Source organism: Sorex fumeus, unplaced genomic scaffold (assembly GCF_029834395.1).
Source record: "Sorex fumeus unplaced genomic scaffold, SorFum_2.1 ptg000099l, whole genome shotgun sequence".
Lineage (NCBI taxonomy): Eukaryota > Metazoa > Chordata > Mammalia > Eulipotyphla > Soricidae > Sorex > Sorex fumeus.
In genome coordinates this window covers 1,278,553-1,350,641 of record NW_026606156.1, presented here as the reverse complement: position 1 = coordinate 1,350,641, position 72,089 = coordinate 1,278,553, and positions in this window count along the sequence as shown.

Here is a 72,089-nt window from a genome sequence, read left to right as displayed (position 1 = left end):
TCCTGCATCATATTTTGTATTTGTCTAGAGACTCAGTTCTTCCATTTCAGAAAGTACCTTATTTCTTTTGTTTTGTTATATGTATACCCTTCCTTTAAAATCCAATCACAGGCATGCTTTGATTGCCTTTGTTTTTCCATGTTCCTCTGATTAATCACATTTATTGATTTGTTCTCAACTATTTCCTTTTGCATTTCCTTCTCGTGTTAATCTGTATTCACCGTTTCAGTTGGATTCCTTTCTGCTTCAAGTGTAATTTTATTATTTTCTCTACTGGTTCATATTTATCTACTAGTGTGTCTATCCTTTTTTTTTTCACCATTTTAAATACTCTTAAGCTTATTTGTAAGTTAGGAATTTTTCTGGGTTTGGGGCTATGCCCAATGGTTCTCAGGCTGATTTCTGGCTCTGTGCTTAGGGATGACTCCTGGTGGGGCTCAGGGGACCATGATCTATGCAAAGGATAAAACCGGGCTTGATTTGTTTAAGGAAAGTACTTTCACTCCTAGAATATCACTTCACCCCTTTACTCTACGAGTATAAAGATTTATTTTTATATGAACTGCTCCTGTAACCTGGGAAGGGCAGTTTCTAAGAAATATGCTATGTATATAGATATTTTATTATTAGATTCTTTATTATTAGAGTCTCCTGCCCCCGCTCCTGGCTGTCCTCACTAGGGCCCCTTGGAGGGGGGGAGGGTTGAGTTTCTCTCCCCCCGACCCCAAGCAGAGCCCCAGCAGCTGAGGTCCTCTGAAGCCAACCACGGCCATGCTGGGACCACTCTCCACACATCCGGATGGGCCTCATGCATGAAAGAACTGGCAGAGAAACCCAGGCCTGCGGGTCCCGGGGCTGAGGTCTCCAAGCCTACTAGGATTGGGACTGGGCCTTCTCCACCCAGACCCCCCATCTTCCAGTAGGTAGGCATCACACCCACCAGCTGCTGCCAGCACCAGGTTGGTCCCATCAACGGCCAAGACACAGAGACTATAAAACCCAGCTCCCAAAAGTGCACATGGCAGCATTTGCGGCCGCACGACATCTTATTCTCTTATTTTTCCTTTGGAGAACCTGGCAGGCTACCAAAAGTATCCTGCCCACACGGCAGAGTCTGGCAAACTTCCCATGTCGTACTCAATATGCCAAACACCAGTAACAACGATGGGTGTCATTCTCCTAATCCTGAAAGAGCATTGAAATGGCTCTTTGAAAATCTCAGGGCTAGGAAGAAGGAGACGTTACTGATGCCTGCTCGAGGAAATCAACGAACAACAGAATGATTGTGATCATGATTATTAGATTCTAAATTCCTTCCTTTTCCTGATTTTTGGTTTTTTGGCTGATTTTTTTTGGAGGGGGTGGAGTGGGGGGGTATTAATGTTTTGGGCCCCACACAACAGTGTCCAGGACTTATTCTTGACTCTGTGCTCCGAAATCACTCCTGGAGGGGCTTGGGGGGCCATATAGGATGCCAGGGATCAAACTGAGGCCTGCAAAGCAAGTGCCCTACCCTCTGTACTATTGCTCTGATCCCCATAGCTGCTCCTTTGCCCAGGACTGTATCTGCGCAGATGCTAAGCGTTGGAATCTTTTCGCTCTCACTCGTCTTTAAAGGAGGTAATTGTCTGTGGTGCAGCTGTTTGTTCAGCAGTGGTTAAGCCAAGCAGATGGGCACTGATCTGGGATCACTCCTTCAGGAGGGAAATGCTGAGGAATCAGCTTTCGGCATTTCCCCTCAGGACAAGCAGTCACTCAGCAGACGCTGCTTCTCAGTGAAGCTTGGAGCACTGAAGTATTTTGTTTGCTGTTTAGTATTGATCTCCCCTTAATCAATTCAGTCCCCTGGTGTAAAATGGCTTGTCACTCTATTCCGTCCTCCATTATGATTCACCACCATGATGCCCTCTCGGGCGAGACTGCGGCAAACAGACCCGGGGCCTCAGTAATAACCTTTCTTCCCCCACCCGGGTTTCAGGATGCAGTGTAGCAAACAATAGGTGACTGTGCTCGTCACTGTGTTTCTGGAGACCTCCTGCAGCAACAGCTCCCTGTGAGCTGAGTCGAGCTCACTAAACTATGACTGGACGCCAGGGGTCCTCTCTTATGTCCATGAAAACAGCAATGGCTTTCTGGCTCTTACTTGTACTCCCTCTCCATGGAGCACCAGCTCCCTGCCCACTGGGGAGAAGTGAGAGGTAACTTACCCCAGAGAATCTGGATTTTTCACACTTGTTCTAAACGCAGTGGTTGCATACATGTCCAAGGCCACACTGCGCAGTGCCCTTAAAATAGAACTGTGAGGGGAAGGGAGGAAGGTGCCTTGCAATCCACAGCACTGCATCCCTGGACCCTCACACTGGACCTGGCTTGAACAATAGACTGAGGATCACTTGAAGTAGCCCCTGAGCACCCAAAAATAGAATTCTAAACTCTATAGAAAAAAAAAACATAATTTCGAGATGTATTAAGGGCGATAGCACACTAATTAACTATTGCTATGCAATTAAATGAACCCATCGTTCATAGGGAAAGGAATGTATTCTAAAGTTGAAACAGACACAATTTCCAAATAGGATCAAATTTACTTTCTTAATTTACTTCCTTCCTTCCTGAGAGAATTTCATGTAATTTTAATTTGAGAGAGTCAATAGTTTAAAATAATTCTCTATCTTATTTCCATTAGTAAATGTTTAACTTTTCAAGCTCTGCTCCCTTGGCAGAGAAGACTATTTTTCTCATAATCACATTGGCCTTTCCATTGTGACTTCCTAGAAAGATCTGATTCTACTTTGTGATGTGTGATAACACTGACTTTTTTGTCGTTCCTCTCTTAAATTCCTTGTTGGCAATACAAACTGTTAAAATTTTCCTATAGATCTTAGCTTCTTATGCATATTCCATTTGAATGCTTTCAGTTAGGTGTGCAATTTAAACTGTGAAAATATAAGTGAAAATGATAATGGCGGCAAGGAGCAACGAGAGAGGTTATTTTTAAATGAGCACAAGCAAAGACAAAGCCCTGTTCTGTGGAATCTACTTTTATATACATACACAGGCATGGGCACCACTAAAGAACTTTTTTGGGGGGGGTTCGGGGGGAAGGGGGTATTTTTAGTTTGTCATTTTTTTAAAAAGTATTCTAGTTTTACATTAGATGATTACATTAGCATTAAAGTATATGATGCTGATGGCAAAAAAAAATTCACTGCATCTCACCCTTTAATCTATGGAAAAGGAACTTTGTACATGAGGTGAACCAATTTCAGAAAGTCTTTTAAACATATGGTGCTGGGATATCTAGATAGCCAGGAGCAAAAAGGAAAGAAAAAGAAACTGGACCCATATCTCACACCATTCACAAAAGTTAACTCAAGGCAGATTAAAGACCTTGAGGTAAGACCAGAATTCATAAAATATGTTGAGGAAAATAGAGGCAAAACTCTCCAGAATCTGGACCGCAGGGATGTCTTCAATGACTTGCCTGCAGCCAGAAAAACAATAAAAAACAAAAAAAAATGGATACATGTCCCAGAAAAAGGTTTTGCATGACAGCAGCCCCTTGGCTAGAATCCGAAGGACACTCACCCACACAGGGCTGCAGATGTTTGGGGCCAAGAAGCTGTTTCAGCCACACTCCTCCTCATTCAGGCTCTGAACTCTTTTTTTTGAGGGGGGGTCACCCCTGGCAATGCCACAGTAATAACTACTGGCTCATGCACTCAGGAATTACTCCTGGCGGTGCTCGGGGGACCATATAGGATGTTGGGAATTGAACCCGGCTCAGCTGTGTGCAAGGCAAATGCCCTATTCACTGTGCTATCACCAGCCCCAGGAGGTCTTTTACTTTGCCTCACCAGAAACTGCAACTTCTTGTCAATGAGTGGGGCTGGGCATACTGCTTCCGTTCCTTAGCATTTGAGAATGAGCTCGTCAGCGCTATGTGCTCCGGCGCTTTGTGAAGCTTCACTGTGTCCTAAATGGATGAGGAAAGTTCCATAGAGGTATTTTGCATCCTTCCAGTATTGACTTAAATGTGTGAAATAAATTTCATCAAATAAAGTGTGCCATTCAACTGCCCATGGAGAGCCATTTTTCAATATTCATCTGCTAACATGATGTTATTTATATTGGATCTCTCATTTGTGTCAAGGTATCTAGCTATCCATTTTTGTCAGCCATATGGCATGATTTCAGGTATACAACATAATCTGATATCTCTACATACTGTGAAATAATCACCTAAAGAAGTTTAATGGGCATTGGTCATCATGCAGAAAATCTTTATGATAAAAGCTTTATGGCCCTCATAAAAACTTTCAAATATATAATAAGGTGTTATGAGTAATAGTTACTGTGTAGTATGACACATTCCCCAGAACTGCTTCACAACTGCAAGTCTGCACCTTCTGATCTACCTCCTATATTTTATCAATCAGCAGCCTATTCTCTATAACCATGAGCTTCATTGTTATTTTACATGCTCCACATATGAAATAATACAGTATTTCTTTTTCTCTGACGTATTTCGCTTAGCGTGGTAACCTACGAGAACCCTCCAAGTTGTCTCAGATGGCAATATTTTCTTTTCTGGTGGCTAATATTTCACTGTGTGTGTACATTTTATCCATCCAGCCCTGAATGGCTGCACATCTTGCTTACATGCAGTTATATTTTAGACTTAATGGTTTCTTTCCTTTGGGTAAATATGCAAGACTGGAAATATAGGAGTCTTCCATAGTTATATTTTTTGAGGAAACATTATACAGTTTTCCATAATGCCTAGAGCAATTTTCATTCCTACCAGCAGTGTCTAGGGAGTGCCTTTGGGCCACTTCCTTGCCAAGACTCATCTGCTGATGACAGCTATTCTAAGAATTTATGTCTCATTGTTTTTTATTTACATGTAGCTGATGACTCATGATGATGGGCACATTTTAATGCACTCGTTGCTTTCTAGGACTCCTTGTAAAATGTCTGTCTGGTATCTATGCCATTTTTAAACTGGGTTTATTTTTTTTTAAATACTGAAGTGTGTGGATTCTTTATGTATTGTGGATATTAGCCCCTTATCATATATATAAAAATTTGCAAATTATTTTTTTCCTACTCATTTACTTTTGCTTTTTGGTTTTAAATTTTAAAAAAATCATTTCCAGGGGCCCCCGCTGTAGTACAATGTGGGGGACACTTGCCTTGCCCATGGTCAACCTGGGTTTGATCCCTGGGAACCTCGGCATCCCATATGACTCCCTTTGCACCACCAGGAGTGATTCTTCAGTGCAGAGCCGGGAGTAACTTCTGAGCATCGCCAAGTGTGGTCCCAAAACAAAACAAAAATCACTGCCCAGAAATGAATCAAAATAGTCTTCCCCTTTTATACTTTTACATGTGACTATAGTCATCCCCAAACTATTTATTATTAACGTGATCCTTTCCCATCAATTAACTGACCACTAGGGATAGGGTTATCTCTGGGCTCTATTCTGCTCCAGTTTTGCTTCTAATTTTATGCCATTAGCACAGTGGCCTCTTCTGAGAGCTTAGTTTATAATTTGCAACCTGAAAATATGATGTTTCTTTTTTTAAAATTTTTTTTATTAGTGAAACACCATGAGGTACAGTTGTAGACTTAGAAATTTTTGTGCTTGGGTTTCCGTTGTACAATGATCGAGTACCCATCCCTCCACCAGTGCCCATTTTCCACCACCACTGATCCTAGTACCCCTCCCACCCTCCTTATCCCCCCCCATCCCACACTGCGTCTGTGGCAGGGCATTCCCTTTTGTTCTCTCTCTCCTTTTGGGTGCTGTGGCCTGCAAAAGAGGCATTGAGTGGCAACATGTTCGGTCTAGAGTCTAGTTTCAGCATGCTTCTCCCATCCTGGGGGATCCTTCCAATACCCCCCATTTGGTGCTCTCTTCTACATCTGGGCTGCCTTTACCTCTAGAGTGTGAAGCTGGCCTCTAAGCCATGGAGTAAACCTCCTGGTACTTATCTCGGCTATTCTTGGGTGTTAGTCTCCTACTTTGTTACTTTATGTTCCCCAGATGAATGCAATCTTTCTATGTCTATCCCTCTCTTTCTGACTCATTTCGCTTAGCATGATACTTTCCATGTAGTACCACTTGTATGTAAATTTCATGACTTCATCCTTTCTGACAGCTACATAGTATTCCATTGTGTAGATGTACCAAAGCTTCTTTAACCAGTCATCTGTTCTCAGGCACTCAGGTTTTTTCCAGATTTTAGCTATTGTAAACAGTGCTGCAATACGATGGGGTTTCTGACTTGCTCTTATTTCTTAAGATAGTTCGGGGGTCTCTTATGGTTCCATATTTGACAATTGTTCTATTTCTATTAAAAATATCACTGGAATTTTGATGGGGGAGTACGTAGAATCTATATATTGCTTTGGCTCATATTTTGTTTATTCAGAAGGGAGGAGTTTGGTTCACAAAATTCTGTGCTCAAGTATCATTCCTGGCAGTGTACCCGGAACGTTTATGTGGCACTGAGGCTTGAACCTATGTGAGATGTGTACAAGGCAAGCACCTTCATTGCTGTTCTATCTCACAGGTTTAGGTGTGGATATTTTAAACAAAATTAATTCTTCCAATAAAGTAGTATGATATATTTTTATTCATTTATATCACCTTCAATGTATTTCATCTATAAGCATAGTTTTGGTATACAGCCATTTTACCTCCTTGGCTAAATTTATCCTAGCCATTCTTTTGATGTCATTTATATGTTGCAAGCAGCCAACATGGACGATCCGAGTTCGATTCCTCCACCCCTCTTGGAGAGCCCGGCAAGCTACCGAGAGTATCTTGTCCTCACAGCAAAGCCTGGCAAGCTACCCGTGACGTATTCAATATGCCAATCACAGTAACAAATCTCACAATGTCATTGGGCCCAATCAAGCAAATCGATGAACAACAGGAGGACAGTGACAGTGACAGTCATTTATATATGATATTGCTTTTTTGATTTCTCTTTCTGGTAGTTAGCTATTATTGTGTAAAAGAAAATAATTTACAGGGAAATAGAAATACTACAGAGGTTAAGGCATATGCCACGCTCATGTCTGTCCATTCCCTGGCACTGTCTATGGTCCGCAAAGCACAGAACCAGGAATAAACCCTGAGCACGGCAGATTCTGGCTCCCAAAACAAAACAAACAAAGCAAATAATTTTTATATATTGATTGATTCTTTGTAATGCAAATTATTGGATGCATTCATTCTGAGATTTTAATGAAACTTTTAAGGTTTTGTTATCTTTTTCAAGTTGAGAAAATTTTGTGTTTTTTTTTTTTTGCATAATTTCTCCTGGGATTCTAAATAAGTATAGTGGAGTATATATCCTACTCATCACTATTGCTTTTTTTTATAAACAAAATTCATTCTCACAGGTGTTAACTGATGTCTTGTTATGAGCAAAATGTAAGTTATAACAATATTAAGAGATGATAATCATCTTCTCTGTGTTTGTGACCATCTGTATGTTTTCTTTGGAGAAATCTATTCAGATTTTCTGCCCTTTCTAGAAAGCAGGTTTTCCCCATTGCTATTGAGCTGTGAGAGTTCTCTTTATATTTATCTATGTCTCCATTCTTTTTCCTTTCATTTTGGGGTATATCCGGCAATGCTCAGGGGTTACTCATGGCTCTGCGCTGAGCAATGATTCCTGACTGTACTCGGGGGATCATATGTGGTGCCAGGGACTGAATCTGGGTCACAGCATGCAAGTGCCCTACTCACTGCACTATCGCTCCAGTCCCAGATGTGTATCTATCCTTGATCTCATATAATTTGAATCTCTATCCCATTCAGTAGCTTTGCTTTTTGCTTAAAGAATGTTGGGTATAACTGTTATGCAAAATCTTTTTAGTTGATGCATTCTATTTTTGTTTTATTTCCCTGGAATTTGGAGACATACCCACTTGTCAAAAGTTTCTTGAAAGTCTTTTCCCTATGGTACTCTCCCTGTGGTACCCCTGTCCTACAGGTTACCCCAAGGCTCAAACGGGGACATGTGACCCCAGCTTGAGAAATGCTGTACTACACTATAATTTTTTCTTTAAATCTTGGAGCTGAAAATTTCAAGAACACATCTGCTCTAATCACTTTTTTTTTTTAAATGAGGGAGTTGGAGTAAGGTACCTCCAGCTGTGCTCAGGAATAACTTCTGGAGGTGCTCAGAGGATCAGATGCGGTTGTGAGGATCCAAATGGAGTCAGTTGTGTACAAAGCAAGCGCCTTCCTTCACCCCTGCAGAGTTTAGGCTACACACAATGATTTTAAAAGGATGTGCTTACTGCCATTTAAATAATCGCTTTTTGTTTTATATTTGTAAATCTCTTTATCTCTTTTATCTCTTGCGCCCTTCCTTTGTGACTTGAAGTGTTTCTATGGGGGCACGCTTAAGGCCCCCGACTTCTTATATCTACTACAGGTTTCATACGTATTTGAAATTTATAGCCATGTAAATTTGAAAGCATTCTAAAAATTTTCACTTTTTATACTCTTCCTACATTTTATGATCTTTATGTCAAAATTTATATCTCCTTTGTTTTGGCAGACTTTTATAGTTATATGGGGGCTACTCCCAGGTCAGTACTCAGGAAATCATGTGGCACCAGAGAGACAGCTTGTTTGGACTTTTCTGTACATTAACACCTTGTTGTACTTGTGGTTTTGCTTCCTTTTCTAGCCCTTAGGCTTGCCTCAAACATGACTGACCTGCCAGGTACAAAATTAGATTATTCTTTGACTACGCATTTGCTTTTACCATAGAGCCTTTGGGCTCCCATCACCCTTTCATTTCAGCTCATAGAAACCCCTTTAACTCATCTTACAAGGCTGCTTCAGGGCTGGAGTGATAGCTCAGTGGGTAGGGCGTTTGCCTTGCACACGCTAGACCTGGGTTCAATTCCTCCGCTCCTCTCGTAGAGCCCAGCAAGCTACCAAGAGTATCCTGCCTGCACGGCAGAGCCTGGCAAGCTACCATGGCGTATTTGATATGCCAAAAACAGTAAAAACAAGTCTCACAATGGAGACGTTACTGGTGCCCACTCGAGCAAATTGATAAACAACGGGAGGACAGTGCTATAGTGCTACAAGGCTACTCCAGTCGTGATGAACAACATCAGCACCCTCTTCTCTGGAAAACTACTTGTCTCTCTTTCAACAATGAATATCAGCCATTCCCCATAGAGTACTGATGTAAGTTTCTTTCTTTCACCTTTAAACATGTGATGTCACTCCTTCCAGGCTGGAAACCTTTCTGCTTATAAAGCTACTAATAATCTTACAGAGCTTCCTTAAACATAAATTGTGTTTTTCGTTTCCCTATGGTTGCAGAAAAGCTTTGTAAGGGTGAAATTTATTAGCCCTGCCCCAAGAATCCCTGCTCTTGTCTTGAGTTGCTTTCATCCTTTTCTGCAGCAAATACCGCATAGAAAGCAGTTTGCTAGAGCAAAAGTATTCACTCAAGAGTCAGCGCAGGGTTGGAGAGAGAGCTCACTGAACTGAGTGCATGTGTTTTGCATTCTGGAGGCCTATGGTTTGATCCCAGAACCATGTACTAGTCCTGAAAACCACTGGAATCAATCCAGAACAAAATACAAGCAACCTCTGAGCATCACACATATAGACACCCTTCAAGAGAAAAATAAATCATAGTACAATCTTACTTCAGACATAATGTCATTTCTGCATAAATTCCTAGAGTATATAGAGATGGAAATCAGATAAATCAGTAAGGGGCAGAAAGTGTGTAAAAGTTCAGTGGAAAATAGTTGGAGACAATGATTTCTCAATCAATACAACCACCTAGATCCTAACCAAATTTGGTGGCTCCTGGCGGTTGCCAAGACAATTACAAACTGTCCTGGTGCCAGGGCTGTGAGTTTATCATGCAGATGTCTTGTAATGAATGTGCAAGGGTTGGAGAGTTACCTATTGACTGCTCAGTTCTTTCATCTGCTTCTAACTAGCCTCAAGCCTTATTGTTTTCACCTTTAATGTCCACCATTTATAACTCATTAAGTTTGTTGGCAGAAGCATACTGGCTTTGTGTGTGGGCGTGCAAGAAAAAGTCCTGATCAAGGATAAAAGGAGATGCTACAGACAAGGTCCAACAGTCACTGGTCCTTGTCTAAGCATCTAGTTGCTTCCCTAAGGGAATAACTTGATGATGTCGTTGTTAATCTTAGCAGCCTCAACACAAAGGATGATTTCCCCAGAAAAGGCCAAGTTTTCTGATTCTTCCCCATTGCAGATGTGCACCTTGTTTACATGAACGCTTCTCCAGTCTCTCTGTTAAGATCTCATTTTTATGTTCGACTCTTTAACTGTAAAATGTTTTCATTTTGTCTGGTTTTTCCTCCCTAAATTAGGGAGGAGTTTAACCATTAAAAAACTTAGCTCTTCTCTCATCTCCTTTTGTGACCCCTGTACTTCCGCATTGTTTCTGAACACCAGCTCAGATCTAGCTTCTTGAAGACAATATGCAAGAGACACGAGTTGATACAAGAAAGAGAGACTCATTTAGAGGCTAGCAACTGAAGCAAGTAGATTGCGAGGTTTGTGCATACGTGCATGTCTGCATGTGTGAGTTTGTGTGTGTGTGTTCATGCGTGCATATGTGTGCATGTGTATGTTTGTGTATATGTGTGGTAGGGGGTGGCAATGAGTTCTTGGGAACTAGTTAGATCAAAATATGGTTGTGAAAAGTTACTCTGTCTCTAGCCCAAAATACATGAAAATTGGACCCAGTTGGTGAACAGTAAAACTGAGTCTTTTAAGACTAGCTGGTGTCAACATTGGCCCAGAGAAGTTTGGAGTGCTCCAGAGGAAGAAAAGGCTGTGAATAAAAATATAAGGCGAAGCACCAAAACTTCAATTCTCTTCCCCTTAACAACACCTTCCCTACAGATATATCTACCCTTAAAGCCCCAAGTGAAGGCAGTTGGGAGAAAATGCTATAAAAACAATTTTGCAAAAGCAAGTAGTATATTTCTCTATTCTTCTGTGTGGGTGTGTGTGTGTGTGGGGGGGGTCCTGCATCTTAAATTTGGATGTATATTTCTTTTCTTATACTTTATTGGGTACCTCTTTGACTCCATTTCCTCTGGAGAGTCTGCATTCTCTTGTGTTACTTTCATCCCTTCCTATAATCTCTAAATCTAACTGTTTAAGTTCATAATTTGTCTCCTCCTGAAGTTCTTTTCTATGAGGGAAGGCGATGGACCTAGGCAAAGGTTAGGGCTGGTTTTCCTTTTCTTGCAAAGATTAAATCCTCACTCCAGCTTGAATCCACACTAGATGGTGGAAACTAGATGGTGAGGGTTGACCCTGGGACCATGCAGATCAAGTAGAGCTAGGGCACAGTCAGACAACAGCCTTGAGGAGCTGGTGAGACACAAGTGTCCGTGTAGAAGAGGCACTTGAAGAGACTTTATCAGACCTGATTCTCCAGGCACTGCCCTGGGTGACAAGGTAAAGAGGAACTCAGCGGATTCCCCTTTTCAAGCCTGTGTTTCTCTTTTCTTCCACTTCACACAAGCCACCTGAAACCCAACTTAAGAAGAAGATGGTTTCGTTCCCCTTTGTCCCCTACCCCACCATGCCCACAAACAAAATCTGTATCCACAGGTGATGAGAAGTGGTTTTAGTAGAAAATAGAAGCACCATTTTTTGAAAGGATGGGTTACAGGTTACTGGTGCTGAGGACATCAGCTCATTCATGGGCTGATCTTCTGAAGTGCATTTCCACAGAACTGCAACTCAGTATTTCTTTTTTTTTCTTTTTTTAATTTTTATTAAAACGGGGTTTTTTTTTTAAAATACTGAAGTGTGTGGATTCTTTATGTATTGTGGATATTAGCTCCTTATCATATATATAAAATTTGCAAATTATTTTTTTCCTACTCATTTACTTTTGCTTTTTGGTTTTAAATTTTAAAAAAATCATTTCCAGGGGCCCCCGCTGTAGTACAATGTGGGGGACACTTGCCTTGCCCATGGTCAACACCTGGGAACCTCGGCATCCCATATGACTCCCTTTGCACCACCAGGAGTGATTCTTCAGTGCAGAGCCGGGAGTAACTTCTGAGCATCGCCAAGTGTGGTCCCAAAACAAAACAAAAATCGCTGCCCAGAAATGAATCAAAATAGTCTTCCCCTTTTATACTTTTACATGTGACTATAGTCATCCCCAAACTATTTATTATTAACGTGATCCTTTCCCATCAATTAACTGACCACTAGGGATAGGGTTATCTCTGGGCTCTATTCTGCTCCAGTTTTGCTTCTGTTTTTATGCCAATAGCATAGTGGCCTCTTCTGAGAGCTTAGTTTATAATTTGCAACTAGAAAATATGATGTTTCTTTTTTTTAATTTTTTTTATTAGTGAAACTGATCTTCTCGGTCCTATCTTGGCATTAAAATCACCCACAATGATCTTGTAGAAGGTGTGGTCTTCTTTATAGAACTTCTCTAGCTCCATGTAGAACTTCTCGATTTCTCTTTCATCATAATGAGATGTTGGTGCGTAGACAACGAAGATAGAAACTGCAGGCAGTGAGCCACATCTATTCAAATGTAAACGTCCGATTCAGGTTGTTAGGCATTCAAATGAATCAATGCTCTTGGCTAAGTTTGTGTTGACAAGGACACCGACGCCTCCAACACCTCTTTTATCGCATGTTCCGAGGAACAGTTCTTCTCCAGTGTCGAAAACGGCATGGTGAGATTCGTGTCTTCTTGTCTCGGTCAGACCAATGATGTCGTACTTGATCATTCGCGCTTGTACCATCAGGTCCTCGATGGATGCATCTGATGCTAGCGTACGTGCATTGAAAGTACAGACGATCATTTTTGTCTTCCTTCGTTGTGGCAGCCTAGGTCGGCCTTGAGATTTTGTCGGCCTCTCCTTTCTCATCCTTCTCAGTGCTGCCATGTCGGTGAAGCCTTCAGGGTCAGGTGAATGAGACCAGTTGTAGTTACTGGTTTTGGCATATCGAATACACAGCGGATAGCTTGCCAGGCTCTTCCTTGCGGGCGGAATACTCTCGGTAGCTTGCCAGTCTTTCCGAGAGGTATAGAGGCTTTTGGGGTGACCTCTAATCACCCTTGTAGGTGTTACCATATTTGAACCCTATCAAATATGGTACGACAATTCCAGAAGATGGGTATTTAGTGTTTTATGATGTGTCGCGCGGCCGCTTGCGGCCGCGCGGGTCCGGAAAGCGTCCTGGAGTGTGGCGACAGCTGGGTAGTGGAAGAACTTCACATCGGAACCCATGGCCTAGAATGGAACGAACAGGGTGAGAGACTGTCTGAGTTCATCATGTCGACCAAGACCATTCATGGTAACTCACAGTTCCAGAAGGCAGAATCTAAACGATGGACATGGGAGTCTCCCGGTGGACGATTCCACAACGAAATAGACCACATCATATTCAATCGACGGTTTTGCCTGACTGATGTCGCTGTTGTCCCAAAATTTCGAACGGGATCGGACCACCGTCTCCTTCGTGCAAAATTCTACTTCACAGAGCGGGGAGAAAGGGCTGCAAAGTTCAAAAAGAGAACTCCCAGAACGACCACCAACTGGGAACTCTTTGGTACTATTGCGGCAACATGGGAAGATGCCATTGTTGACAACATTGACGAGGAATATGATCGACTGGTTCAGCACCTCCATGAATGTGCGAGGAACGCCAAGAGAGAGATAGCCACAAAAAGTCGCCTATCTTCGAAAACTCTTGAGCTAATTCGCCAGCGTGGTTTGGCGCATGCCTCAGGCAACCGCAAGCTAACGTCCGAGCTTGCAAAGCAGTGCAGAGATGCGATCAAGGAAGACCTCAAAGAGAGAAGAGCAGAAGTACTGGTAGATGCGGCAGAAGCCGGGAAAAGTATTCGTAACGCCCGCCTGTCCTTCGCCAACTATAAGACCAAGATGACTGCCCTCCGACGTCCTGATGGATCCATCACATCCTCCAGAACGGCAATGGAGAAGATTATCCATGACTTCTACTCAAATCTCTTCGATAGCCATGTCCACTTGCCGACATACCAAATTCCACAGGATGGGTATGTCGTTCCCAACGTTCTCCCTTCCGAAATCCGACACGCCATTTCGTCAGTAAAGAAGCAAACAGCACCCGGCCCAGACAAGGTCAGACCTGAACACCTGAAGAACCTGCCGTCAGTACTCATCAATACACTGGCTCGGCTCTTCACTCGCTACCTGTCTGAATGCAAGGTTCCATCTCAATGGAAAACCAGCAGGACCGTACTACTGTTCAAGAAGGGAGACATCCATGACATTGGCAACTATCGCCCGATCTGCCTATTGTCTGTCATCTACAAGTTGTTCACTCGAGTCATCCTGAATAGGATTGGCAGAACACTAGATGAAGGACAACCATGTGAGCAAGCAGGGTTCCGCAAAGGATTCAGCACCATCGACCATATCCACACGATAACCAAGCTCATTGAGGTTTCTCGGGAGTTCAAGATGCCGCTCTGCTTAATTGATTTAAAGAAGGCCTTTGATTCTGTTGAGATGGAAGCGGTCATTGAAGCCCTAGCCAATCAGGGCATTCAAGCCCAATACATCAGGATCCTCCATGAGCTGTATTGCGGATTCACTACCAGGATCTCACCATTCTACAAAGAAGTGATCGTTGATGTCAAGAGAGGGGTGCGGCAGGGTGATACCATTTCACCAAAACTCTTCAGTGCCACCCTCGAGAACATCATGCGACGACTGGAATGGGAAGGAATGGGAGTGAAGATAGATGGTCGGCAACTACACCACCTCCGCTTTGCTGATGACATTGTTTTAATAACACCAAACATCAGCCAAGCGGCACAAATGCTGGCCGACTTTGACCGTGAGTGTGGAAAGGTAGGACTACAGCTGAATCTTACGAAGACAATGTTTATGAGAAACAGCCTTATTCCTGACGCCCCATTCGCTCTCAATGGAACGACCATCTCCAAATGCAACAGCTATGTGTACCTAGGTCGAGAGGTCAACATGAGAAATGACCTGGCACCCGAGCTGCGCAGGAGGAAGAGAGCGGCTTGGAACGCCTTCAAGAACGTCGAAGAAATAGCTAAGAGGACGAAGAACCTCCGGCTCCGGGCACATCTCTTTGATTCCACTGTTCTTCCTGCATTAACATATGCCTCAGAGACCTGGGCCCTACGCAAACAAGATGAGAACGCCATTCAGGTCTCCCAAAGAAGAATAGAAAGAGCTATGCTTGGAATATCACGTTTCACTCAAATGAGAGAACGAATCCGGAGTTCTGACATCCGTCGACGATCAAGGATCAGGGACGCTGTCTCATTTGCCAAGGTGTCGAAAATCAGATGGGCTGGTCACGTAATGAGATTTAAAGACGACCGTTGGACTAGAGCTGTTACTGATTGGATTCCACGGGATGTCAAGAGACCGCGTGGCCGCCCACCTACCAGATGGTCAGACTTCTTTGTCAAGGTCATGAACGATCGGTTTGAGGCCCTCCATGTTCCCGGAGCGAAGAGATGCCATTGGGCTACACTAGCACGCGACAGGGACAAATGGAGACGTTACTGGCGCCCGCTCGAGCAAATCGACGACTAACGGGAAGTTAAGTGATTAAGTGATTAGTGAAACACCATGAGGTACAGTTGTAGACTTACAAATTTTTGTGCTTGGGTTTCCGTTGTACAATGATCGAGTACCCATCCCTCTACCAGTGCCCATTTTCCACCACCTCTGATCCCAGTACCCCTCCCACCCCCCTTATCCCCCCCATCCCACCCTGCCTCTGTGGCAGGGCATTCCCTTTTGTTCTCTCTCTCTTATTGGGTGTTGTGGTTTGCAAAAGAGGAAATGGGTGACAATCATGTTTAGTCTATAGTCTACTTTCAGCATACTTCTCCCATCCTGGGAGGATCCTCCCAACACCTTTATTTGGTGTTCCCTTCTCTATCTGAGCTCCCTTTTGCCCTAGCATGTGTGGTTGGCCTCCAAGCCATGGAGTAAAATTCCTGGTACTAATCTCGGCCATTCTTGGGTTTTTGTCTCCTATTTTGTATTTCTTGAGCTCAATTTCTTCAGTCCTCTGAGCCTTTACAATAGGATAACAGAACCCTTCCCCACCAGCCCTGCTGGGTAAATTTTCTATTTTCTATTTGTTCAGGGGTCACCCCCTGTGCTGCTCAAGGTCATTCCTGGTTCTATGCACAGAAGTGGCCCTGGTGGTGCTCAGGGGATCACATGTAGTGAGCCAGGGATTCCAACCTGGCACAGGACCTGGAAGCAAGCACCTCACTTCCTGTACCATCTCTCCAAACCTATGTTTTATGACATTTAGCACCGAATTTAGACCTTACACTTTTTGACTACCTTCACCAGAGGTATCTGAAAGTTCATTTTCTCTTTTTTTGTCTTCATTTTTTTGCAGCTGTGATTGGGAGAGGTCCACTGGGCCATTCTTCCACTCCATCGAGTCTGCTGCTGAACCCCTGTAGTATTTTCCAGTTTTGTTTTGAATTCTTCAACGCGATGATTTCTATCTAGCAGTTTATTGCATTCTTCCCCAGCCCTGTGAGGATCTTTCACCATGATTTTGAACAATTTATAAGACAAATCCTTTATATCCATTTCAGTAAAATCTCCAGAGGTTTTATGTTGGTCTTTCATTTGGAACATATTGCTCTATTTCTTCTTTCTCCTTGACTCTGTTGGTTTCTGTGCATTTGCTTTGTTAGCCACTTCCCATTGTCTATAAGAAGTGACGTCATGGAGGGGGATAAACCTGATTTTTCAGCTCACTCGAGGTCACAGCTGGATCTCCAGTCTTTTGAATTGAAGCATTCTACCTTATTCTTATTGGCTCTAGTGAATTTATTAATTCCATGCTTTGGAACTCATACAGTGGTGCTCAGGAGGCTATTTCTGGCTCTGTGCTATGACCTTTGAGATTCTAGGTTCCTTTGCTAGAATAATCAGACGACTTTAACAACTGTGGTCTTTGACCTACACAATGATAGACTATTGCTGGACTTGCTACACCTTAATAATTATTGATCTTGAGACAGTCTGACTGCTTCTAAATTTATCTTATAATGTAAGCTGAATTTCATGTTTCTAGTTTTTTTCTGTTATTATTAATTACTCTAGAAATGGTCACAAAATTAACAAGCAAAAATGTCTTCTATAGACTATTTTCAGGTACTTTGTTAAAGAAACTGAAATAATCCTAAAATAAGAGGGTGTAACTGAGGGGTCACCCCACACTGTTCTCAACCTGAGACATCTGCACTAGGAGCACTAAGATAAGGGGCTTCAGTGTCCCTGCTCCAGTCAGTGAGGGGGACCCACCCAGGGAGGGGTCTTCTCTGTCCCTCTAGTAGAAAAACAAACTCCCAAGGGAGACAGACACACAGTCCCACAGTCTCACTTTGAAGATCATCATAAACAACACAATACTTAGTAATAAAAAAAGAGGTAAAAGACTTCTCTGATGAAGAGTCAACATACTGTTGAAAGAAGCAAGTGTGTTTTCAAACAAGTCAAAAGTAAAACATGGCTAAATATTTTCAGATGACTTCAAGGTGGAGGTAAAAACAAAAAGAACAGTATCATCCTGAGACACAGTAAAGTTTCCTAAGATTAATTTTCAATACCCATTAATAAATCTTTCTTGGGACACAACCTTGCCCATTCATTTACATATTTCATACAGACGCTTTAATGTTATAGCTGCAGAGTCAAATAGTAGTGACAGAGACCATCTGGTCCACAAAGCATAAACTATTTACTAGCAGGTATTTACAGGGGGAAAAATGCTTATGCTTTTATAATAGGGAAAGTTTCTCAAACTAATATTATTAGAGGTTGTCCAGCTGCCAAAGTCATAGGCCCTGAAGTTCCAGCAGTTGGCCCTCTGTTTACCTTGGGAATAGACATATTTTCTGGACACTGGTGTTCAATGTGGAATCATAATCATATACCACAGAAGACTGTTGTGTAAATTCTGAGTTATTTTATGCTAAACATTCAGGATATTGCTTTACATGAGTAATAAAATGAACATTTTTCTTTTCATTTTAAGAAAGCAATATAATATTGCTAATTGTTAGCTAATATATTATAAACAAATTTATGAAATAGTTTTCATATTAAATACAAATAAATGGGGAGTGTCGACTGTGGTTGCAAATTTTCCTTAATCCTGAGAATATCACAGCACAGGAAGGAAATGATGAATTCATCAAGGAGATGACGTAGGCTGCTCCTGATCTCACTTCCCCTTCAAAAGAGGAACCATTATTCAAACACAAGTAATAAATGAGATAATCCTAGAATAAGAGGGTGTAACTGAGGGGTCACCCCACACTGTTCTCAACCTGAGACATCTGCACTAGGAGCACTACGATAAGGGGCTGCAGTGTCCCTGCTCCAGTCAGTGAGGGGGACCCACCCAGGGAGGGGTCTTCTCTGTCCCTCTAGTAGAAAAACAAACTCCCAAGGGAGACAGACACACAGTCCCACAATACCGTGGGTCAATTTTTAGGGTCCCCAATCTGATCTCAAACCATGAGACTCCCATGGGAGATTCTAAGCCCAACCACCAGGAATCTGAGTGGGATAGAGAAAAGGATCAGGGCAGAAAAAAGCAATCCTTATGGTGTGCAAGGAGTAATTCCTCAGAGGCCCAAACAGAAGGCACACTCTTGGCCAGCTAACAGTAGAATGCAAATCTGGTCTTCATGCATAAGTCTTTCTGGTCCAGTTTCCCAGACCAAAGGTGTGCAGGTAGAGTTTTAGCCCTCAGCACCAAGCCCTGGCTCAAAGCAGACCCTTTGCCCTGTGCTAGGGCAGAGAGATACATCTACAGCCAGGCATCATCCTGGTCTCTCCAACTGGATGTGTGTTTTAGAAAGCAGCCCTTCCTGTCCCTCTCCCTCTGAGGCGTCAAGGGCTGGAAAATCCTACTGCGATGGTTTCTGGTCCTGTTCTGCTCAGAATAGACTATCAGAACACCTGGAAGCTGTGTAGACCAAGGATGGTGAGCAGAGAGGTCAGGCACACTCCACTTCTGGCACCCAAGTCCCTGGGTAATCAGGGCCAGATTTATGTCCTGCAGTTAACTTTTTTTAATTATTATTATTGAATCACCATGAGATACAGAGTTACAGAGCTGTTCATGGTTGGGTTTCAGTCAGACTGTGTTCCAGCACCCATATCTTCACCAGTGCAAATTTCCCACCACCAACGTCCCAAGTTTCCCTCCCCTACCCTCTTCTAGCCTATCTCTATGTACTTTTATTCTCTCTCTCTCTCTCTCTCTCTTTCACCTTTGGTCATTGTGGTTCTCAATACAGGTATGAGAGGCTATCATCTTTGTTTCTTTACCTATTTTTACCTTGTAGTTCTTATCCAAAGTAATTATTTCCAATTACCTTTGTCATAGTGGCCCCTGCTCTATCCAAAGTGCCCTCTCCCCCAGCCCTTGAGGCAAGCTTCCAACTGTGGACCAACCCTCCTGCAGTTTACTCTTAAGGTAATGAAGAAAGAGTTTTACTTGTTTTTGAGCTTCTTCTCCTGTTGTGTCCCAGCAGGTAATCTAATTACTGGAACTCCTTCTTCACTGGATACCGCCATCAGCCTCCCCAGCCAGGAAACCTAACCAGTGGGCACAGAAGTTGCATAGCCCACTCAATATGCTTAGGTTCAGGGCATATGTGCAGAGAGCAAGCCAGCCTCCAACTTCCCCTGGCTATGAAATCTATGCAATGACTAACATTCCTTACCCTGACCTGCCCAGGGAATCCAGGAAACTACAGACCCCTCTGCCGCACTTACACAGGTAGGGACCCAAACCACAAGTCTGTCCAAATGTTTGCAACCAGTGAGTCCTCTCCACTGCTTACCATCTCCGTCTTCAAGTTTCAAACAGCTGTCTCACCCCCAAATAGAGCAAAACAGCAGGTTCTCCCTGCCCAGTGGAAATTGCATCTGTCAAAGCAAAACTCTGCAGTCTGCAAGAGTGACCTGCTATTCAAAGGTATAGTTACTACTGTAAGGAATCAAGGGTTATGGAAAATATGGCGCCGACAAAGGAAATGAATAAAGTGATGAATAAATGATCCAGAGTAAATGGAGATCTATGAACTTTCAGACAATGAGTTCAGAAATAATTCTATTAACATTTTCAAGTATACTACAAGTAAAAATTAAAAAAAAAGATTTTAAAAAGCAGTAAAATGGGGTAAGAACAGAATGAGAAGTTTGATAAATAAATAATATAGCTGAATAATTCAAAATTGAACCCAGAAAGTACCACACTAAAAGTTATAACTAAATCATTATCAGGAAATAGAAATAATTATAATAGCAACAAGAGAGAACCTACGTATAAGGGAACCCCAGTATATTGATTGGCAGAATTCTCAACAGGAACATTTAAGGAAAAGGATGATGGGGAAACATCTTTAAAATATTGAATGAAAGGTATTGCCAAGAATTGTATCCAGTAGTCTTTCAGAAATGGAGGGATAAAGACAAAACACAAAGTCTTAAAGAGTTCATGCCCACCGGACTTAGAATCCTTAAGGAAGTTCTTTGGGTAGAAGTAGAATCATTAAATAGTTAATAGTAATCATAAAATAGTTAATAGTAATTAGTTAATAGTAATTATCTGGTAAAAGTGGTGCATGATTAACAATATAATGTGGGGGAAGTAAGAAGTTAACTAGTACCTTGCTTCACTGGAATTTGTAATTAGGTTATTTTTTTTTTGAAGAAAAACATCTACTGGAAAACAATCGTGGTGGCTAGAGAGAAATGACTGTAGTAATTACAAAAAGTAACATTACGAGGAAATCATAAAATTCTGATACCAAAAGACATCCATCAACACTCTAGCAAGTGAATAAAAATCAATGATGGATTGTATTTTTTCAATGGCAGTAGTCTTATCCTATCAATAAGAACTTAAATGTAAATAGATTTTCTCCAATTAAACTATGTGGAATGAATAAAATAATCCAACAAGACACTCATTTTGACATTACTGATATATGGACGGGGCTGGAGTGATAGCACAGCGGGTAGGGCATTTGCCTTGCACGAGTTCCTCTCGGAGAGCCCAGCAACCTACCGAGAGAATCCCGCCCGCACAGCAGAGCCTGACAAGCTCCCTGTGGCATATTCGATATGCCAAAACAGTAACAACAAGTCTCACAATTGAGACGTTACTGGTACCCGCTTGAGCAAATCGATGAACAACAGGAGGGAAGTGCTACAGTGCAGTGCAGATATATGAACTGAAAGTGAAAAGACACAAAGCCTTTTTTTTAAAAAAAAAATTCAAATAAATGGTGATATCCAAAAACCCGGCATGGGCACACTTATACCAAAGAGGCTCTAAAGGTTCTTGGTAAGTATTTCATAGTATGTTCAACCAAACAGTACCCGAATATACAAACACTAACAGGTCTACAAGGTGAAGTTCACAGTAATACAATAGTTGGGGATTGGGGACTGTGCTACCCCACTCTCAATGACGGGCAGATCATCCAGACCGAGAATCTAAATAGGACACATTAACTTTGTAGTATGGACACATCAAAAAACAAAACAACGAAAAAAGAAAGTGTACCTTCATTTACCAGAACATCTACATTTCAAAAGAACTCATCTTTGAAATGAAAATACAACCTATAAATGAGAAAAATGTTTCTAGATTAGGTATGTATCTGAGAAGGAGTTGATATTTAAAACATGTAATGACCTCATTCAACTCAGAGGCAAAACTAAGTAGCCCAATTAAAGAATGGACAAAAGACATGAACTGACATTTTCCCAAAGATCAAGACTCACAGTAAAATAAAGTAAAGGCCCTCCCGTTGATCATCGATTTGCTCGAGCGGGCCCAGTAACGTCTCCATTGGAGACTTTGTTGTTACTGTGTCTGGCATATCAAATACAAGACTCACAGATACCAGAAAAACTACTCCTTATTGTAAAGCAGGTTCAGATAAAATCCACAATGGAGTATTACCTCATGCCAGTAAGAATGGTTGAGTGAAAACAAGTATCAGTGAGGAAGTGTAGGAAAGGAAACCCTTGGAATTTGTGGAGGGAGTCCAAATCTATTATGATCACTAGGACAGTACTGAGGATCTTCAAAGTTTAGAACTATCACAGGGTCTAACAATTCTACTCAGAATGTCTTAAAGAGACAGTAACTCGAAAAGTTATCTGGAGCCTTATGTTCACAAGAGCATTATTTTAAATAGCCAAGACATGAGTACAACCCAACCCACTATTTCTCATAGTGAAGAAATAAATAAAGAAGGAATGTGTGGTTGTGTGTGATGTTACATATACACTTATTACATATAGTATATGCATATTACATATAATATGATAAAGATTTCCCAGAAAAAAACATACAAATTCTTTGTATATTTACTCTCTAGTTTTCATCAATTTTTTGAAGGCAGTTTAAGCACTTACCTTTTTAATTAAAAAGGATTCAAGAAATATCAACCTCTTACAAAATCTTATTGTCACATACAAAAGTGTGGGTATAAAATCTCCCAAATCCATAAATATATCTACATACATATATTTACATACTTATTATATTTACTTCTGCCTTAAATTTTCTCTTTTTATTTGATAGTGCTTGTAAAACTTTTCTCAGTATGTAACTTTATTAGCAATCTAAGCTTTTTATGGAACTCATGTATTCATTTTTTATTGGATTTCTTAAGCCACACGCATTTGTTGTTATTGCAAAGCTAATATTTCACATGGCCATAGCCCCATTTATGTGGAGACTTTAGGTTGGAAATAAACCTGGTTTTTGTTTGGTTTGGTTCTTTTCTCCCTTTGATAACATCACTTCTCAAAGTAAACGGCAGACTTTTTTTTCTTTTTGGGTCACACCCGGTGATGCACAGGGGTTACTCCTGGCTCTGCATTCAGGAATTACTCCTGGCGATGCTCGGGGGACCATATGGGATGCTGGGAATCGAACCCAGGTTGGCTGCATGCCAGGCAAACGCCCTACCTGCTGTGCTATCGCTTCAGCCCAGACGGCAGATTTTGATATGACTAAGACACCACACACACACACACACACACACACACACACACACACATACACACTGTATATTTCAAAGTCCACGTATATAAAAATTAAAAAATAGGGCCAGAGAGATAGTGCAGTGGAGTACAGCACTTACCCGGCACTCAGCTGACCTGAGTTCAATCCCTGGCATCACCTATGGTCCCCACAGAACTACGAGTAAGCATGGGGGGAGGGGGAGAATGGGAAGGGGCAGAACCAAACCAAACAAAAAAAATCAAAACAGGCAAAATTAATCTAGTACAGAAAGTCTTTCTAGTGCTTGTCTCTGATGGGTGTGTGTGTGTGTGTGTGTGTGTGTGTGTGTGTGTGTGTGTCTGTGTCTGTGTCTCAGTGTTAGAGGAACAGAGAAAAATCTTCCAGGGAAAACGAGAATTTCTGCCTTTCGGAAGTAATGACAAGGATAGCATGTATCAAGCATGTATCAAGCATGTATCAGTTGTGTATTTTGTTAGGCGCAGCCCTTTTAGGAAGGACCCTGAAACAGCTACAGTACAGTGGTTGGTAGCTACCAGTCAAACATAAAGCACGTAGGTGCCAAGTGCCTGGAAAGAGTGCCGGGAAGCGGGTCAAGTTCCTGGAGGGAAGAAAAGTGGCACCGACGCCCCCAGGGATCACTGGAGGGTGATGGGCACTTTGGTGCCAGCCTCCAACGTGAGCTCTCTGTTGTTCGTTTATCAACCTCTGAAATCACCACAGCTTCTTCTTACTCCTGTTGCCATCCGAAATAGAAAAAAACATCTGGGAAAGCAGGCAGCAAACAGCAGCAGCTGTTATTATTGGCACGGAGAGCAGGCGGCGGGCACTGAGTTGGCAGCGCAGGAGCAGAACAGCCCCCAGTCGGGTCCAAGCCGCAGCGGTGCGCCCGCCCTCCACGCAGAGCGCTAGGACGGATGGACCGGGAGGGCAGCCCGCAGCCGCTCTGCTTTCTAAAGCTTCGAAGGAAACTTCAGCACAAATGAGTGCTCTTAGTTCCATCATGAACACGTAGCCCATAATTCAAACGTCCTTTTCATAAAACACGTGCAGGCGCTCAGTATCCCAAATCATTGAGACTTCCCAGTCCTGTCTAATTCTTTGCCACGAACATCTTTCAGCTTGCTAAGTACTGAGGGCTTGCTTGCTAAGTACATCTGGGGTAAGATGAAGTGCTTCACTTGCCAATACATTGTGAGCTGGTTTCCTGCATTTCTCAGCGGTTGCAGGTAGTCCGGGCAAGTCAGCTCTGACCCTTGCATTCATATGCTTGCCAAGAACGAGGAAAGCAAAGACGCTGGCCATCTATTAGTGCTCCATGAAAGGAAGATGGAAGAATAAATTCAAATATCAGTCGTGGAGAGAAGAATATAGGAGGGAAAACACATGTAACCAACAGAAGTCATCAGGTTGCTATGGTTTAAAAATTCCAACATAGAGCAGGCAAAATGTATCAAAAGAACGTTGGTATTGCTTTTTCTGGGCTAAGAAAAGATATTAAAGTCATGTACTGATAAATTATTTTATTTTTCCGGCAAGAAATTTCAAACTCTTCTGCACAAAATAATAGATTCTTTGTGTAGTGAAAATAAATGATAAGGAGGATTTTTAACAGACTTTTCTTAGAGTCACAAGTCCAAGCTAGCGAGTATATAGAAAAATGCATACTCCTAACAAAGAGGGTCATTTAGACAATATTTTACTCAAGAATTACAAATGTTACTGCATTAAAAATGAGATCTATGTTTATGCAAGATAAGCCAATCTTGAAAGACGTATGCAACACAGAAAACTGGAAAGGAAATGTTATTCAGAACGTAATTTTGAAAGGCTAGAAGACAAGTTCTATGGAGAAATTGGGATTATTTCTGGGGATGGTCTTGACAGGAAATTACAAAATGAAGGTAAGATAACTTTCTGCACTAACTCCCAGGACTCTCCCTGTGATCCCTAATGCTCCCACGGGGTGGATGTGATCTGAGACCTTCAGAAGACCCAAGGCCAGGATTGGTCTATAGATTAAGTAAAACTTTTGTTTTATGTACATCAAAACCCTAGGAGCAAACAAATCTGGAGTTAATGATGTAAAAATGCTCCACGGGGACAATTATCAAAGGAAACTATCAAAATATGAAGTACTGGCCATTACTATCACGGACATAGAGACCTGAGTGGTTTACAGTGAAATTTGAAAAACAGTTTATTCATGAGAATGTGCATGAGGAGTACCCCAAAGATGCAGAAAATGAATTTTGTCTCAGTTCATCCATTTCATAAAATAGATCTTACAAAGTATTTCAATAAGAAAATATTTTACATAGAAAACAGCATGAAAGACTGCTCAGTAGTGCTTGGACTGCTCTCATGGATTTGACAACTTTTTTTTTAAAAGGTAGCTGTGATTTAAAAATAAATAAATAAAATTAAAATAAGGCCCTCCCATTGTTTGTCGATTTGCTCGAGCGGGCCCAGTAATGTCTCCATTGGAGACTTTGTTGTTACTGTGTCTGGCATATCGAATACATCACAGGTGGCTTGCCAGGCTCTGCCGTACGGGCGAGATACTCTCGGTAGCTTGCTGGGCTCTCCGAGAGGGGCGGAGAAATCAAACTCGGGTCGGACATGTTGGCTGCGTGCAAGGCAAACGCCCTACGGCTTTTTATTTTTAATATATTTTTTAAAAATTTTATTGAATCACCATGAGATAGTTACAAGCTTTCATGTTTGGGTTACAATCACACAATGATCAAACACCCATCCCTCCACCAGTGCACATTCCCCATCACCAATATCCCTGGTATACCAGTATTACTCCCCCCTTCTCCATCCTCCACCTGCCTCCATGGCAGACAACATTCCCCACACTCTCTCTCTACTTTGGGGCATTATGGTTTGCAATACAGACACTGAGAGGTTGTAGAGTCATAAGTCTCTAATATTCCACCCACACAAAGAGTGTTAAGATTCCACCGTCCTTCACTTAGTCCTCTTGGAAATCCACAAATGGGTAGCCATGAGTGGGGAGGTGTCCACACGTGGCGACCAGTGACACTGAGGTTGGAAGAGCATTTTCACTTTCACTACAACAAAAAAAGCTTTGTAAATAAAATCTTAAAGTTCAGGGTCTGTTTTTTTTTTTTATTGGCTGGAGCGATAGCACAGCGGGTAGGGCGTTCGCCTTACAAGCGGCCAACATGGCCGACCCGAGTTCGATTCCTCCGCCCCTCTCGGAGAGCCCGGCAAGCTACCGAGAGTATTCGATATGCCAGACACAGTAACAACAAAGTCTCCAATGGAGACGTTACTGGGCCCGCTCGAGCAAATCGACGATCAACGGGAGGGCCTTTTCTTTTACATTAGGACATTTTGTAGGACAACTTCCCAGAAAGTATTTTTTAAGACTTTAAGTAAAATAAACACATTACTCTTTGGTTAAAAAAATAGTGGACTGTGAGACACTAATAAACCTAGGTGCCAAATACACACACAAACACACACACACGTGTGTACACACACATATATATCTATGTATCTATATATATATATCTACAAGTATATGCATTTGGTACCTAGAGTTATTTAATGTGTATATATATGTATGCAGTATATATATTATATAAGTATATATAACTGTAATGTATATATATATGCAGGTATAGAATAACTTCTTTAAATATAGTAATATTTCTTATAGTGAAGGTTAAACCTATTTTGAGGCATTTATATTCTTATAAAAATTCCCCAAATATTTGTTAAATTGATAACCTTTTGCATCGATACAAATATTTAGACATATTTTATTTATAGCTTGAAACAACAATTTTTTCAAAACTAATTTATAAAATCATTTAAACTTAGCTCAAATATTTCTGCTTGCTATACATTTTGGGTACCTTTTCCTGCTGTGTTCTATGACTGCCTTTATCTTAATATCCTAAATATGTTAAAAGTAAGGCAAACACTATCAATTTCTCTCAGTCTCCTGGTGAAAAATTTATCTCATTTTATTAACAAACCTATTTATATAATAATTGTGGGTAGAATTATTAATAGATATTCTTTTCTTATAATGAAAAAAGTTCAATAATTTAAAACACAGGTAAAGAAAGATATTAACCATTTTATGAAATTAGATAAAGAATTTGTACAAGTGCATAAGTTTTGAGATACGGTTCCTGATAAAGTTGGCAAATAGAACTTTAAACTAATTCAAAGACCTGTGGATTTGATCAATGCACACAATTTCTTTATTTTTATCAAAGAATAAAATTATTTGAATGAATTAGGGTAGAACTAGGCCAGAACATGTCCAGATTCACGGTATCATGGTCTTCCCATTGTTCATCAATTTGCTCAAGCGGGCCCAGTAACGTCTCCATCGTGAAACTTGTTGTTACTGTGTTTGACATATCGAATACATCACAGGTGGCTTGCCAGGCTCTGCCGTGTGGGCGAGATACTCTCGGTAGCTTGCCGGGCTCTTCGAGAGGGGTGGAGGAATCGAACTCAGGTTGGCCATGTTGGCTGCGTGCAAGGCAAACGCCCTACCCGCTGTGCTATCACTCCAGTGCTGTCCAGATTATGTGCAGTATTAAAGGAGCAGATTTTAAGCTGGGACAAGGAAAGCTCATAATAAAAGACACAAAATTGGACACAGTTCTGGACCGTAACTCCTAAGTTGTCACCCACACAGTCATCCTCTATCAGCTGATGTGCCCACATCCAGGTATGTTTTATTATTCACATCTGTACCATATATTGGCCATATACATGTCCAGGTGTTTGCCCCTGCTTTCAGAAAGTATCCCTGGACCAAAGGGAGGTATTTCTTGAAGGCAAATGACCCATTCATTATATGCTTCTCAGAAATTCAACTAATAAGAGAACTGAACGAGCGAGACTCTCTCCCCTCCCTGCAACTCTCCAACCTCAGAGCTTGATTTCTGCTCCAGACTCTCTTCTGAGAGTCTGGCACAAGGATAAACCTAGTCTTCATCTCCTCATTTTGCTTTGTACACACCCCTATCTGATTTTAACCAAGAAGGTCTGACAATGAACTGCTATACGAATATTCGCCTCCTGCTCTTTGGGGAAATAAATTTCAATTAGATCCTCTACCTATTTTCTCACATAGAGAGAGGGTTATGTCACCAAGGGGATGACTGAACTAAGGGTTTGTGTGACTTCTTATAAGTGGCTTAAAAATAAGGTCAAGCTACCCATCTTCTGAATTTTTAAGAAAATATGAGCCACATATTTCCATATTCAACATCTTCCATCATCACAAGACTTCTGGTAGTTTGGGTGCATTGCACCTCATTACAAAGACTATAACATAATTGTGAACATAGAGACCAGCTGTGGTTGAGAATGTTCCTCTGCTCCTGACGGTACCTACAGATGACAACTCTAACTTAGCAGTGCCATATGCATATTTTACATTCCAGTATCCTTTGTGTGCGAGGTTATTGGAGTGAGCTGGTATAGAACCTCATGTTTATGAAATTGTGATGCTCAAACAATCCTGGGCCAACTACCTTGAAGTCTTCTCTGTGAACTTTGATTTTCAAGGACTTACTTATGAGGATGTCTTCTTATGGTTCCCCATCCCAGGAAAAGAAATGGACAATTTTAGTTCAAGAATGGCCACCAAAATTTGCAACAGAATATTCTGCTCAATAGGATCAACAACACACTTACAAGTATCATCTCCAGGGGAAAATATCTGTCTGGTCGAAAGAAATGCTCAGAGAATGAGCTCCTGCCCACTGCACCCCACCCTGTTCCCAAGCGTCCAAACTGCAGCTACTTGTTCTCTTGCATGTATTCAGTGCACCTGCCATCTGACCTAGTTTCAGCTGGGGACCATATCCAATGGTGATGAAAACTTAAACCCTCCTTCCTCAGGGCTGGTGCTTATGCTTGCCAGAGACTGAAGTAAAGGCTCAGACGACAAAACCATTTCTCTGCACTGAAGTGGACATGTCACAATATCACTCTTTCTGCCCCCAACAGGGAAAATCAATCACTTTCCTCTGCCTTCTCCTCCTCTCTGCTACCATCTGGCACAATTTACCCAATTACCCTCATATGTCGGTGATTTCGAAGCTGTTCTTGCGATTTTCTTCAGTACAGCACTATAATTCTGAGGTGTGGGATTCCAAGAAAGAATGTCAAAATGAGAATAAAAGTGATATTTGCCTCTGCGCAGATTCATATCTATCTGACCTCTGGGATCGTCCATGAAGAAAACTTTAACACAGGAAACTTTTTCCTCTGATTAGGTTCTATTAACAGCTCACATTAAAAAAATACTTTCAGAATTTGAGGAAGGCTCTGCCAAGCAGCATTCAGGAGGCCTGAACTCAACTGCAAGTAATTCTTGGCAAGGTTCTATGCCAAGGTCCACCAGTGCAATTACCGGGGCCACACTGTGAGGTTGGGGGCTGCTAGGGTTGTACCTGGTGACAACTGGTGACCATGCAGTATCAGAGACCAAGCTAGAGTTAGCCACATACAAGGCCTGTTCCTCAACCCTTGGACCATCTCTCTGGCTCCTATTAATTTTTTTAAATGATGAAATGTCTAGAGGTGTACCAATATCTGATATAGCTGAATCTCATATATGAGGCCCAGAGGTAAAGCGTCAAAGTGAGGCATGCATCAATCCAGGCATTTCTGAGCACATCTACCCCAGTCTTTATTCTAATCTGCACCTGCCTTCTTCCTCTGGCATATTTGCAGTTGGTCCACCCCTACTTACTGCCTGCAGCCAGCAGTCACCAAAAGTACCACCTGCAAAAAAATAAAGAGATAGATGAGCAAATACTATGTTGCTGATTCGGATTTTAAACAAAAATGACCAAAAAACTAAAAGGACTTAGACAAACCAACTTTACAGAGAAATATACAACTTGAATTATACAACACTCCGTGACTTGAAGCTTTAAGGTCATATGAAAGCTCAGAGAGATTTATAACTCTCCAGAAACCAAACTTTAAAATGTGGGAGATTATGACCTAATGAATAAAGAATTTGAAACAGCTATCATGAAGAATCCAAAGAGATGAAAGAACACACAGCTGGACTTGTCCTCTAAAGAGATAATCAACAAGGTAACACTTCCCCTAAAAGGCAAATTGGATAAGATAAAATGAATAGATACATACCATTCCTCCCCAAAACAACATAATAGAATTTATTCTCAAGTGTACGTTGAGAATACACAGACAATATATGCTGGGACACAAATCATGTCTTGATGAAGTTTGAAAATTGCAATAATATCAAGCATCTTTTTAGATCACAATCATATTAGCCAAAAGAAGAAATAGGGACAAACCAAATCAAGTGGAAACCAAAAAGCATGCAGCTGACCAGCTATAAGGTCAAAGAGAAAAATCAAAGAAAAGTCAAGAATTATCTGAAAACAAAAACCCAAGATGCAATTTATCAGAATATATGGTGCGCATACAAAGTGATGTTAAGAAGGAAATTTACTGTGATATAATTTTATCTGTACTGCCTAGCCCTACTTTAGACATTGATTCAATAAATATTTCATAGATATGGTGGATTACAGTTATAAGTGACTGTATGGTCAAGGAAAGCTGATGAGAAAGGTGTCTAAACTTGGCAAAGATGATCAAAATTTTCTCCAAATATCAAGTTCTTTTTCTCAAATTGCACATTCTTCTGTTTTTATTTCAATCATCAGTGTTGTTGTTACCATGAGATGGTATTTGACATTATAAGGGGTGCTGAAGAGGTATTACATGGGTGAAAGCACTTGCCTAGCACTTGACCAACCCTGACTTGAACCCTAGCGCCTTACATGGTCACCCATGCACTGTACTAGTGATCCTTTACAACAGAGCCAGGAAAAAATGCTGGCACTATTAAGTATGACCAACCACCAAAAGAAAATAAACTAACAAAAGAAAAGGGAACACATACTATAATATCATGTCCTTCATGCCTTCACTTTGCTCAAAAAAGTAGAACTTTGATGTTCATGATTCTTAACAAACATTTTAAAAGCTTTCAACATGAATATGCCATAATAAATAAACATAGCTTTACTGGAAGATATCTATTCAAAGCAAAAGTATTTTGTTAAAAAATCATCCTGATTATATTCAGGTATTGGAGATTTCTTCAGATGGACTTGGGTCTCTTTCTCTACAGTGATGCTTCATCTAAAAGGATTTCAGGTTTTGAGTATCAGAATCAAAGCTTTCTATAGAACTGCAAATGTGCACAGATTTTGATGATCACATTTTCTAAGTCGTTGTTTCTTGAAGGATAATGAGATTGGGAGGGGAATAGGCAATATTGAAGATAGAGAAGACAAGAGTGTCTATAAAGCAGCTTGAAGGGCTCTTTGTTTGGGGTACACAATATTACTAGTAAAATACTTGAAATGTGAATTTAGAATAGTGAGAAGTGATCAGTCACAAGAGTCAGTCACACGTATTTCATTTGTTTCTTTCTTTTGTTTTGGCGTAACACCCAGTGGTACTCAGGCCTCTCTCCTGCCAGGTCAAAGGGGACTATCTATGACGCTGGAATCCATCTTGGTCAGCCTGGTACAAGGTAAACACCCTACCTTTCCTCTTCTATCTCCCCAGCTCCTGGCCAATATATTTAAAAGGAAACCAAGAGGCTGTGTTCCAGATAACAGCAAATTTAGCCCTACTTCAATGTGCTTATGAAAAAAAATCATATTTTTAGTCAAAGAGTTGAATAAAACAGAAATGAGACCAGGAAAAACACAAATTTCTAATGGCATTCTAAAAGTATCAAGGCTTTAGATCGCAAAGACAAGATCTCAGGGTAAGAGCAAAATTATTGAGGAGAACCTGGCCTTTTCTTTCTCTGTCCATGAAGGTATTTTCTTACTCTTAATTGGCACGCATGAGGAGAAAAATCCAGAAACAAAATGACATCTAAGGAAACAAAATTCAATCAGAGACTTCCTTTCAGCAGCCTCTCATCCTCAGAAAGAACAATTGGAATTTGGTTGGCCCCAAGCGGCCATGATCCAAGGGGAAATGGGAAGATTGAAAAAGGGGCAGAGATTTTAAGCTTCCTTTTCAGTGAAGATTTGTTTATTTCAAAGTTGAGTGGGATAAGAAAACTCAGATTAGCATAGTGAAAGCTCTGAGGCTAAAACTTGCTACACTCCTGACAGGGGCTTACTGTCAGGAAGATAAGCATTAAGTTTGGGGCTTCCGAAGGCACAGTTTGACTAAAACACTATACTCTCAGCCAAGACTCAAGAAAGAGAATTGGCATTACTAGAAGGGATGAAAGTTGTTCCAATAATTGGCAAAACAAGATTGGGTATTTGTTTAGTTACAGAGTCATCAGAATCTACACAATGGATCAGGGACCCAGGCTGGCTGTCTTCACTATCAATGGGGCACAGGAGGGCTCACAAGGGATAGATTCAGGGTCAGCCACATGCAGAGTTAGCACCTAACCCACAGAACTATCTCTCCAACCCCTTCACCATCTTGCAAATGCAAGTTTTCAAGTGCTACATATCTCTTAGTGTGATGTAGACCTGCAGGAAAGAGTGTAAAAGCAAAAAAAAAAAAGTTACCATGGGCCAACAAGTTCCCATATCACTTCTGTCCATATTCCACAGTGGTGCGGAATAAACTAATGGGCACAATCCACTGCAGGGCAGGGGGAGGGGAAGGGTGTTTTGGACCTCAGAGGATGATGAATAAATCATATGACCACCACACCCCATGTCCCATGTCTCATAATTTGCACACATCAAATAGCTTAGTTTGAGCAATGCTACACTCAAATTTCACATGCAAGAAATAATAATCCCTATATCATTTCATTAATATCTCAGAGAAGGTAGTCCACACACACACACACATTTATATATATTTGGGCTCAAAATTTTATCCACAAGATTTTTCTAATTTAAGGAGGAAAATTAAATAGAAACTTAGTTTTCTCTTATATACCAATAATAGATTTGTTACAAAAAGGAGTTTATGCAATTGAGAGATTAATGAGATAGGCAGCTATTAACAATTAAAAACTGCCACGTAGAATAGACAAACAGAGCCAATAATAAGTTTTCAACTAGAAGTTTCATGCTGTTCTGGGTATTAATCCCACTCAACATCTAAAGTAATTGGTTTTTGGTAAATGCCTAATGTAAATAGGTCATGACAAACTTTCTGAAGAAGGGACTATCACTTGTAAGCATTTTCACTGATTTTTTTTACTATGCTTTTAGAATTTACCCACTAGCACTTAAGAACAACTTAAACCTGAAGAACCAATCGTAACTGCTGTGTCTTCCACTAAGATTGTTCCCAGGAGATTTGAATGTGCTTTTAGTATAGGTATTAACTTATCCAGTCTTACTTGAGCAATCAGGGAATTGAAAATAAGCACGAGGAGAGGTCATGATTAAGCAGAAAATGTATTGATCCCTGTGTCTCTCACTTATCGTGAATTTTACATTAGAAATATCATCCTATTCTATAGACTTTATTTTTATTTTTGTAATAGTTTATCTTCCATTAAACCAGTTTTTATAAGATTTGAAAATTCTTGTCCTACTAACAGTATAAAATGCCTTATATCTCATTTACATGGGATTTCAAGGAATGTTAAGAGCAAAGTTAGGAAATTAAGGCCTTGGATAACAATTGCTAGCTAACATATTTGAAGCATCCTTTGCTGTTCTTGACATATATTGTCAATTTTAATATATCCACTCTCTCATTCCTCTAACTTCACATATGAAACATATGTGATGAAGGCAGATTTCATGGATTTTGGCAGCAATTGAATTGGAAACCTCCCTTCTAACTGGTCCTTATCTTTCTGGTCTTTAAATATTTAAGGCACAATTCTCTGAAAATCACAAATTCATCTCACATAAGAGAACAGCAGATTTTATGATTGGTATTGGAAAGTGCCTATATGCTCAGAAAACAGAAGACAGATTTCTATATTTCACAAAGCATGGATGTGAATCTTTATAGACAGTATTGAATACTGTCCTAACATAGTGGTCTCTATTCAAAGATTTTTTTTATTTTGCACAACACTGATTTAACCTCATACTTATAAAACTCAAGTGGCAAAGAGAGAAACATTTCCCTATATTACAACAAGAGTTATTAAAATGAGAAATCACAAATTATCAGAGACATGGACAGTACTATGTATCTGCTCTTATAACTCTATATGCTTTGACTTCATTAGTGATGAATAGACTACCACAGACACTTCAACCAGAGAATCAAGTTCTGATTTGCACAAAGAGGCATATATATATATATATATATATATATATATATTGAAGAATACTAAATGGGATGGGAATGAACTAACAATTGCAAGGTTTTTTTTTCCTTCTATTTCTTCACTTTCCTTTTACACAAATACAGAAAAGCATTTACAGCATAGAAAAGTAATTCTGTTTGCCACAATTATGTGATACTTTTAAATAAAGCAATTCTGTATTTTATTTTCTGTTATCTTTGGGCTAATAAAATAAGGGAATTTGAGTATTTATTGTTATAATAAAAAATTGGCAATCAACACAATGTATTCATGTTTACACAAATTCATGGCATCTGGCTCTATCTGGAGGGATTCTATACTCTAGTTCAATCTTAGTTCCCTACAAACATATCCATAAATCCCCCAAGAGCTAATCATGAAAATATTAATGAAAGAACATGCCTTATTTATAAGTCTTGGCTTACGAGGTTCTTATTACATTGCCAGAGAAGAGGAATATTAAAATAAATGATATCCATGTTTGGCACTGAAAATAAATCAAAGGAGCCACGGTGTCAGTTGTAATAGATTCCAGTCAAATGTCATTGTGTTACCACAAATGGAATTGACATTTTCAACAATTCTGGAATTATTTCAGCTAGATATAATTGGCAAAGTGGAATAATTAAATCTATGAATATATAACATTTTAAGACAATGGAGTTATGTTCTCTGCATAAAAAATTCACTAATACATTTTTAATTTTTCAGAACTATGTGTGGATTTTGACACTGAATCAAATTTGAGGTTGACTCATGTGTCCTATATTTATCTCTAAAACACTATACATCACTGTGATCCTTCATTCAATTTTTTAAACTTATTTGGGACCTTATTTGTTGAGGTGAAATGTTTGACTAAAGCCAAACATAATTGCTGAAAACAGAAAATTGTTGGCTGCAGGCAGACTCACAAAAATCACAGAAAAAGGTGATTCTGGTGAGATAATTTACTGTCTGGCTGCAAGATTTATGACCTGCGGAGACACCAGGGTGCCTCTAGGTGGAATCATTTCAAAGAACCCCCAAGTATGTGAATATGTCATCTCTAATTCCAGCCCCTTAAAACTCCTGCCTCATGTGAAAGCAAATAATGAGTATTCAAAGCATTTCAAAGTGTTTGGCTTCACATCTGCTGAGTGGCAGGCTTTTTTGTGAAACTTCTTTTCCCAACTAGTTTGGCATTGCCTATCCCTGCAGGGACCCCTCCAAGCCATTTTTCCATGAGAGGCATTGCAAAGCCTCTTTCCAGCTGTGAGTGCCTGGGAACAGATCTAGCACTGCCAGGCTGTACTCTCTCAACTGATTAGACTTTACTAATTCATGCCAACAGCGGCTGGCAACGTGTAACCCAGAATCGTGTTCAGAACCAAGGAACGCCCGGGACAGGAAGGGCAGGTGTAATCCACCTTCATTTGCCATGTCTCGGAGCGACCCACACGGAGCCACATTCTCTTCAAGAGTGACCAGTTAATTAACCTTCATATAATCCAAAGTCGCTCACTCGCTACTGCAAGCAAGCAAAGTCAAGACAAGGGGATCATGCTCATTCCTTTTTTTAGAGGAGGAATCTGTCACCTTAATTCCTCAGAAGTCCCGCCTTTGGATCTGAATGCCAGCACACTCTTTCCTGTTCTGTTAGAACCTGAAGCAGAGTTCCAAATGACTATCGGGACTGTCAAAATCACAAGCAGTGTGCTAATGGGGAGTGTCCTATCTTTATAAAAACACCACTGCAACATTTATCTTTTCATAAACACATTTTGTTTTTAGTTTAAAATACCACACTTTATTTGGTGCTCCCTTCTCTAGCTGAGCTCCCTTTTCCCCTAGCATGTGCGGCTGGCCTCCAAGCCATGGAGCAAACCTCCTGGCACTAATCTCGGCCACTCTTGGGTGTTAGTCTCCTATTTTGTTTACATTATGTTCCCCAGATGAATGCAAACTTTCTATGTCTATCCCTCTCTTTCTGACTCATTTCCCTTAACATGATACTTTCCATGCAGTAACATGTATATGTAAATTTCATGACTTCATCCTTTTCTAACAGCTACATAGTACTCCTTTTTGTAAATGTACCAAAGTTTAGACTATAGACCAAACATGATTGCCACTCAATGCCTCTTTTGCAAACCACAACACCCAAAAGGAGAGAGAGAACAAAAGGGAATTCCCTGCCACAGAGGCAGGGTGGGATGGGGGAGATGGGGGTGGGAGGGATACTGGGGTCCGTGGTGGTGGGAAATGGGCACTGGTGGAGAGATAGGTATTTGATCATTGTATAATTGAAACCCAAGCACAAAAATTTATAAGTCTACAACTGTATCTCATGGTGTCTCACTAATAAAACTTAAAAAAGAAAAAAAAGAAACCAACGTATTATGTATACTCAAAATAATCTTCATCTAAAAATTTATAAAATAATGGTGTGGATTTTAGCATGCAAATTTGCTTTTGTCTTCAATAAATGGTAAAATAGTTTATAAAAATTTAAAAAAATAAAATATCACACTTATCTATTCATCTATTTGTTGGGTTTGGGCCACACCTTGAGTAAGCTCAAGACTTTCTCCTGACTCTGTGCTCAGCAATCACTTCTTTTTTTTGGGGGGGGGTCACACCTGGCAATGCTCAGGGGACCATATGGGATGCTGGGAATTGAACCCAGGTTGGCCATGTGCAAGGCAAACACCCTACCCACTGTGCTATCGCTTCAGCCCTGCTCAGCAATCACTTCGAACAGTGCTCAGGACACCATAAGTGGTTCCTGGGATGGAAGCTGGGTCAGAGATGCACAAGGCAAGAACCTTACCAAGCACCCTGTCTCTCCCACCCCTAAAACACCCTTTATAATATTTCACAAATTTCAGCCCTAAAAAACAAACCTGGGTATTTTAACTGAAAGCTCTTCCTAATGAGATCTAGTCTAGTGGAGACGGTGTCAAAGGTCTGATCCCAGTTTAAATTTCTCCACTGTGTTTTTACCTTCTATTGCTTATTGAGATGCCACTTTGGTTCTCTAAAATTGAGCTAGCCACGCCCCCACCAAATCTGTTCTACCACCATGCTCCTTGCCTCAGTAAAGAGTAATGCTATTTATTTCAATAATTCACGTTGAAAAATCTGGATGTCACCCTGGATTACCAACCTCTTCTCTGTCATTGTCCCCATCTAGTCACCCAGGACTCTAGCTCCGGGCTATTTCCATCTGCCTTGATCTGCCTTTGTGCCATATCTATCTGTCTATCTAGTTCAGTCGTGCTGCTGTTCTTGCTGGGGTTTTGTAGAGGTCATGCACCTCATCCGACTGCATCCAGGTGAGCTCCTTTAAAATCCATCCTCCAGATCCTCCCAGGAGGGAAGATACATGTTGAAAGTAGACTATGGACTGAACATGTTTGCCACTTACTGCCTCTTTTGCAGACCACAAGACCCAAAAGGAGAGAGAGAACAAAAGGGAATGCCCTGCCACAGAGGCAGGGTGGGATGGGGGAAATGGGGGTGGGAGGGATATTATCCATGGTGGTGGAAAATGGGCACTGGTGGAAAGATGGGTATTTGATCATTGTATAATCGAAACCCAAGAACAAAAAATTGTAAATCTACAACTGTACCTCATGGTGTTTCACTAATAAAAATTTAAAAAAAAATATCCATCCTCCATTCCTCAGCAACACAATCCTACTAAAACTCAGAGCTGACAATTCAGACAAATTCCTTGCTGGATGTCCCTTTTCCATTAAAATAAATCCCAGACTTCTTAAATCCCCACTGTGGTGACTTCCCAAAACATTTTTTCCAGACACAAGTGCCCAGGTACACAAGAATGCTGTTCTATTAAGCTGCTTTCACCACTTCCTGCTGCTTTATCATTTCTTAGCATCGCACTTGCAGACTTCCTGCATCAGTTCTCTGAAATTCATCCTGTCAAACCCACTCATAATTCCTGCCTATAATTAACTTATCAGTGTAAGGACTATCTACCCAGAGACCTTCTCAAGCCTATTAAATGAAATCATGTCCCTTGACTGGATTCCCGAAGGCCCTCGTCTTTCCCTTATAGTGACATTCTCCTCCCTTCTTTCACCTGTGTAAGCTAATATATTTGTATGGGCACAGATCTCCCTACATATTTACAAATGTAATAACTGTACCTACAACTATGTCTATAGAAACTTTTTTAAAAATTAAAAAAGCATCTTCTAATTGAAACTTAGGCTTTATCAATACAGCATCTAAGAATCTGAACGTTTTCAAGTCAAGGTAGATTTGAGGAGGAGGGATATTTAGCAGTGTAGGCTGAGCCAAATAGCCTGGCTCAAACTTTAACCTGCCCCTCACTAATATGGTATCTTATTAGGAAGCTGAATTATTGAATTTTCCAAAGTGTCAGCTTCCCCTTTTCCATAAAATAAGAGGTGTGGAAAGTTCTTAGCACAAGTACATCAATTTGTGTCAATGTGCTGATAGTATCAATTTGCTGATAGTAAATTTGAAAGAGGAAAATTCTGCTTTTATTTCAAGCTACCTGTGATGTATTCAATATGCCAAACACAGTAACAATTGTCACAATGGAGATGTTACTGGGCCCGCTTGAGCAAATCGATGAACAATGGGAGGACAGTGACAGTGATTGGGGGTCACACATGGCAGTGATCAGGACTCTCTCCTGGCTCTGTGCTCTGTGCTCAGGGATAAATCCTGGTGGGACTTGAGGGGACCATATTGGGTGTTGGGAATCTAACTTGAGTCAGCCACATTCAATGTTAGCACCCTACCAGCTTTATGCCGCTAGTCCCCAGAAAATTCTTTCTTAAGGTCAAATTTTGTTCATTTGAATGTAAAACCGTAAATTTTCCAGATCAATCTCAGTTCCTGCAACCCCAACTGAAAATATTTATCACATATTATAATTAAAAACAGAGGGGCCTGCAATGAATATTCAAGGCACAGGAGCACCTAGTTCAAACAATCAATATCTTGAATCAAACGTGTCTTCCTATAGACTGAACCCGTCAAAGGAAGAAATGTAAATTCTTTTTCTCCTCTTTTGAACCTAAATTAAAATATATACTCTCTAGCCATCTTCTTATTGTGTCTCAAGGCTTTTGTTGACGTGGCACAATTTTGCATCTTTGTGTTCTTTCAAATAGATTTGGGCTTGTTGTTTGTTTGTTTTTGCTTTTTGGGTCACATACAGCGATGCTCAGGGGTTACTCCTGGTTCTGCACTCAGGAGTCACTCCTGGAGGTGCTTGAGGGTCCATCTGGGATGCCGGGGATTGAACCCAGATCGTCCACTTACAAGGCGAACACCCTCCCCACTGTCCTATCGCTCCGACCCCCAGATTTGGTTTTACATTCATTTTAATATTGTTCAACTGAATTCTGTGAGCATTTCTGCTATTTTTTCCTTTGGCTGTGACATTGTACTACCCATTTCCTTGGTTGTCTCACTTCGATGTGCAGCATTTCTGGGTTAGGACATGCCAACTGATGCCTGTTCCTCTGCTACTTTAGCAAGCCGAACCAAATAAATTAACTAACAGCAGCTCATTATTATCAGCAACTTGATCATGCCATTATCTTTTAAGTCATTTTCCTTTACTCCATGCTAAATGGTGTCATTACTCAAAGTGTGAAATCCTAATATATTTATTAGTCAGATTTATCACAACATGTACAGACAGATAGTTTAGACGCTAACACATAAAGCAGGCTTCCTTTCATAGGGTTTTCAAAGAGGATTCTAATATATCTTGTGTTAAGTAGCCAAAATGTTTTGAGCTGGAGAAGAAACAAAACAGCACAAATAAAGCAGACCCTTCACTCACAAACTAGACCATCAATATAGATGTTTCTTTAACAGCGGCCTCTCCCGCTCAATAAAGAAAAAGATTGTTTTGGACTCCATGTCCAAGGGAGAACGGAGAATGATCTGTTCCTTTGGTTCTTTAGGAACTTTGGAACATCCTTGATTTTTGGCATGATTTTTATCTCTTGAATAAAAACTAACCTCACAAATTGATTTGCTTTGGGGGGGGGGGGGGGGCTCAGGTTCCACTAACAAGATCAGAAATGCCAGAGTGAGCATTAGCCATAGGCAGGAGACTGCCCAGAGAATCCACATTGTTGAGTGTCCAGCAACTCTCAGTGGTCAGTGGTAAGTCCTCTGGGAGGAGACTGGGGACGAGGGGGAGTGTTTGCTTGATTGCATTCCTTGCTCTGGAGATATGTCCAAGATATGGAAGTCAATTGGACTTCCTGGACGAAGAGAATTTTAGAAGCTAGTCATAAAGTCAGGCCAGTGACAACTTCTGGGTTACATGTGGGCTATGTGCCTGCTTCTTTAGGTACTCTGAGTTAGGGAGTGTCTTCTGTGGTCATGAGGTGTGCTAACCACGTACAGCGACACCATAAGCATTAAGAATATTTTAAAGATGGTACCCGAACTATAGTACTTTTGTTCACAACCCTGACCACGGGGTTGCAGGGGGAGGGAGGGGATGGGTCTTGGTGGAGGGAAACCAACACTGCTGGTGGTGATGGAATTGGAACATTGTCTGCCTGAAGCACTAGCGTGAGTGGTATGTAAATAGTGTGGCCTAAATAAAAAGTGGAAAAAATAAAAGATATGAAAGAAGTGTCTTTGCTTCCTCCTCAGGAAGAGCCCATTTGTGTTGCTGATGACATGAACCTCTGATTGCTGTAGCATCAAATTCTTTTAGCGACTCTGAACGCAGCCAGCCTAGCTGGAATCACATGCTGTGGAAGAAAAACATTCGAGCAATTAAATGGAAAGTGATCGCTTTCAAGTGGGGATAATTCCACGCGATATATTAAAATTTGCCACAGATCATCGCACAGAACAGTCACAATCGCTTAAAGAAGGAAGAACATCATCGTGATGCAAAGAGAAACTAGGACAGGGATGATGAACCGACTTGCCCAGTCTTAGCCCTGCTGATTCCCAAGCCCAGCACTGCTGGAACCAGACAGCCAGGACTCTAGTTTTTAGTCTCCTGAGTTGTTTTCTTATTTCCCATAAGTCTCAAGTAATGATGCAGTGAATCAGCTCATCAGATGCTTCGGCAACTGTTACACATATAGCTCATGTTTTCCAGATGACTAGAAATAAAACAGACCTGGATGCATCTTTGGTCCCGCTTCACTTTTCTCCCTTGTTTGTCTTGAGGTCAGTGATGCTCTGGAGTATGAGCCCTGGATCTGCACTTTGACACCTTAAATGTCAACTTTCGACCTTGCCAGGGTGAGAAGGCTTGGCTTCCCTGGGATGTCAGCCTATAATCAGAGTAATCCTGGGTCTTTTCTTGTCAGTTCCTGCAGCACTTACAGAGTGTAAACACTTTCATCTCGACCTTTCCGAGAGGGAATCAACCAACTTGAAACAGAAACATAAAACATTTTTAAAGTCAAATTACTCACAGTCTATCAGTAGTTGTAGAAAATCTCTGCAAAAAGAAATCTAAACTTGGTCTTGGATCCCGCTCAAAAGCCTCCCACGGAAGTTCACAATTTTCACAAAGGATTACTGAGAATGCAGTATTTTAAAAGCCATGTTTGTAAACGAAAAGATGATATTAATGTCGTATATACAAATGATATTATAATGTTGTGCTCCTGAAATATGTATATCTACACAAATATATACACACACACATATATATATAGTGTTATAAACCAAAGTCACTTCAATACAAATTTATAGGATGGGGCATATGTGTGAATATATTTTGGGTTGGAGAGACTATTCTGCCCTACTGCCAGGCAGAATTTCTCTTGGAAGTTTCTTCGTTGGCTTCAACACTTTCAACATGCACCAGGATGTTCTGTCGATGCTGACTCTATAAAGCATACTGGTTGTGTCCATGCAGAATATTTTCATTTGGTATTAAGCTCTCTTGTACTACACTCCCCTGTCTAGCTGATCTTTCACTCTCTCTCTGATCTTTGAAACTCCATTTTCTATTCATTTCATCACATTCAGTCACTGCTTCCAGAAAATTGCAATAAGTTTGTAACCATCTTTAATTTGAGTGGGGGAGCACTCCCAGCAGTACTCAGGGGCTATTCCTGGCTCTGGGTCCAGAAATGTCCCCTGGCAGGGCTTCAGGGACCACGGGTGATACCTGGGATTCAAATTGGGGTTGGTAGGACTCAAGGCAGGTAAACCCTTGTTCTCTCTCTCTCTCTCTCTCTCTCTCTCTCTCTCTCTCTCTCGCCCCAGATTTTATTTTCACATTTTACCTGTGTTGAGCACAATTGTCTTGACTGTTTAAACACTGATGGGCTCATTCCGCCTTTTTTTACTTCTCTGTATATGCTTATTATGTATGTTTTGGGGAAGATAAAAGATGAAAGTATGTTTTTAACACTCCAACCCTAAGCTTTGAAGTGTGCAGTTTTGTCATTTCTGCTGATTACAATAGCCCCAGGTACAAGAAAATCTTCCAAGTCTACTGGTTCTTCCTGGTGGACAGACGGAGTCAGACTGTAATCCTGGATTCTTGGGACCTGGAATCAAAGAGCGGAAATAGTATGCTCTCTGATTTCCTCATTAGCAGAGAGAAAACAGTGGTCCTGCTGCTTTGCACAGCAGATTGAATAAAGCAACCTCTCGATGGTTAGCAGATACTGTTTTGCAAACTCTGAAGGTTCTTTCATTATTCTTTTATTTGTGTAGCTGTTGGATAAAAAGCCTGTAGCTATGGTAAATGAATCAGCCTTGACTTCTTTCAATGGTTTTCCTTTGTCTTGTCCCACATTACTATGTTTTTATCATCATGTTTAGCTGTATTGAGGACTGGGAGGATTGTAAGGAGAGTGCAGTGGTTAAAGCACATTCCTTGAGTGTGGCTGACCCTGGTTCGATCCCCTGCACTGTATTGCAGTGCGTGGCCATGGAAGTTCTTGAGCATTGCTGGGGTAGTCCAGATGATCACCGGCACTTCGGGGCTCAAATACGACTGTGTTCTCAGGGCCTGGAATTGAATCTTAGGTGCATTGGCCAAGGGTTGCTGGCAAAAAGGAATAAAGCTCTTGGAGTATGCTTGGAAGACCCCTCCACAAAATAATAATAATAAAACATAAATGTAAAATGCATTTCTTGGAATTAAAGTTTGCATCCCTTTAATGAAGTTTTTTGTCTGACAATAAATGTGTTGTTTGAATGACTTTAAAAAAATAATCAAATTCTATGACTCAGGTCATTGGCAGACCAAAGGCTAGCTGTAAGCCGAGCCCCCTGGGGCTTTATATGATCGCAGATAATCCGAGCTTTGCAAACATGCAATTTAGAAAAATACTCATTCAAATTTAAACTGATATTTTATTAATATGTAGGAAATGTATTTGCTTCTCACTCAATTTCTAATTAAATAGAGCCTCACATCTGAATAGAGATGAACAATGTTTAGTTCTTGCTGCTTCAGCGACTCCAAGAAACCACCCCTGCCTGGCGTCAATGCAACAGTCTATACCTGACTTATTTCACTTATTTCAAGACAAGACTGTACCATTTACCCAGCTTCATATTTTAATTTTAATATTCAAAGATAATTACCTTACAGAGTCATTGGAAAATAATAATGAAATGTTAATTGTTTCCACCCTCTGTCATTTAAGTTAAGGAAGGGAACTGTTTCTGAACTAAACCGTGTCCTTCTCCAAATTTATATGTGGAGGTCATAATCAGCATACCACAGAATGTAAGCATATTTAGAGATAATTCAGCTAGACCTTTATTCCTAATAAGTAGAGAGACAGTATTTGGCAAATGAGTGACCAGGAATAAAATCATACCATCTATGTTTCTTATCATTGCTCTGAGCTCACATAAACCAGAGATTCTATTGATCAGTACTGTAAGCAGTCCGATTAAAACATGAGCAGAGAATCCAAATCAACATTTCCCCCAAAATGGCACACAGATGGCCAAGGCGAACATGAAAAGGCTTCTCCATTGTTTATCATTAGCAAAATGCAAATGAAAGCCACAATGCGCCTTCACCTCACACCTGCTAGGATGCCTCATCTCAAAAAGACTCAAAATCAGTGCATTCCACTCTGGAACTGCCTGCAGCCCATTCGGGGCTATGAAAATCCTCTCTTTTGCTTCACCGAGGTCCCTGTCTATCTCTGGAGAAGTCTGTATTCTCTCTCCAGCACATGTCCTCTTGTTTTCTTCTCTACCTATTAATACAATTTCTTTTTTTTTAAAAAAAAAAGACAGTAATTAAATTTCAGGAAGGCAGTGAATAAAAATGGACCCAATGCACTGGTGGTGGGGATACTCATTGGTACAGCCACTGAGTAAAACAAAAGGAGGTGCCACAAAAGACAAAAAAAAAAAATAGAACACCATGTTATGCAGCATTTCCACTTCTGGGTATTTATCCAAAGAACATGAAAAAAACTAATTAAAAAATATAGATTGGCCTCCATGTTCACTACAGAATTGTATATAATAGTGAAGACATGGAAACAAACGACATGCCCAATGACAGAAAACTGCAGAGAGAAAATGTGGTCGATATGTAGCGAACGGACCACCACTCAGAATACAGGCAAGTGGTTTCACTGGTAGAGTGTACGCCTTGGACATATGAGGCCTGAGGTTCAATCCCAAGTATTTCATAACCACCACCACCACCATTTTTGGCACTCAAGAATGACTGACTGGGCACCAGCACCACTCAAGTTGCCCCCTCTGCATTTTTTAAATGAATAAATGAATACAATCTCACCATTACCAGGGATGATGGAAGGAGAGGCTGTTATGTTAGTTGGAAGAAGAGACATTACACAGGTGGTACATAAAGAATCAAATTACTTAAGTAAAATGCAAAGAAGCTCTTACACCCCCAGGCCAAATTACTGGTTGCCAGATGGAAGAAGAAATGAGTTGGGTAACTTCAGTCACAGTTTTGATGAAGGATAGAGTGCTAAGATGACCAGGAGGAGGCAGGAATAGCCCCTGATGCAACGAGGGGATACTTATTGCTCACTTAAAGAAGGTCAATTCCAGAAAATGAAAGAACTGGAATATCCTTTTGATTTTGTAATTATCTTGAAAGAATCAGAATACCTTAGTGTGGATTTTTGTCGATCTACTTCCTATATAAATCCCAGATGATTGCTTTTAAGTTTATCAAACCATCATGAGATACACCATTATAATGCTGTTCATGATTGGGTTTCAGTCATACAATGTTCCAACACCATCCTTTCACCAGTGTACATTTATCACCATTGATGTCCCCAGTTTTCCTCCTCCATGCCCCTCCCTGCCAGCCTGCCTCTATGACAGACACTTTTCTTCTTTTTCTCTCTCTCTCCTTTTGAGCATTATGGATTGCAGTACAGATACTGAAGGGTCATCATGTTTCTTTACCTACTTTCAACAGACATATATGCTTTATTTTCTCTCTGTTCATAAGAGTTCTGTAGTGGGAAACTTTTAAGAAATGTTTCTAAGTGATATGGAAGAAAGTAAATATATATATATATTTATATATATAAATATATATATTTATATATATAAAGCTAAAAAAGAAGAAGGGAACTTTGTTTTATCTTTTCTGAAAAGGGGGCAATATGCCAAGTAGTTTGGGAGTTTCTGATTTAAAAGACTGCACATCTGAAACCCATACCAAGCTATAATCCAGTCTTGTTTCAACAGAAAAATAAAGTTTAAGATGATAGATGATAGATAGATAGATAGATACAGAGTCACAAAAATATACAAACAACACAAACATGAGAATATGCACTCTCTAGTCCCATCCTTCCCTCTATAACCCACGTGACCTGTGAGATGTGGAGCTAAGAAGGAGGTGAGTGTGCTACCCCCAGATCTCTCTGGCCTGACAGCTGCCTCATCAGGTGACAGAAGACACTGAATTTCCATGGTAACACTGGAATTCACCGAGTCTATGAAATGACCTGGGCAATTAGTAAGACTGTTCAGACTAATGTCTAAAAGTAATAACATACTTTGCATGAAGTCCAGGTGCAGTGTGTATATTTTGTTTGGTTTGGGTTTGGGGGCTCGTACCTGGCGGTGCTCAGGGGACTATCCCCTGTTCTCTGTTATTGTTTGAAATAATTACAACTTTTCTGTGTTATTGTTTGAAATCTTATGACTTTTTTCTTATTCTGTTCAAAGAAATAATTTTGCAGCATTGAAAATATTTCATTTTTTGATAAACCCTACGGTTTTTATGATGCATTATCTTAAATGCATTATTCAACTCATTTGGTAAATAATTTATGATTTCTGCATTCAGAGCAAATAGAAACCAGCTGTCTCCTGGAAGTTTGGTAGAACTCAGTTGGTTGCTTTTTGAGAGAGGAAAACTTCAATGACCATTTCAGTTTCTTTATTACTTATTGATCTGTTCCAATTCTTCCTCATTCGCAGGGAGAAAAGTAACTTACCCAATTTTCTGTCGTCATTTTTGGCAGACACAAAAACTTAGCTTGGGTTTCACTGATTTCAAGGCTTATGTGTGCTTGGCTATTCACATGACTGACAGCCAGCCCTACCTCACATGGAGAGGTTTGCTAAATTTGGAGGGGTGGAGGGGGATTGGAACAGAGATACAGCACAAAACAAGTATAAAGAAGCTGAGTCTTGTTGCCTGGTAGAGATGGGAGACAAGCATAATGAAGGACAAAAGGAAGTAGGTGGGTTATAGAATCCAGGGAGGAGAAGGGCACAGAGAGTGAGAGAAATTACATTGCTCCACGGAAGTGCATCTAATGCCTAAAGCACCCAATGTTTCTTCAGATTTGGGGAATTTCCAGTGCTAAAACAGTCCACAGATTGACTTAGCAAGACCGCCTTTACTTAAAATCACTTTGCAACTTAAAAATGTGGAGAACATTGATGAGGAGCTTTATGGCAGGGGTATGCATAGGTATGCTTTAGTGGCTGAAAAAAAATGTTAGAAATTGGGATAAAATTGGTTTCTGTACTTGGTTGGGAACAGGAATCAGGAGACGATATGAGGCTCCAGGGATCGAATCCTGGTCTGCTTCTTGCAAGAAAAGCGCCCTACCAGTATACTAGTGCCCCCTGGCTCTATACAATAGTTTTCTTTAAACCCTGTAATCTTTCATGTTTCTCTTATTCTTTAGTCCTCACAACTCTCCTGTTTCTCTTTACTTTATATTGGTTGACTTTCCTCTCCAAAACATTTATTCTATACCCATTTTGTTTTATACTTAATAGTATTTAATATAGGAAAAGATTTTTAAGTCTAGGAAAAAGCATACGTGGGATACATTTTCCTTGTTTTTTTTTCCTCTTGGTATAGCCTCATTTCAAAATTTTAATCTGTAATAAATTATTGGCAAAGGAGCAGGGTTCCCCCTGTCTTCCAGGAAATGTATTTGCTCTTCTGTATTTTGAAGTATTACTGAATTCTGAATATTCTTTTGTCATCTCATTTGGAGCTCACAAATTCTCTATTATTTTATTGTTTGTACATGGTTCAATTTTAGTTCTGGATTTTATTTTTTACCATTTTAAAAATGTATTAAGGCACAATGATTTACAAAGTGAATCATCACTGAGTTTTAGGTATACAATGTCCCAACACTAGTCCCAGGACCAGTGCTAACTTCTCTCCACCAATATTTCTAGTTTCCCTTTCACTGCCAAATCTGCCACCTTGACAAGCACATTTTTCAGTTTGTTTGTTGAAGTTTGGATCCTATGCTTTCAGTTTCGTGAATTGTATTGTCCAGATACATAAATATATCACACTTCTATAATTATAAAATGCATATACGGTATTCAAGTCTCTACTGATAATTTCAGTTTTTGGTTGTTGAGTGGGAAGGCTCACAGATGAGGTCCTTATTAAACAAGTACTTACTTGTTTAATAAGGCTGGAGCAATAGCACAGCAGTAGGGCGTTTGCCTTGCACGCAGCCAACATGGCCGACCCGAGTTCGATTCCTCCGCCCCTCTCGGAGAGCCCGGCAAGCTACCGAGAGTATCTCGCCCGCACAGCAGAGCCTGGCAAGCCACCCGTGACGTATTCGATATGCCAGACACAGTAACAAGAAAGTCTCCAATGGAGACGTTACTGGGCCTGCTCGAGCAAATAGACGATCAACGGGAGGGCCTTTACTTTACTTACTTTACTTACCTGTGATTGTAAATGTAAGCTTTGTAGGTACAGTTCAATTTCCTGGATTTGTCCTTCTTCATTGCCATTAATATCTCACTAACCTAGTTCAGGTTAAATGTAAGGAGTACTGTCTCAACAACTGGTTCAATTTTCCTTTAACAATGAAACATTTGGGGGCTTGTCCAACTTAGATGATGATTTTGATTGAATGAAACCTGATTGTAGAAGAAAGATATTTTTATATATTTATTCCAAACTACCAAATTCCTGGACTCTATCGGCACTGTCTCTTTCTAATAACCCATATTTATGATGTCTAGTGAAAAAATTTCCTTTGACACAGAACAATGAGTTGAGGGCAAAAGAATGGTCCATCCAAAGTTAAAGTACAAGGGAGGGAAGAAGTGCCAGCGACTTATTGTTTCCAGCATTTTTTGTGACCAAACACCAAAACTTTGTGGAGACAAATGCCCTAAAATATTTGGTTCTGGAAAAAAATTATTTCCTAACTTCAAGATTTGTTTCAATGTTCTTTTAGATTGGTACACAGTAAAACTTGTTTGGTGAGTAATTTGGTAGAAGGAATAGAGGATATTGATTCTGAAATACAAAATGCCCCATCAAGAGAATCAGACCTCTTCTTTGTAGTTCATGGCTGTATCTATTCCTTTTTTTTTATTTTGGGGGGGTGAGGGTGGGTGCTATACTCAGTTTTGCTTGGGGCTTACTCATGTCTCTGAACTTAAGGATCACTCCTGGCAGTGCTCAGAGAACCATATGAAATGCTGGTGATCAAACCTGGGTCGCCTGCATGCAAGGCAGATACCCTCCCCACTGTATTGTCACTCTAGCCCTTAACATTTTTTAAAGGAGATTTGGGATCTTGGGGTCAGAGCTTTCATTAGAATGGAGATCCTTCGACATGAGCAACACTCACAGCCCACCTATCATCAATTGACTTGCAGTAGAGCAAAACATTAGTATTTGGAAAATATCAATATGGAGTTAATGGAACGTTTACATTTCAAACAGCAGTGTCCAGTATTCTATAGTTTGTCAATGTGGCAGATAAAATAGCTTTGGATTTCACGTAGTAAGGTGAACTGAAAGCCTTTCCAGAGGAAAGCAAACTGACATTAGCTCTATTTCTGGAAGTATGTTCTCCCCAGAGCAATAGGAATATTCAAAGCATTGACTCAGTTCTTGTTGTCAGGAATATACAATAACGTTAGGTCTAGTGGGAGCAAAAACGATCAGTTCTTCTCTAAAGCACTAACAAATTCCATCAGCCACACTGGGATGTTAAACCAAAGATATCCCATATCATCCCCTTCTGTGTTAATTCTTAGATGGTATCTAAGACTCAATTATTTTTATCCTTTACTATGTGGCATTATTACTTTGAATAACCTCAGTGAGCTTTGGGAATTCAAGAGTGTCTTGGCCATACGTGTGACTAATTGTTGCTGAACCCAAAGATAAAGTGATAAACGAATATACCTTATCGACAAGAACATGCTTTCACACAGCCTGAGTATCCTTCTGGGTTATGTAGGCTGATCTAAAAAATATGAAGTACAGGAAACAATGTAATCTTAGCTCTGGTAATAAGAAGCTTTGGACTTTGGGAGGCCTTTTCTAAGATGGCTCAAATCATGTGTTCTAGATCTTAGATTAGGCTACGCTTGTTCCAGCAACATAATTCTAAATTTGGAATTCTGCTTCACAGACTAAGTTTAGCTTTTGCTCACGAGAAGGAAAAGGCAAAGGGAAAGAATAAGGGAAGAAGAAGGGGAGATAAAATAAATCTGAAAACTCAGGTTTTTTCCATAGTCTAGCTATTGTAAACAGTCCTGCAAAGAACAAACAAGTGCAGATGTCACTTCGACTATACTTTTTGGCCTCTCTGGGGTATATTCCCAGGAGTGGTATTGCTGGGTCAAATGGGAGCTCAATTTCTAATTTTTTGAGAGTCGTCCGTACTGTTTTCCAAAAGAGTTGAACCAGTCGGCATTCCCACCAGCAGTGAAGGAGGGTCCCTTTCTCGCCACATCCACGCCAACACAGGTTGCTTTTGTTCTTTTGAATGTGGGCCAGTCTCTGTGGTGTGAAATGATATCTCATTGTTGTTTTGATCTGCATCTCCCTGATGATTAATGATGTAGAGCATTTTCTCATGTGCCTTTTAGCCATTTGGATTTCTTCATTGAGAAAGTTTCTGTTCATTTTGTTGCCCCACTTTTTGATGGGGTTGGATGTTTTCTTCTTGTGGAGTTCAACCAATACTTTGTATGTCCTTGATATCAACCCCTTGTCGGATGGTGGAGGTGGAGAATGGGCACTGGTGGCGGGATGGGTACTTGATCATTGCATAACTGAAACTCAAGCACAACAACTTGTAAGTCTACAACTGTACCTCATGGTGTATCACTAATAAAAAAATCTGAAAGACTCTAATTTATTTTTTTTTTGATGGTCAGGTGCATTTTATTTTCTTTTTAATTTTTATTAGTGAGACACCATGAGGTACAGTTGTAGACTTACAATTTTTTTGTGCTTGTGTTTCAATTATACAATGATCAAATTTCTTTTTTTGAGTTGTTAAGAATCAGTTTATTCGTCCCTACATGGAGAACAATGTATAAAAACAACAAAGCTGGTTCATAGGTGCAATACTGTCATCTTTCAGTACCATTTGACAGTTTTTCACGTAAGTCTAAGCTCCTTTACCTGGACTGACTGCAGTCTCAATATTCACAACTTCCTTTAGAAACATATCTCTTTCTTTTTAGGAAGACTGTGTGTTCAGTGCCTGTGGTGACTTGGCACCACTCTCTCCTGACTTGACTGTAGTAACTCGACAGTCCCCACGTCCCTTTGATTGCCAGAGGCCCTGGTCTACTCCAGGGATATTGAACACGGTGTCCTCCTAGCTTGCTCTGAGCAATGTAATAACATCACGGCTTCTTTCCACAGCAGAAATGTTTTGTTTAGTTTTGTTTATTTTGTAGCTCTGCTACTAAGTCACCATCTCCCTATGGCTCCTGTCCATAGGCAGGAACATCTCCTTTTCCTGGTCAGAAAGCCTAGGCCTGGCCGAGTAGAGGGACAGTGGTTCAGCATCGCCAAACGCTTTATGACAGTCTGGCTGGATTCAAGCAGTGGAAATTCAAAGAGAATTTTAACTCACATTACTATGACACTAGACCAGATCCCCTTACAGTCTGTTTTCTGAGTCTAAGTGACCAAAAAACTAATATTATTCTATTTAATATCTAATACTACAAGAAAAGACAAGGTGTCCTAAACATATCATTTAAAAATTTAGCCGTTTGCCCTAGCATTCGCTTGGCATGATTTATGTCTGTTCAATTCACTGATCATAATAAAAGTGATTTAATATTTTCATAAAGGTGTTTTAAAGTGACAGAATGCAGGCTTTACAATCGCTAATATTAGCATCAGCTCTGTGAGCAGAACTGCTAGGATGTCCGCTTTGCAAAGCATTTGGTTCATTAGTAGTCTGGGTTGCCTGTATAGGCAGAAACCCCTGCACCTCCCATTCTTAATATATGCTCTTTTTTTTAACTCTAGCTTGGAAAAAAAATGCAATGCCACATCAAAATCAAAAGTCAGCTTGAATTTTTTAAAATATTTACCTTTCTGAAATAAACTGCTATGAAATGCTGCTGCCAAGCTTTAAATCATCCATGTGAGAATGCATTCAGACTCAAGAAACGTCCCAACAAAATCTAGAGAAAGAAAGGAAGGAGGGAACTAATGAGCCGTGGTCCGGGAAGACATCTGTACTTTTTTCTCTGTTTGGGCTTTGCCATTGTCAGTTTGATGAATGGGCTGTCTTTAAATGTATCTCCTTTTGGATATCTTATATCTCAACAAGTCCATTTCATGTTCTTGCCACCAACATTTCAAAGTAGATTTCCTCTAACATGTCAGAATGACAGATAAGTTTCTGCAGTCAGTCATATAGAGCTCGTTATTGCTTCTGACCACCAGGAGTGGCCTGAAGGTCTCCTAAGTGAGAGACCTTGGGAATCCTGGGTGAGCTCCTAACCAAGACTGAGGAAAAGTGTCCTTTCTGGGCTTAAAATAAGGTACACATCACTAATCAAGGTCAAGGAATGACTTTGGAAAACAGTTCTTGATAATTTCATGTGTTGCTAGGAAACAAAAACTTTAAATGTCTCAAATACACCACATAAAGTTTTGTCTTTTAATTTAAGGAATTCGTGTTGTCATAGTACTTGGTTAATAATGATACGTATTTTCTAAAACTGTCTTCAAACATGAGGATTTTTTTCCTGATTTGAATTTTGAATGAAATGGCATATCTATAACATATTATTACAATCAATAAGAACCAGTTTTTATTTCAGAATACATTCATACTCTGTATATATTTACTGTATCATTTCTCCTAAGAAATTTATCTAATCTAAATCTAATACTGATTTAAGCCACAATGTTTGACATTCTCCCCTAAAGTTCTGTGAAATATTTGTAAATAGATGCCCATGGTTTTTTGTTTTTGTTTTTTAATTTGGGGGCCACATCCAGGAATGCTTAGGGCTTTCTATTAGGAATGTATTTCTTGAGGTTGATAAACTTAGCTGGAACGATAGCACAGAGGGTAGGGCGTTTGCCTTGAACTTGGCCCACATGGCTGACCTGAGTTCGATTCCTCTTCCACTCTCAGAGAGCTCGGTAAGCTACCGAGAGCATCTCGTCCACACGGCAAAGCCTGACAAGCTACCCATGATGTATTCGATATGCCAAACACAGTAACAACAAAGTCTCACAATGGAGACATTACTGGGCCCATTGGAGCAAATCAATGAACAACAGGAGGACAGTGCTATAGATAAACCAGCTAGTTCAATTTCCTTTATGGCTCCTTTCTTGGTGTTTTCATACCTTGCAACTCAGGGAAGAAAGTCAGATAACTATAGTAAAGTTTGAAATCAAGTAGTTGAGTGAATAGATTTGTGTTTCTTTCCTGATCACTTTTTCACTTGAAAATATTTTAAGTAATTAGCCTATTTGAGTGCTAACATAAAACACTGAAGAATATACCATGACTCTCAATATGAATGAATACTAATAATGATTTTTAACTAATTATAAGAAAAACTATGAGTTGTTAAAATTGGTTCAGAACAAGTGAGCCTGCAAATATTTATGTTTGATCAGACAAAATTCATTTGTGTTCTCATTTGCAGGAATTGTTTGCATTTCTATGGCAACACAAGGATACAGTGGTGAGTTTCCACGATTTAATTTTTATTTCTACCAAGTTGTAACCTAATTAATACACATTGCTTTCCTCTACTCAGATGATGTCCAGAGTATAATTGATATTGGCCAGAAATCCATATCCTCTAGCTTCTTATGACTATTTCAAAAGTTTGACTTTTTCTGATAAGAATCAAAGTTCTGTAATTTCAGGTTTCAATATGTAATAAAACTATTTTGATTTGTGATTATAAATGAAACATTGTACATTCAATTAGAAACACAGATATTTAGATTTATTCTATTTTAATCTAATTTATTACATGTACAGGACTGGAACGATAGCACAGGGGTTAGGGAGTTTGCCTTGCATGTGGCCAACCCGGCAGACCCGGGTTCGATTCCTCCACCCCTCTTGGAGAGCCTGGCAAGCTACCAAGGGTATTGTGCCTGCATGGCAGAGCTTGGCAAGCTACCTGTGAGGTATTCGATATGCCAAAAACAGTAACAAGTCTCACAATGGAGACTTACTGGTGCCCACTTGAGCAAATTGATGAACAATGGGAGGACAGTGTTATAGTGCTATTACATGTACTGATATTATTTAAATAAGTAGGAAAATATTTTGAACACTAAATGGGAAATTAAATTCATAGTTGCAGTTTGAAAAATCCAAAAGAACTTGAATTTTAAATGAAACAACTCATAATCAAATTCTCAATTAAAATAATCACTAAAATTTGGCAGGTTTATAGAATGCAATAATATTTTCATACTAAAAGAGTAAAAGTGTAAGAGACAATTAGCTCTTAAACTGCAACCTGTATATAATATAAATGATAAACATGGAGATCTTTTCTTCGTCAAATTACACCAAAATATTTAGTTGTTGTTTTGGTTTTTGGACCGCACCCGGCAGACTCAAGGCTTTCTCTTAATTTTAGGCTTTGGCACTTCTCAGTGCATACGTGGTGGAGGGATTAACTGCAGTCAACTGCATACAAGGCAAGTACCTTAGTCTCTGTACTATCCTAGCTGGACCCTCTTTTTAAATAAAAATTCTCTAAGTATGCATGTATTTATATAATATATGTATATATGTATATGTTATATTTATATGTACATGTATATACACATATGTATATATACATATATTAGATATACAATATATACGTGTATATAACAGATACACATATATATTGTAATATATAATGAATAGTATATATTATATACAACATATACATGTATATAAAAGGTAAAAGGTAAAGGCCCTCCCGTTGATTGTCGATTTGCTCAAGCGGGCCCAGTAACGTCTCCATTGGAGACCTTGTTGTTACTGTGTCTGGCATATCGAATACTCTCAGTAGCTTGCCGGGCTCTCCGAGAGGGGCGGAGGAATCGAACTCGGGTCGGCCATGTTGGCCGCTTGTAAGGCGAACGCCCTACCCGCTGTGCTATCGCTCCAGCCCTTACATGTATATAATATATTTAATATTGTATATAACAAAATTACTCTTAGCAGTATTATTTTGATAGTGTCTTCATTTTATGTTAACTCAAGAGCTGTACATTGAAGACAAACACCAATAATATTCCAATATTTTAACCTCTCATGCAACTTATTCTTACCATTAGAAGATTAAATCTTTCTCTGGGGATACTGGTTTTTTTTTCCACATTGCTTATACTTCTTTTGTTCAGTGAATCCCTAAAAAACAAACAAACAAAAAGCTTTTAAAAGTTTCTCATTGGAATGCTCTTTCTCTTATCTTCACACTATTCCAAGTTGCTTACCAGAGACATAATTGGGCCTCTGGAGGGATTTCATTTTCATTTTTCATTTCATCATCCTGTTAATCATCGATTGCCTCGAGCAGGCCCCAGTAACGTCTCTTTCATCCTAGCCCTGAGATTATATTCAAGGCCCTTTAGGAGAATGAGACCCATCATTGTTACTGGTATTTGGCATATTTGGTACGCCACGGGGAGTTTGCCAGACTCTGCCCTGTGGGCAGGCTACATTCGATAGCCTGAAAGTTTGTCCAAAGTAGGAATGAGATAATAAGATGTCATATTATCTGGAGGGATAGTACAGTGAATAAGGTGCTGCCTTGTAAGCAAATGTCTCAGGTTTGAATCCTTGGCACACCATATGATTCCCTAAGGCCCTCCAGAAGTGATCCCTAAGCACAGAATCAGAAATGAGCCCTGAGTTTATGTAGCTAAGCTATGATAAAAATTAATGAATAAAAGAACAAAGATAAGGAGATGATTGGAAGCAAACACAGGGCAAATAAATGTATTCGGATTAGTTTCACTTGGTAAACTCATGTGTGACTTCTCCTTCCACTTCTCATCTGCTTCGTGTGATCAGGTCATGCTTTACCAAGGAAGGGCCTTTCACTGCAATGAGTTCAACAACAGAAGTGTGGAAACCGCTTAAAGGCCTGGAGCTGACACTTTGTATGGAGGAGGTTTACCTCTGACTCCTGGTACTGCCTGGTTCTCCCAGCCAGTCCCAGAGTGGCCCTCAAGCATAGCTGGGAATAGCTTCCAAATGGAAAAATATGTAGAATTTGGAGTTATTAGAAAAATTTCTTTCTTACCATTAACTTGGCCTTCTTAGGTGTTTGTTTCTTCAGTACAATTTAATGCTGAAACATTCTAAAAGTTATTGTGTCAATATCACAAATCACGAATCACGACCATCCTGTTATTCGTCGATTGCCTCGAGCAGGCCCCAGTAACGTCTCCTTCATCCTAGCCCTGAGATAATAAGATGTCATAATAAGATGTCGCATGGCCACAAATGAGCTGTTAGAGCTGTTACCGACTGGATTCCATGGGATGTCAAAAGACCGCGTGGCCGCCCACCTACCAGATGGTCAGACTTCTTCATCATGATCATGAACGATCGGTTTGAGGCTCTTCATATTCCCAGAGCGAACAGATGCCATTGGGCTACACTAGCATGCGACAGGGACAAATGGAGACGTTACTGGCGCCCACTCGAGCAAATCGGCAACTAACGGGAAGTTAAGTGATTAAGTGATGGCCACAAATGCAGCCGCGCGCACTTCCGGGAGCTGGGTTTTATAGTCTCTGAGTCTTGGCCTTTGATGGGATTACACGGCGCCAGGGGGCCAGTTGGTGGGTGTGACCCCGCCTACTGGAATTCGGAGGATCTGGGTGGAGGATGCTCAGCTCCGATCCGAGTAGGCTTGGAGATCTCAGCCCCGGGACCCGCTTCCCTCTGTTCCTCTGCCGGTACCTTCATGTGTGCGGAGAGTGGTCTCAGAATGGTGGTGGCTGGTCCTGGAGGTCTTCGGCTGCTGGAGCCCTGGTCGGGGCGGGGAGGAAAGCTCAACCCGCTCCCCTCCAAGGGGTCCCAGCGAGGACAGTGAATATCAGTGAGCTGATTTTTTTTCTTTGATGTGAACCACACTCAGTGGTGCTCAGTGCTTATTCCTAGATCTGTGCTCAAGGATTATTCTTGGAAGTGCTTAGGGGACCATCTGGAGTGCCAGGGATCAAAATCAAGTTGGTTGCAGCAAAGCTAGACCCAGAGCAGTTAAGAAAATAATATAGTGTAACATAGGTGGCTGATAAACTCTATCAGGCATCAAATTTACTGTAAAGTTACTCTAGCTAAGACAGGGAGCATTGGAAAAGGAGTATTAGATCAACAGAAGTGAGATCCCAGAAATAGACTCACATAAATAGAGTTGAGGAATGTTTAACAAATGAGAAAGTTTAGCGCAATAGAACAAAGACAGTCTCTTCAATCCACAGTGCTGGACAAATGGACAGCTGTAACCAAAACTTAGCAAATAAATCTAGACAAAAACTCCCTCGCTTTACAAAAATGAACCCAAAGTGGATTGTATACTTTCACGGAAAATGTGAAGCAATAAAAATTGCTGGTGATAACATGGAAAACTTAGATGGCCTGAGGTGTGGTGATGACTTTTCAGAAATAAGACCAGAAGCACAGTTTATGAAGGAAAAGCTGCTCGGACGAATTATTTTCACAACTTCGACTTCCATTGCAGGTCAATAGCAAGAGTTGAGAAGATAAGACAACCGAATGGAATAATATATTTTCTAAAGATACACTTGACACAAGATATCAAAAAGCAACTCTTATAACACAAAAGAAATAAAACAACCTGTGTAAGGAATGGCATAACGGGTGCTTCACCAAAGGAGATAAGTAGATGAAAAATATGCCCATTAAGAAAGCACATCTCATCATGGCTCCTCATGTCCCATCACATCTCCCCACAGTGAAACAGCTATGTACCTAAAAGGATGGTCCAAATCTGGCACACTGGCAGCAACCAAGATGCTTGTGAGGATGCTTAGCTAGAGATATTCTTCTCCATGACTGCTGGAAATGCAAAGTGCTACAGCTCCTATGGAATCCAGCTTGGCAGTTTTCTAACGAAAGTGGATATACTCCTGCAGTACTGTCTGGCAATCAAATCACTTGGAATCTGTTAAAGGAGCTGAAGACTTAGGTCTGCCCAAATTCCTTCCCACTAATGTGTTCATAATAGCTTTCTTCATAATTACTCAGACTTAGAAGGAACCAATATGGAAATATATAAATAATGAACAGACTAATAAATTATTGTTTATCCCCAATACAATATTGTTTGGCTTTATTAAAAAAAATCAAGTTAAGAAAAGACAGAGGAAACGTAAATGCAAATTAATTTTTAAAGGTCATTTGAAATAGGTGGTAGCCCTAAGATGCTGTGTAAAAGGCAAAACTATGAAAACAGTCAGAACATAAACAATCACCAGGAATTATGGATAGAGTCTTGTGTATAGGTGACCACAGAAGAATTTTAGAACAGTGACATTTTGATGACACTCAAACTATATAATATATATATACCCACAGAAATACAAAGTTATATATGTGTATATATGTATACACACACATATATATATTTAAATATTTGTTCATATGGCAGCACCTAGTGAATCCTAATGTATGTCCTGTGGATAATCAGATTATATGTCTATATAGATTTGGAAATTGTCCTCAATATAACCTATAGTATGGAGACTAATAAAAGGAATACCTAGTCATATCTTGGGGTTAAGAGTTGGGAGGAAATCTCTATGCCCTTGTATCAACTTTACTGTGACTCTAAAATGTTTCTAAAAATTAAAACAAGAATCACAGATTAACTCAATGATTCATTTTTGGTTGGGGAATTTTATAGAAAAAGAATAATTCAGTAGTAATTATAAAAGACAAAAGAATTTTTAAAGATTGAATACACAGTCAACTGAGAATTAATTAAGTGAATAATTTTCCAAAATATGCTTAATTTTTATTAAAATTTGTTTTACATTTGCTTAAGCTCTTTAAAAAAATAAGTTCTTCCAGCTTAACATGAACTACATCAAACAAAATGGTCCATCACAAACTTTATAAAAATCATCTTTTTCACCCATTAAGTTATTGTGAAAAGTCATGTCTTAGTACATATGATATTAATATAGATGACATGCAACATCTATACATGTTACTGGACTCAATTCTCCAGCTTATCATAATAGTTCACCACAATCTATGAAATTCAACAGAAAAATTATTTTGTAAGATTGCTTCAGGGAGTAGTATTACTATACCTGCAAGTAAGTGACAATATTGAATATTAAATTTTCAAGCAAAGTCTAGCAACTTATGAAAATCCGCAAAAATAATATTTAAGTTGTATTCAATATGCCAAACACAGTAACAACAAAGTCTCCAATGGAGACATTACTGGGCCCACTCGAGCAAATCGATAAACAACGGGAGGACAGTGACAGTGACAGACCCTAATAAAAATTAAATATCAGTTAGAATGCTTGTTTAAATATTTAATCCAATTGTTATGATGCCCTTGGGATTTTTCTAACAGTAAAGGTTATAGCATGAATGCTGCAAACACTTTCCAGGAAGAAGACATCCTTTAATAGAACCATATCAAATGTGAAAAGTCGGGCTCAGAGTTTTAGGTCCTTTGTAGTTTTTTCCTATGAAAAAAAATGTTCCATTATTGATGGCATTTTCCTTTATGATATCTCTTCCATATTTCAGAGTGAAATGGTTGCTTTGATGAAATAATAATGCAAAAAAACCAAAGAGCAGTGGATTAAAATATTTATTTTTGTCTTAAACTTCAGTGTGTTACTTTACTTCAGCAAAAATATACAAAAACATTGAACGTGACTGTGACTATGTAATATGTTTCTTGCTACAACAAGAGCCATGAGGATTTGAAAGCTGTGTCTGTTGAATATTATATTTTGAAAACTCAGTAAAATTATTTACGATGGAAAGAATTACTACAGATCATATATTTGAAGAGGATGGTAATCTATTTGTATTCAATAATTTTAAAGAATAATGCCAATTTGAATATTTAAATATACTGCAAATATACATAGTCACTGAGTTGCAAATGCAGTGTAACTAACTGAATGCCATTATTGCATCAATTTGGGAGAATAAGAAATTTGTCATTCCAATGGCCAATGATGAACCATAGTGACAATGTGAAACACACCAGAATTTGTCACATTTATTTATATTCTAGAAGAGTTAAATATGATGCTCATAATTAAATGACTATAATTGACATCTTAAGTTTGTCAAAAAACAGAGATAGTAAACATTGTGTTTATCCCTTTTAATAACAGAAATCATTACAATTTAATCTCATTCAAATGATGAACATGATATTAAAACATTATCCAAACGTGTTGTGATCAATATCATAGTGCAGAAAAATAAATCAAAATGTCAATTTCTAAATGTCTTGTTCCCAGTATGTGACAGTATTTAGGATTTCCTAACACACTGGAAAATCTTGTTCAATTTAGAAATTAATATATGTGAAACGAATCTTTTTCTCATGTTAATTTTGTCCAGAATGAGAACACACGTCTTGGGAAGCTGGGCAGATATTTATTACCCTCTTTTGAAAATCTGTGCTAAATACTTTCTATGAGAAAGAAATTTATACTCATCATTACTGGGCATATGTGCCCATGACACTCTGTTAAATATCAGGTAAACATATAACCTTAACTTTCTCCCCAAAGAAATTATCAACTCTCTTCAATCATGGAGTATACAAAACAAAAATGAACTGTTAAATGATACATATACTGTACCACGTCTTACTAAGAATATCTTTTCAAACTTTTAACATACAATTGTTTCTATCTGGAACGTCCCACCGTTCATTGAAGCTTTATGTTCATTACTAGATATATAACCCTGCATGTCTATGATCCAGCCATGTAGGCGTGATTATTGCAGCCTGCAATGGGCACCTACGTGTTAAGCACAGGAACCCAGGACCTACCAAGAATTCCTAATCTTGGGGCTGGAGCAATAGCACAGCCGGTAGGGAATTTGCCTTGTATCAGCCGACCCCGGATCGATTCCCAGCATCCCATATGGTCCCCCAAGCACCACCAGGACTCATTCCTGAGTGCATGAGCCAGGAGTAAACCCTGTGCATCACCAGGTGTGACCCAAAGAGAAAAAAAAAGTTCTATTCTTATTCTCTGTATGACTCTTTAGAATAACTTTCCAAGAAAGAGCAGGTGTCATTAAAACAAATAGAGAATATTATTAAATACTGGTTTTTACATCAAGAACTTCTTTGAAATTAATTCATGGGAAACTCTAAGTTCAAGAAACAAGGGGTTCCTTGAGACAGAGCGGTAGTACTATGGGTAGGGCGCTTGCCTTGCCCGCAGCTAACCCAGGTTGGATCCCAGGCATCTAGTATGGTCCCCAGAATCCTACCAGGAATGACCTCTGAGTGCAGACAGGAGTAATCCCTGAGTACCACCAGGTGATTGCTATCCAAACAAACAAAAAAGAGAGATGGGGCTCTGAGTTCATCTTATTTCCTTCTTTCTGAGGAATCATAAAAAATAAGTTACAAAAAATCATAAAAATAAGTTACATAGTATTCACTTCTAGTCAGTTTTTACCAAATTTTAAGATTTAACCCTTATACATTGAGCAAAATGGCCCGGATAGCTTTGATTTTTTTGTGCTGATATTTTGGAATTAGCCAACCTACAATAGACCAATAAGAGGAATTTTAAAAGTATCTTTTAATATACAATATCACCATTAGGTAAAGGTAAAGGTAAAGGCCCTCCCGTTGATCGTCGATTTGCTCGAGCGGGCCCAGTAACGTCTCCATTGGAGACTTTGTTGTTACTGTGTCTGGCATATCGAATACTCTCGGTAGCTTGCCGGGCTCTCTGAGAGGGGCGGAGGAATCGAACTCGGGTCGACCATGTTGGCCGCTTGTAAGGCGAAAGCCCTACCGCTGTGCTATCGCAGGGCGTCTGCCTTGCACGCAGCCAACATGGCCGACCCGAGTTCGATTCCTCCGCCCCTCTCAGAGAGCCCGGCAAGCTACCGAGAGTATTCGATATGCCAGACACAGTAACAACAAAGTCTCCAATGGAGACGTTACTGGGCCCGCTCGAGCAAATCGATGATCAACGGGAGGGCCTTTACTTTACTCAGAGTCCTAAATCACCACTAGATTTACTTAAATTTATATGTCACTTAGTACATGTTTTCTTTATAAATTCTGACAAGGTCACTAAAATATATTTTTGATTCCAACATGAGTTGGAATCTTACGAACTTAAGTGCTGGTTAAGTCTTTCTTAAATAGCTATACCTTCCTGTCCCTTCCTTTAATATGTGGGTACTTAATAGTTAAACAGTAATGACAGGTGATAACAAGAATGACACAAGAGTATGGATGAGCGACAGGTGGGGTCCAAGAGGTTTGTTTATATAAACATACATGAATCTTAATACACACAATCTGTCACCAGATTTCTGACACACATGGGCTTTTGTATAGATAAATTAGCAAGACTAACATGTATGACAGAAGTCTAGTGAGACAACAGGTAATAAAAGTAAATTTCTAAACACTCTCCCTGCATAAACCTACCCCCCCCCCCCATTTTAATCTGCACTGGCAGGCCTGAGGGTATTATTCGTACTTTCTACTCATTCTTTCTGGCTCATTCAAATTCTAGTCATCCATCAGATTCCAGCATTGATAACTTTTCTTTCATGGAATCTTTCATAAAACCAAGAACTCATACTTATGCTTTATTTCACAAGCAGGCATTATTATGAATAACAACATTTTCCAAATTTTATATAAATTTCATTTTTTATTTAATGTATCAGCTTTCCCTTTATGCAACTAATTCAACCCTTGATAACGTCAACAAAAAAATCATTTTCTGATTTTTTATTGATCAACAATGATTGTTATCAACATTGTTATCAACAAAGCCCATAGCATTAGACTTGGAATATATACAGGACCCACGAACACCAGGAAACAGGACAATTGTCCAATTTAATTTCAGAAACAGTCCAAACAATTGCTTCAGACTCTCAGCCCCAGTATGATGATGCCTTAACTTGCCTATATATTTGCTTTCAATTTTCAGTTCAGTCCCAACAAGTTATATCTTTTCTCACCAACAAGAAAAAGTAAAAGGAATTTTCTAGGTTTCTCAACTTCAATATGGTAGCAGTGAAACTGATTATTTTGACTGATACATGCAGATTTCCGATCTTTTAGGGATACATTCTCTAACCTCTTAGAACTGTATGTTACCAGAAACATTCAGTCATCATTACTTACACCCTGAGAGCACCTGCCAAATGGAAGAAAAAAAATAAATTGAGTAATCTAAAATGTCGAGAGGTGCCCGCCATATTTTTCTTTTTTATTTATTTATTTATTTATTGAATCACTGTGGGAAAGGTTACAAAGCTTTCAGGTTTATGTCTCAGTCATGCAAATATCAAACACATTTCCCTTTACCAATACTTATTTTTTACCATGAAGAACCCCTATAAAACCCCACCCCCCACCCCTCCCCGTCCCTGTGAGGCAGATGAATTCTAGTTAACACTCTATCTGCTTTGATTAGATTCATTGTTTCAATAAAAGATTCACCACTATTATTTAGAGTTTACCCCCCCCCCAATCAGACATGCTGAAAAAGCATTGTGAAGTGATTTGCTTTCTACAGCTGGGTTCAAGAATTAAATGTTGGTTTTGGATTTCTGCTATTTTACCTATTGACCCTGGAAGTATTTCTACTGAAAGTCAGATAGTTAAGAAATTGGTTTCTGTGTTCTGGAGTCGTGGCCGTGCTGGAGAGCCGCTCGCGGGGGGACCGGTGGTCTCAGTAGGGCGTGAAGGGCGGAGCGAAATGCCCCCCTTCCCATGAGGTTTTAGTCGCCCCCACATTCCCGGCTCATACCTGCTGTCCACAAGGCTCCCATGTGGCCGCCATCTTTCTTTCCAGAGAGGAGAGGGCGAATGGGGCAACACCCTTTCCCCTCCGGCAGACTTGATGGCCTGGATCAACGCATAGTCCGTTCACTTTTCTGCTCCAAGCTGCTGGGTTCTGCATTAAGTCCTTGTGCTTCTGGGGCCGTGGCTGTGCTGGAGAGCCGCTCGTGGGGGGCGACTGGTGACCTCGGTAGGGCGTGAAGGACGGACCGGAATGCCCCCCTTCCCATGAGGTTTTAGTCACCCCCACACCCCCGGCTCATACCTGCTGTCCACAAGGCTCCCATGTGGCCGCCATCTTTCTTTCCAGAGGGAGGAGGGCGGAAGGGAGCAACACCCTTTCCCCTCCGGGCAGACATGATGGCCTAGATGAATGCATAGTCCTTTCACTTTTCTGCTCCAAGCTGCTGGGTTCTGCATTAAGTCCTTGTGCTTCTGGGACTGTGGCCGTCCTGGGGAGCCGCTCGTGGGGGGCAACTGTTGACCTCGGTAGGGCGTGAAGGACGGACCGGAACGCCCCCCTTCTCGTGAGGTTTTAGTCGCCCCCACATCCCCGGCTCATACCTGCTGTCCACAAGGCTCCCATGCGGCCGCCATCCTTCTTTCCAGAGAAGAGAGGGCGAATGGGGCAACACCCTTTCCCCTCTGGGCAGAAATGATGGCCTGGGTTAACGCATCGTCCGGTCACTTTTCTGCTCTAAGCTGCTGGGTTCTGCATTAAGTCCTTGTGTTTCTGGGGCTGTGGCCGTGCTCCAAACTTAACTCTGATTTTCAGGGAGAAAGATTGGGTGGTTTACTTCTCATTGATCACTTTGTATATAGAGAGATGTCTATATACGGTTTTGAGAAAAAGTCCTCGTTCCCGCATACTCGAGCTGTGTTTGTAGAGGCTTCTGGTCACCAGGGTTCCATCTGGGGGAGGCGGGATGCGGCACCTACTCCATCTGGAACTTGCCGGTGATCTCCCTGTTTTTTTTTTTTCCCCCTCTGGGATCTGTGGTTCCCGCACCCTCCATGTGGTCCTTAGGCTGAACGCCCCGGCCATATTTTTCAATTTGGAATATAAACTCACTGAGGTTGTGGATTCATTTGTATCTTGTTTTTGTATTTCTCGGTCTGCTTAAAACAGGGTTGGGTAAATATTACATAGTTTAACATTTGCTAGCAACCTAGAGTATGGAACAGAATATTGTCTCTTTCAAGGTCAAAATTCCATGATTCTAATGCTTGATTAAAATAGCTATTTTTATATCCCTCAGACTTCAAATCAGACCATTTAGCATATGCTACAGAATCATATTAATCAATGAAATTCACCAACAAACATTCCTACCATGTGGCTAACTTTGCAATGTGTGCTTTAGGGAATAATGAAACTACATATTACAAAGTCCATGAAACAAAGGCACTTGTGCTCTGAGAGAAAAGAAATTTGATCCACTTGTAAAAATTCACTTACAGTACAGGTAAGGCACTTACTTTGCACATCCCTAGCCCCGGGATCATCACTGGAACCTCTATGGTCTCCTGAGCCCAACAAGAAGTGATCCCTAAATGCAGAGCTAGGAGTAAGACCTGAGCACAACTGAAAAATTCTTACATAGGTATTGAGAAATAGCAAGTAAACAAAAGATTAATGTGGTATGTGTTCACTTCAACCTAATGAGCATAATGTGATTTATATATACTGAACTCAAGAATGAATTGCATTCTCAAAATGAAATTCTGATGAATAATAATATGGCAAAGGGAGTTGGCTGATACAGTACTAATAATTATACTGAATTGTTCAATTAAATTTCATCATACCAGTTGTTGATGTTTCAGTTGAGTGTATCAGTTATTCTTCTTTTTTTAATTTCAGACAATAGCAGTAGACCTGATTTCATTCCCTAAAATGTCCAACAAATATGTCATTTGGGAATTGACAAACAGTTCATTAATGGAGACCACCGTAAGCATATTCTTCACACTGAAGGATTTTACTTCCTAATTCATGATCATAAAATTCCTTTTAATAAATACGCTTACAGGAGACAGCACAGAACAAAACCTTCACTGAATTAGAAAATCTTTTGTCTCTTCATTACTTCATTTTGAAAAGAAAAGAAAATGTAGATATGCAAAGAAAGACTTAAAGTGGTTTTAATTATTTTCCTAAAGGGTCTCTTAAAAGTGATCACATCATGTTGCATAGTCTTTTTAAGAGCAGTTTTGTTTTGATACAATAAAATGGAGCATAAAAGCAGAGAAGAGATACTCTTTAATTATGATACTGATGATGCTATTGTTACTGCCAGAGAAAACACACATTGTTTAGGATAATTGAGGAGAATTCTTTAGGGCCTCTAGGACAAAATTAAAGATTGTACCCACTTAGAATATATTACAATTGCTTATGAAAAGTCTACCTTAAGTATTAAGACCAATTAAAATACTGGGAAATATTGTGCATCTTTTAAGCAGTTATCAAAACTCTCTATTTTCTTCTCTGTCAAATTTGCTATTATCTTTAACATCATTTAGCATCAATAATTAGGGTGTTTTTTTCAGTACCTCTACAGTTATATTTTAGAATGAGCATACACAGTCCTAACACAATACTCAACATTCTCCAAAAGTAATGATGACGTTTATCTTGGATCAAGCAAACTAAGCTTCTTACTGAGGAGGAGTTTTCATAACCGCCACTTGAAACCAGCAGTGTAGGATTTCAACAGTAAACAAATTGAACACTCAAAACATGAGTATTCAGAGGATTTAACAATGTTTTCTAACAAGCTTAGGAGTCAGTCATAAAAACCACCATTCAAAACACATCTGATAACTGAGCTGTTCCTGCATCCGGAAAAGAGGTGTCAGGCCTTAAGCTGTCCTTTAGAAACACCTTCATCACCCCTTCCCTCAGCTTCCCAGTCGCTGCCTCAGCTCTCCACTTGTTAGACACTATAGAAGGGACCAGAAAGATGGAACGGAGGTCAAGGCACGTACCTTGCATGTAGCCAACCCCAGTTTGGTCCTCCACCCCCAGTACGGGCAGGAATAATCCCTACACATAGAGCCAGAAGTTGCTCCTGAGCACTGTTGGGTGTAGCTCAGGCAGTGCCAAGATCTAACATGAAGGAGAAAAGCTGAGAAATAATTCAGAGTATGAAACTAAGCACTGACTTTCCAGATTTTCTGTTTATTTTCTCACAAACATGCTATTAGGATCTTAGTAAACAAACAAAAAAACAATCCACATTACAAAGAACACTGCTAGCACATTTAACCTAATAGTAAGGAAAGAGTATATAAAACAAGTCGTGACTAAATTATAATGAACCAAAGCATCTATTTTATCTTCTAATGCACTGCTAATTTCCTATTGTTTACCAACAGTTTATTTTTACCTTTATATTTCTGAAAATGTCAATAAAAGTGTAGAGAAATTCCACAGAAACCCTTTTTTCACACTAAGAATTCAATGCAGATTAAAGCATGTTTCCCTACTCTGATATGAATTCATCACTTGAGAAATACTGAGTCTGACCCTATAATAGAGTCAGTATCTGGACCTGCTTAACATCTGGAGGTTCAATATAGTCAACGGACCAATCGGCTGGCAAGCTTATATGAAGAAGTTAGTCATTTAAAATAGATTGATTTGATGAAACTTTCTTAGCATCAGCGCTTTCAAATTCTTTACTTTTAATAGGAAATATGCTATTTCCTTTTCCTCTGTTTACTGCTGTTTTGATCTGTGCCGAAAAATCAACATTTAAGGAAGAATCAGCTATGTATGTGGCTTTACTTTTTCGGAAATATATTGGGTTATTTGGTCTGCATCACATCAAACGGTTGGAATATCCATCAAGTTGCAAATTTTCTAAGGTCAAAAATCATGTTTACTATTTTCCTAGCAATTTTATGCTTCTTTATCAGGGGCTACAAACGGTAGTCACTAGGTTCCACTAGCTGCAGATCTGAAGTGTAAGTTCAGTACTTAGTTTACCTCTGCATTAGAGTGATTGAACTGGGGTATGACTTATTTTCTTCTCATATGATCAGCTACCCTGTTATCAACTATTTCACTAAGATTATATCTACCATATGATAACAGTATTCAATTATTACTGTCTGTTGAATCAGTTGAATACCCATTTTTATACAGTTTAGCCCAGTGGCAGGCTAAAGACAGCACGCATTCACAATGGAATTTTATTCAGATCCAAGAAAACGTCAGGTAGTTCAATGCAACTTGGATGAAATTATAGAGAATCATGTTGAGTGATACAAGCCAAAGCAAGAAGGACAAATAATGAATGATCTTACTCATCTGTGAGTGAGAAACAAAGCAAAGATGGACAGTTTTAGTGGATCACTAACCCTGGGCACTGACTTACAGAACTGAGAATATCAGGTTATGGGGGCAGTCTTTGGTGGATGATGATGAGGGTTGGAACAAATAAAAGGGTATTGGTGGGTGGTCTTGGCACTTTGATGGTGAGATAATTTTGAAAACTAAAACCTCAGGTGTCAACATTATTGTAATACTATAATCTAAATAATAATTAAATTTAAAATTAATAACTTTATTAATAATTACTAACTATTAATAATTTAAACAGCAGCCTGAAGAGGCCTGTACCCTACTATGTGTGGGACAGAGTTCACACGGGGCATTTCACTCCCACTATGTAGATCTGAGGGAAATTGCCCTGACATTCTGGTCATGTGTCATACAACAAGGGAGCCAAACCCAGACCACCCTCAGATTCCTAGGTATTTTAAATGACATAGAACACAGGGACTCTTAAAACACATTTCAAAAACACTTATTACAGAAATAATAAATTTAGAAGATTAAGTTGCCAGTTACAAAATAGCACTGATTTTAACAAATACCAGCTGCTTCTAGGGCTGCTTCTAGGGAAGCAAGTTAATATTTGTTAGAACACACAGGGCTGGAGTGATAGCATAGCAGGTAGGGCGTTTGCCTTGCATGCAGCCTACAGGGTCATCCGTCCCTTTTGGAGAGCCTGGCAAGCTACCGAGAGTATCCCGCCCACATGGCAGAGCCTGGCAAGCTCCCCGTGGCATATTCGATATGCCAAAAACAGTAACAACAAGTCTAACAATGGAGGCGTTACTGGTGCCCGCTTGAGCAAATTGATGAACAATTATTCTAGTGCTACAGTGCTAGAACATACAGACTTAATTTTAAGACACACAGACCCAAAATGGCCTCTTGCCTTAAATCTAGAAGAATCCAATGGAGGCGGGGGGGGGGAGAAGGGGGAGGCCAACTGTCTTCTTAATCAAGTATTTGTAAAGCAGAGGATTCTTTTACCTCCTCTTTTTGTCCTTTCTGCCATTCTGAGACAATGTCTCTTAAAGCCAATACATGTTGAACAAATCATATGAGGGCAAAAGATGAAAAACGGAAGAGAAGGGAGGGCTCCTGCCAATATTACAGTACTTTTAGGGGTACATGCTTTCCCAAAATCATGTACACCATTTTCAGGAAAATACAACTCCAACAATTCTAAATTTTCAGAATGGCAGATGTTGCAATCTAATTTATTTCAGTGTCTTTTTAGCGTACTAAGGGGTAGAAAGAAATGCATCTCAGAGCAGAGTGCATTTTTCTAGAACCCCGACATTAAATTGACAGTTGATGAATCAAAGTAGACTCTAGCTTTGGGTCAAGATGCAAATGAAAATCTCTAATGTCCCAGGGAGCCATATCCTGAGCCTTTACATCTTCACCAACCCGTATCCCCTGAGGAAGACTATTGAGTGGGGTGGGAGGCCCTCATAGTGGATGAATACAAATATTAATGTCGAGAGTCCTCCTGAAGATTTAATGCTTCTTAAACAGTTCTACCGGTTCATTCAGAAAACAAAATCACAGAAACACTCACCATTCGAGAAGAGAAATACAAAAATAACATGACATGCATGATACAAACGAGAATCTATGAGAGACTCTTAGGTTGAAACAGAGGTAAAATTTTACATGGAAGGAATTGCAATCCATGAACAATAACAGGTCCTGCAAAGATTCTCCAAGTCAGAATTGCTAACAAGCGTCTCCCGGCTACACCGGGCAGCACAGGCAGAGACACTAGAAAAAAACAATCATCAGGGCCTGAGAGAAAGTACAGCAGGTTGGGCATGTGCCTTGCACTTAACTAACCTGGGTTCGATCCCCGGCATCCCATACGGTCCCCAGAGCACCATCAGGAGTGATTCCTGAGTGCAGAGCCAGGGAAACCCCTGAACATCACCAGGTGTGATCTCCCAAATAAAAAGAAAGAGCAGTCATCTGAAGGAAAATTATTCTGAAACACAGCTTTCATTGTGTACTTTTTATTTGTGTGTGAATCATTCTGTGCATCTTGGATTATTTTCTTAGGAAAAAATGTTCTTGTGAGAAACGTCAGAACTCACCATTTCACTATACTGTAAATTGGACTCACTGGAATAGAGGTATGAAGAATGCACAATTGAGCGTTTTGAGGAACACAAAAGAGACTGAGTGACAGATAAGGGTGTTAGTAAACAGTGAAAAAGGAAGGTCAGGGAGATGACTCAAGTGACAGAGGGAGCACTGAGCAGACGTGAGGTCCTGAGCACCACTCCCTGTGTCTTATGGCCTCCCAGAAACACTTGCTAGAACCCTTCTGAAAATAAACAAATACTTCTTAACACCACAGAAAATGAAATAAAGAGAGCCCCAGGTTTTCCCACCTGGATGACGGGCAGCAAAGGTCTGACAAGCTGCAGACAGAGGAATCCAACAGAGTTCCAGGTACCGTGGCTCAACATGAATAGAAACACGATTTGGACGGGATACAGATGCCCGGGGAAGCGAGGGAAACAAAGCCTAAAGGAATCAAATGCCAGCTGTAATGAAGCAGAGAGAACATTTGTCCTCTTCAACAACCTGAAACCTCCTCCCGTGGCCCCTCCACCGTGCTCCTAACCCGCAGGGAAGATTCAGTGACAAACAGCCAAACGATGCAGCCAGAGAATCTCTGGGCGCTGCAGGGCCAGGCACTGGCATTCAGACTGGCAAGGCTGGCAGCGTGGAAAGAAGTTAGGCGGAACTGAGACTTGCCACCCAGCCTGGGGGGGCAGGCACAGGGGCGCATATGCCAGGGACAGCCCGTGGCATCACGCAATGCCTGGGAAAAGCCAGTCTCAGGCTCCTCGGGTGATGGAGAGGATCTGGAACCACGGGGCAATCAAGCACAGAGCTCATTCATTCGAGCAAAATCTTTGTGTTTTGCTAAGAGACCACCAAATGGCCTGGCACGCAGAGAGAGGCCACGGAACTGCAAGGCCGATACTGTAATCACAGAAAATAAGCGCTGGGCTGAGCGTGGGGGAAGTGACTCTCGGGTTAACGACGGTGGCAACGCTATTAGCTCATCCGCATGCATAAACAGGAGAGTTTCTCAGAAGAAATTTAAGCTCTGAAGAAACCTTCTCTTCTGATGTTACGCTCTTCCAGCTACTTCCCCTTGCTACAAACTCATAAATCATTCCCAGAGGCGACGAAGGAGCATTATCCGTGCAAAGAGCTCTAAGATGAATAAAAAAAAAATTTTTTTAAAAGAAAGGTCTAGATCGCATTTTCCCTGCTTCTCATAAAACATAAAATGAGGTTATTTTCCTAGTGAAATGCAATCAGTGTGATTTTACCATTTTGGCATTTACATTTTTGATGCTTCAATTTCCTACTGGTTTATACTAAATGGCACTAAGCAATCCCATTTTCTTCGGTTAAAAAAGTTTACGGCGGCGTGTGAGAAGTCTCCAAATCG